This window comes from Furipterus horrens, unplaced genomic scaffold, assembly GCF_987537825.1.
Source record: "Furipterus horrens unplaced genomic scaffold, mFurHor1.1.pri manual_scaffold_2, whole genome shotgun sequence".
Lineage (NCBI taxonomy): Eukaryota > Metazoa > Chordata > Mammalia > Chiroptera > Furipteridae > Furipterus > Furipterus horrens.
This window is the reverse complement of record NW_028327172.1, coordinates 149,253,081-149,325,169: the sequence shown is the minus strand read 5'-3', so window position 1 is coordinate 149,325,169 and position 72,089 is coordinate 149,253,081.

Genomic DNA, 72,089 nt, shown 5'->3' with positions numbered 1-72,089 from the left:
AAGCAAGAAGGTGAAATAAAAGGCATCCAAATTAGAAGATGATATAATATTATATGTAGAAAACCCTAAAGATTCCACATTTTTAAAAAAATTGTTAGAATTTATAAACAAATTAGGCAAAGTAGCAGGAAAAATAAACATACAAAAATCAATTGCATTACTATATACTAACAATAAACACTCCAGAAGGAAAATTAAGAAAACAATTTTCATTTACAATAGCATCAAAAAGCAAAAAAATCTTAGAAATTAACACAGCATGAGAGTTAAAAGACTTGTTTAATGAAAACTACAAAACATGAAACAAATTTAAAAAGACAATATAGTAATATAGTAATCAAAATGGTGTGGTAATGGAATAAAGACATAGAGTAATGGAATAGAATAGAGTTCAGAAATAAACCCTCATGTGTGGTCAAATGATTTTTGACCAGGCTACCAAGGCCATTCCACTGAGAGAGGTCAGTTTTTTTCAACAAATGTTGCTAGGAAAACTGGATATTGCCATGCCAATGAAAGAAATTGAATCTTTATGTAACACTCATATACAAAAATCACTTAAAATGTGCCCATGACCTAAATGTAATACCCAAAACTGTAAAAATAATCTGAGGAGCCCTGGCCAGGTGGCTCTGTTGGTTGGAGTGTTGTCCCTTACAACAAAGGATTGCAGGCTTGCCCCCTGGTCAGGATGCATATGGGAGGTAACCAATCTTTCTTGCTTACATTGCTGTTTCTATCTCTCTCTCTCTCTTACTTTCTGTCTAAAATCTATGAACATATCTTTGGGTAAGGATAAAAAAAATAATTGGAGAAAAAAACATATAACAAAATCGTTGCAACACTGGATTTCTTGGATATGATACCAAAGGCACAGCCACCAAATTGGACTTCATAAAAATTAAAAATTTTTGTGCATTAAAAGACACTACCAACAATGTGACCCCAATAAATTGAATAAAAATGAAAAAAAATTAAAAATCTTTTTAAAAGACGCTATTGAGTAAAAAGACCACTCACAGAATTGGACAAAATATTTGCAAATCATATATCTGATAAAAGATTAATATCTAGAATATATAGACAATTTCCTGAAATACAAGAACAACAACAACAACAAACAACAATTAAAAAATGGCCAAAGATTTTTTTTTTTTTTTATTTTGGTTTTTCAATTACAGTTGTCCCCTTTTCCCCCAATTTCTCTCCCCCACCCAGCCCACCCCCTCTCCCGCAATCATATCCCTCCCCGTTGTCTATGTCCATGAGTCTTTTATACAGGCTCTTTAATTAAACCCTTCCCTTACTTATTCCCCTTCTCTCCCTCTCCCCTCCCCCCTATTGACTGCTATTCTGCTCTTTGTTCTAAAAAATGGCCAAAGATTTTTAAAAATATTTATTTATTATTTTTTTAAAGAGAGAGAGAGGAAGGAAGGGGGGAAGCAACATCAACTTGTTGCTCCACTTATTTATGTATTCATTGATTGATTCTTGCATGTGCCCTGACAAGGTATCAGACCTGCATCCTGGCATATCAGGATGATGTTCTAATCAACTGAGCTACCCAGCCAGTGTCAAATAGCCAAAGAATTTGAATAAACATTTCTCCAAAGAAGATATGCAAGTGGCCAATAAACACATGAAAAGATGCTCAACATCACTAATCATTAGGGAAATGCAAATCAAAACTACAACCACTACAATTTTAATAGTCACACCTATTAGGATGACTAATATTTTTACAAAAACAGAAGACAAGTTTTGACAAAGATGTGGAGAAACTAGAATTCTTGTGTATTGTTAGTGGGTATATAAAATGATAAAGCCATTATGGAAAACAATAAGATGGTTTCCTAAAAAGTAAAAAATAAAATTACCATGTTACCCAGCAATTCTACTTCTGGAAATATACACACACACCAGAATTGAAATCAGGGTCTTGAAGAGATATTTGCACACATATGTTCATAGCTGCATTATTCACAATAGCCAGAATATGGATAAAGCACAAGTGTCCATCAATGGACGGATGAATTAACAAAATGTTTATCCACTAAATGTGGTATATACATACAATGGAATACTATTTGGCCTTAAAAAAGAGGGAAATCCTGCCATAAACTGCAACATGGATGAAGTTTGAAGCCAGTATGTGAAGTAGAATAAACCAGTAAAAACAAACAAACAAACAAATACCGTATGACTGCACTTATAGGAGGCACTTAATGTAGTCAAAATCACAGAGACAGAAAGTAGAATAGTGGTTGCAAGGCAGTAGGGGAGGAGGAAAGAGGCAGTTATTATTTAACAGGTATAGGGTTTCAGTTGTGCAAGATGAGAAGTGTTCTGGAGATGGATGGTGGTGATTGTTGCACAATATAAATGGTACCTAAGTGTTCATATAAAAATGGATAAGATGGTAAATTTCATGTTATGTGTATTTTACCATAATAAAAAAATGGGGTAAAAAGTTAAAAAATTAAACATAAATCATCTGTGATTTGACAGCAGTCTTTTAAAAAACAAGTTCTAGAAGCAATGCATATTTAACCACCGAACTCATCTTTAGCCTTCCCATTATGTTCAAAATATTAAGCCACATCAATTCCTGCTTATTTATCTACAGGCTTCTATCTTGTTAACCTTATACTTTTTTAAAGCAGGCCTCAGAATCACATCATAATCTAAAGTAATGTAAATATGTGAGTAATTAGAAAGTAGAAGGAAATATCAGTGCAATATTCTACTGGTTCATAGTTGTGAATGACAGGAGGCACAGATGGTGATGTGAGGCAAACTGGAATCTTTCTTGTAACCTTTACCTCATAATCAGCCCATTAAGCTCTCTGTGATATACAGCAGTGCCAGTCTTCTGGTTTCGACTATTGACTTCTCTATTTTTTCCTGTTGGTATTACAATCCCATGATAACCTATTAAATCTTCTCCTTCTAGGCTTATTATTTCCTGTTTCTCCTCTCTTTTTATTCCTTATTTGTTTTTGCTTTGTATTCACATATTTATAAGTATTTCCCTCTTCACTGGTGGCCACTGGGGAGAATAGATAATCTACAGTCATCTCCACATTGCTCGTTCTGTGTGTTCTTACCAATAGGATCATGGACAGGTTGAATTTTAGCACGATTAGGGTTTTTTAAGATCACTGAAGCTGACACGAGATTAAGAGACTTAGTCAAGATTATATGGTCAGGTGGTGACTGACTAGGGATTGGACCCATTGTTTTAATTCCCTGGATCATGGCAAAAGATCTGTGGTTAGTAACTGCCATATATATGTTTTTCTCTATCTATGAATTTGGGTTCCTAAGGATTTCAATTTGTCTTAAGAAGCTCCAAGAATCTAAACTATCTTTTCTCCCAAACGTTTTTGTCCCTAAACCTCAGGAAAGAATCTGGACCACAGCCAGTGGCAGCTGGGCCTAGAAAATTCTACATGGGGGTGGGGCAGCTGCAGATCATGAGCATCACTTCTGACGGATACACAGTCTGTGATTTGCCTGCATATTTGTATAATGAAGATAAAATTTAGTTTGTGTTTAATTATTGTTTTGATAATTTGGTAGTTTTAAATAATTTGCCAATGGTATTTTAAAATTTCTTTTCCTTTGATTTTATTTTTTCTCTTAATAAAGCAATAAATACCACTGTTTGAGGCTCACAAATGGAAAAAAATAGCAAAACCCGTTTAAAAAATACTGTAAAAATGGTACAATGGACCTAACATCTTCTTTCCTCAGAGGATGCCTAAAGATTAAAGAAGCATGTGGAAGGAACAAAAAAGAGTATTTAGAAGTTAACAAGTTGAATGTCAGAATTCAAGGGCTCAGAAGAGAAGCTGAAGGGCAGAATCAGAAGGAAAGAGGCATTTTATCCTTAAGAGATAGGGACAGGGGTAGAAAGAGAAGTGGGAGATGATACAAAGACAGCGGCCTTGATAGCTGCCACTCCTGGACCTCTGTTTTGCCCTGTTAAAGGCTGTCAGCATCAGAATACCCATCAAATTCATCAAAGATCCTAACAAGAGAGGAGGAAGAGTCTTTCTGTTAGACTATATGGAAAAATGCTTAGGAGGCTCCTGGACAGAATTAGTGAAACTATGAGTTCAAGGCAAGCTTTGGTCTAAAGAGACTCCAGGTCACACAGCGCGAGAAAAGCCACTGTGAGCAATCATCATGTTTCCTTTTAGAAATTCTTCTCTTCTTAAAGTTCTCCTGGGCAACTTCTCTTCTTTTTTTCTCTCTCTTTTTGACATGATTGCCTCCAGTACACACAGACTTTGCCTACCCTGTGTTATTCATTCATTTTTTAAAATTTTATGTTATTTTTTAATTGAATTTATTGAGGTGACGTTGGTTAGCAAAACCATATAGGTTTTCAGGTGTACAATGCAGTAAAACCTCATCTGCACATTTCATTATGTGTCCATTGCCTCAAGCAAATTCTCTTTCATCCCCGTTGTGTCCCCCTTTGCCCACTTCCACCTACCCGCGGCCCCCCCGCCCCCCCCCCCCGCCTTTGGCTGTCTGGAATAAGTCCAGCCATTGTTAATATAATGAGAATGATTTGCATGACATCGATGTAACCTGGCAGCAAAGGAGAGTGGACTAGAATGCGCATGTGTGAACAATGATGACTTCACTGCACTAGTAAGTGGATGCAGTAGATGCCATTGAGTGAACATGTGTACTGTGTGGCCATTACATTCAAAATGACTGCGCAAGTAGAACAATTAATCTGCATCAAATTTTGCATTAAGCTTGAATATTCCTACAAGTAAGCCATTTAGATGATTCTGAAAGCTTTTGGGACAATGCAATGAGTGCAGCACAAATAAAGGTGTGGCACAAATGCTTCAAAGATGGTTAAGTATCGGTTGGAAGTGATCCATGTTCTGGAAGACCTGCAACAGAAGAACACCTGAGAATGTTGAACATATCTGGGCTCCAATCAACAAAGACAGGTGGCTGACAATGTGAGAACTAGAAGCTAAATCTGGGGATTCTAAAAACTACTGTGTCTGAGATTTTGACACAGGAACTTGGTATAAAACATGTCATGGCGAAATTTGTTCTGTAGCTTCTGCTACAAGAGCAGGGAGAATATTGTGTTGCAGTTGTTAATGATGCTGGGAGAACTGTGTGAGGGCCCAATGTGCCTGAGGCATCATTGTCCTATGTACAATTTTTCTTGTCTCTTGTATCTTCTTCAATAAATGTCTATATTTTTCATTGTATATGGCTGGATACTTTATGGACAGACTATATATAAAGTTTTTAATCTATAAAATATATTTTACATTTTATATATGTATATATGAGTCATATGTGGATTTTTTTGCTTAATCCCTTTCCCTTCTTTCATCCAGGCCCCCAACTTCTCTTTCCTCTGACAGCTGTCAACCTGTTCCATGTATCCATGCCTGTTTCTATTTTATTCATCAGTTTATTTTGTTCATTAGAGTCCACATATGAGTGAGATCATATAGTATTTGTTTTTTTCTGACTGGCTTGTTTCCCTTAACATAAGGATCTCTTGGTCCACCCATATTGTTCCAAAAGGCAATATTTCCTTGTTTCTGTTTGTTTTTTATAGCCAAGTAGTATTCCATTGTGTAAATGTACCACTCCTTTGCTTTTTCAGTCATTCATCTACTGATGGGTACTTGGGCTGTTTCCAGACCTTGGCTATTGTAAATAAAGTTGCAATGCACATAGGGGTGCATATATTCTTTCGAATTAGTATTATGGGTTTCTTAGACTTCTAGAGGTGGGTCACTGGGTCAAAAGGCAGATCCATTTTTAATTTTTTGAAGAAACTCCATACTCTTTTCCATAGTGGCTACAGCAGTCTGCATTCCCACCAACAGTATAAAAGAGTTCCTCTTTCTCCAAATCTTCTCCAGCACTTGTTTGTTGATTTATTGATGGTAGCCATTCTGACAGGTGTGAGGTGATATCTCATTGTGGTTTTAGTTTGCATTTCTCTGATGATTAGTGACATGGAGCATCTTTTCATATGCCTATTGGCCATCTATTTGTCCTCTTTGGAGAGTGTCTATTCAGGTCCTTTGCTTATTTTTTAATTGGATTCTTTGTCTTTTGGGAGTTGAGTTGTACAAGTTCTTTATATATTTTGGAAATTAACCCCTTATTAGATTTATCATTCACAAATATTTTCTCCCATACAGTGGGTTCCATTTCATTTTGTTGATGGTTTCTTTTGCTATGCAAAAGCTTTTCAGTTTGATGCAGTCCCATTTGTTTATTTTTTTCCATTCTTTCCCTTGCCTGAGGAGATATATTGGCAAAAATATTGCTATGAGACATGTCTGAGATTTTACTGTCTATGTTTTTCTTCTAGAATTTTTATGGTACTTTTTGACAAACATTGAGTGTCACCTATGTGCCAGGCACTATGCTATAGTCTGAAGATTCCTTTTTCTTTTAAATTTTTTTTATTTTTAAAATATTTTTTCCAATTGACTTTTTAAAATTTTATTGATGTTCAGTTACAGTTGTCCCAATTTTCCTCCCATTGCTCTCCCTGTCTTACCCACCCCTCTTCTCCTACAGTTAATCCCCACCCTGTTGTCCATGTCCATGGGTCCTTTATACTTGTTCTTGGACTAAACCCTTCCCCTTCTTTCCCTCATTTTCCCTTTCCTTCTGGAAGCTGTCCATTTGTTCCTTATTTCCATGTCTCTGGTTCTGTTTTGCTCCAGACCAATGTAGCCTGAGGATTCCGAGTTGAAGGATCCATCCAACCCTCCCTAGATACTGACAGCTCAGTAAGAATGCTAGTCATTAAACAGTGTACAGGGGACATCGAGGAGGGGATAACTCTGATGGGAAGAGAAAAAAGGGAATGGTGAGCAAATAGGTGAGAATTTATGGAGGAGGGTACTTTTTATCTGGGTCTTGCAGGTAATTGGAGATTGGTCAGGAAGACAAGGAGAAGTTAGAGTAATTGATCTGCAAAGGCAGAGTTGAAAATGAGATGCAAAAAATTTAAGACCTAGGATATCCTTTATGTTCCAAAAAGTAGATGTTTTAAAACTCATTAGACAGGTTGGTACATCAAAAGCTCTTAATTATTTTTCATTGGTTGACTGTTGAGATTAGTTTGAAGTTTAGACATATGGTGTTTTCAATCATTAAAAAAGATTAATTTGCTTATTATAAAATAGACGCTCATTCTGTTCTCCAGCATTCTTCTAGAAACTGAAAGTCTAGATAACTTTGCTTCAATCAGTGAGATGCCTGTTCTCATATGTTTTGAGAGTATTTTATAGAATTCAGTCAACCCAGCCATGTGCAGGCTACAAAGCTCCAAATCCAATCCCCAGCTTGCATCCTAAATTTTCTATAACTATTATTGTTACTTCAACCAAGAAATAGGTGGATGGCTATTTGGCTTTTGACTATATTCACAAGCAAAATGCACAGAAAAAGCAAGCATAACAGATAAAGGAGTTTACAGTCCAGAGCTCTCAAATTATTTCTATTAACAATTATGAGTTTAGTGGTCATGCTTCTTGGGGTATAAATGGCCTCCTAACCCTTGTACTGAGGATGTTATATTTTCTTTCTATAAGGCTTCTAAATGAGGTTATAGCCAATGCTCGATTATAACCAGTGTCACTGGTGTTAGCTAGTTTTTTCTCTGTTATTGTTGACATATGTTTCATTGGCATCACTGTTTATCAAATATGGAATCTTTTTCAACTGTACATAAAGTACTTTCTACATGAAGATTGGAGCTCCCATAAAAAATAAGCAGCTTTAAACTGGAGAATTGATGTATAGAGTATCAATCTCTAATCTCAAAGGTCTACAATCCCAAATCCACCAACTGTTATTTATGTGAATTTGGGTTTTAGGTACTCAACCTACTTATGCCTCAGCTTCCTTATATGTAAACTGGAGATGATAATACTTTGTAGGACTCTTGTACAGTTTAACATGGTAACATATGTAACACATCACTTAGCACAAAGATAATCCATAGAAGGCACTCAATAATAAATGCCTGTTTATTTTATTGGCTCATAATAGAATTTTTCTAAATCCAACAATCTGAAGACATGGATTAAAATCTAATGCTAGGATTTAATTTTTTTTTTAAAATCTCTCCTTCACGCTTTCATTAATTAATAGCAAATACATCTTGAGATACAAGAGAAGAAAAATCATTTAAAAATATAAAATACCTAAGGAAAATAGAGACAGTGTGTTATTGAACAAATAGTGAAAAATTATATCTATAATATTCATCTTAATTGTGACTTAATGAAAATGAAAGTGAGTGTTATACATAGTTATTTTAATTGAAGCCAAACAAGGTGGCTAAAAATAGTCAAATTTTTAGAAATAATTCTTCAGCATTCAATTAACATTTCAATCAAAGTGCCATTTTTTCCCCCATGTAACTCAAAGCAATAAAATCAACCTACCTTTGGAGCAAACAAATATTTTGTTCTATGACTTCCATTCTCCATAAAGGCTTGCTTAAAGCCACAACTAATGAGTAAATAAAAATGTGTCTTAGGACCCAAAAGAAAAGAGACAGTTAATAGTATTTCAATTCATTAAATCGCTCCTGACAGATAACACTTCCAACTGCTAATTAATGTCATTCTTAGATTCCAGGAATTGATAAAAATGTTCACAGTGAAGTTCAATCTGTTTCTTTATGAAAGCTATTTTGGGCTTAACAAGCAACACAGGATAATTGAACAGCGATAGAAATTGGCATCCAGCTGGCTCTACCAAAAGCTCACAAACACCCACAAACTATCTAGGTCTGCCCTCGAACCTGATGGTGACTTTCGAGGGATATGAAATATGGAGTCTGACATCAAAAACAAAACAAATAATAATACACTTGACCCACTTTTTGCCTAAAACCAATATCCCAGAGATTTTAGTTAAAAAGTAGACATAATAAAAGATGTCTGCTAATGTACCCTCATCTCAACATTTTTCAAAACCTGAACCTAAAAGGTCTCTCTTCCAGTTTCCATTGCCCATAATTAGTTACAAATATTTTCAGGACAAATAATCTGACAAGAAGTCCCTGGATACACCTCAGAATACAGTAAAGGAGGCCAGCAGGCTAATGCTTTTTTTTCACATATTTTTTCAAGCAGATTTGCTAAGCCAGGAAAATGATTTTGATTTGCAAAACCATTAGCCAAACAAATTAATTTCATCAATCACAGTAAAATTGGATGACATGGAATTCTTCTCATACTGAAAGTAAGTCTGAGGACACTAGGAAAGAGTAGAGAAATGGAATCCTATTATCCAAAAGATGTTTTAGCTCCTGTAAAAACCTCATGACTCATAATGTGGCTAAGTGAGAACTAGAAGACACATTTACAGCACAATTTCAAAATGCTTCAGCACATATAACTTTCATCAGTTTGAAATATTAAAATCTGTGAGTGAGTAAACCTCCCAAAGAGCACATCATTCCCTGTACACAGGATGCCTCCTTCACACAGTATTGACGAAAACACTCTAATAGTCAGTCAGACTGTGATGAGTAAGAAAGACAAGGTGCACGCTTGCTGATGGACTACTAAACTTCAGACGTTCCAAGCTAACAAACTATTGGAATGTATTAATGACAATATAAAACAGAACCAACAACTTCATGAAGCCAAGATGCTGCCACTGGAACTCTCCTACATTTATGCCACATGAGTCAGTCACAGCCCCTCAGTCAATCTCTTAAATTAGTCAATCATTAACTCAACAAGTATGCTGTTAGCTGGACACTGTCCTGGACAGTGGGGAGTGAAAAGTGAACACAATTAGAGTGCCTGCAGTCTGGGGCATGCTGTCCAGATATAAAGACAAAAAAAGTAAACAGGCAAATATGACATGCAGTGACAATGCATGGAATTGTGAGTGTGAGTGCACACAGGATATGCACCAAGCCCACTGTGGAGGAGGTCATGTAGGCCAAACCATAAACTGGTGGTTGGAAGAGAGGTAAGAAAAAAGCTGCTTTTAAGCAACTGAAGCAGACATGACAGAAAGAATGGCCTGCTCTCACCCTGACTGGTGTGGTTCAGTTGGTTGGAGCATCGTCCCATAAGCCAAAATGTGGCAGGTTTGATTCCCGCAAAGCACATACATACATACAGTGTGGGTTCGATCCCTGGTTGGGGCACATATGGGAGCAAACAGATTGATGTTTCTCTCTCACACTGATGTTTCTATCCCCCAATCCTCACCTGAGGACGCGCTTCTTTAAAATCTTTGACGGGTTGCTTATACCATGCCAAAAGTTTAAACTTTTATAAGGACAATGCAGAGAAATTCATGGGTTTTAAGCAAGAGAATGACATGATCAGATTTTCATTTTAGAAAGATGACAGTTGGGATCTTGAGTTGGATGGAGACAATACTTGGAAAGCAGTTTAAGAAAGATTGCAATAACCCAGGCAATAAATGATGATGGCCAGAAAAAGGCTGAGGCAGTAGAGTTGGAGAGAATGAAACAGAATCAAAATATATAAAGGTAATCACACACACACAAACACACACACACACACACACACACACACACACACACACGGAGAACAAAGCACATTTGGAGAGATGGTTGGAAAATGATATATTCAATTTGCAACAGGTGGAATTTTAGGTCAATATTAGCCCCTTATATACAAATAAACAGTGTATAGCAGTGACTTCTCCATCTGAACCTCTCATGCTGGTCTGAGGTGAATCTACATTTGGAAGACATCTCTACTGAAATGATTATTCAAGGGGTGGCAGAGATAACACAGGTGGAAAGTATAGAGTTAAAAGAAAAGAAAGAGAAAATAAAACACTAAAAAACACCAACATTTTATAAATGGGCATAGATGGCTGAACATAAAAAGAGTTGAAGAGATAGAAAGAAACTTAGAAAGTGAGTACAGAGAAAGCCAAGGATGAACATTTCAAGACAGTTGTGGTCCAAATATGCAAATGCTGCCAAGTCATCAATTGAGATAAAGACAGAAAAGTGCAGTGGATTTAATAAAAAGGAGATGGATGATAGATGAATTGGAGATGTTGGTTGTACAAAGGCTGAACTGGACTGAATTAGGATGCACTTATGAGGGGAGGCATTGAAGGTAAGGCTGTAAAGAACATTTTCATGCACTCTGAAATTCTACTTCTGGGAATTTATACCAGTGTAAACAAAAATGTCAGATGTGGTATAATTCCATGTGGTGATGAGCTCTAGAATGAAGCCAGGAGAAAGGTGAGGTTCACTGCTATTGATGGGGTCAAGGAACCAAAAAGCTAGCATGCTGAGTGGATCATTTTTGTAGACACTGACATTACTCCAGACTTGGAGTAGCAAAGAGGCAGGAGCCCAAGAGCAAAGCCTTTATGACATGGAGGACAGAAGTAAGGATATTTTCTGACCAAGATGAGGTAGTGGGTTTTATAACCAGGCAGCATGAACCTCAAAGGGGAGGCATTGATAAGCAGAAGAAGAATCATTATCTCTAAAACACACAGGGGGATGGGCAGGAACAATGGGGGGATTGCCTGAGGGAGTGGGGGTGCTGGGTGAAGGGGGAACAAAGGGGGGAAAATAAGGACAACTGTAATAGCATAATCAGTAAAATATAATTTAAAAAATAAAATAAAATGCACAGGGGAAACTAAGGGGTCTCAACTCTGGCTCCGGACTCTGAGAACATAGGCTGTAGCAAATGAGCAAATTTTTCATTCATTCATTGATTTCTTCAAGACATATTTATTGAGTACCTGCTAGCGCTAGGGCTGTGCTTGACCTTAGAAAGATTCTTAGTGAACAAATCACATCTGGTTTCTGGTTTCACAGAACATATAGTCAGGAGTCTGTGGACAAGTGAAAGTCTTGAGTTGGAGGAAGGTGCCAGTCAAGACCTAGAGGCAAAGAGAGCTTCCACTGAAAGTAAAGGCCTTTTGTTTCCCACAGAAACAGTTCTCTGTAAGGCACAGTGCACAGATTTTAGAGGAAGGACATGGCAGAGGCTGGGTCAAGAGGAGAAAGCACAGAGCAGTCTGGGCTACACAGAAAAAGTAACTTACCTTGGAGAAATTTCATTTCCAGAAGCAAATAAGAATGTCTGGGTGTACAGCCTGCAGGAACTGGTTAAGTTACCTTGGGGTTTCCAGCGGAATTAGTCCCAGATGAGGAGGTCCTGATTATTTGGGCTTTTCGGGGGATCCAAGTGTTGGGCACAGCAATAGCTTCTGGGATCTGGTGCTATTTCACAAACCAGTCTAGGCTTGGTTAGACAGTGGGCCCAGAGAATCTGAGTGCAGTACCATGAGAGGCATGAAGTATTCCCCATTGTCAGCTACAGAAACAGCCCCCGGAGCTCAGAAGGAAGCTGGACCTTTTGCAAAGGGTCCAGTCAATCCTAGATCCTGCTTCTGAAGGAATCCACTGGGCTTGGTCCTCTGTATCTTTCTAATCTTTGTAGCTCCTTTGAATGCTCATCTTCATTATTTCCCATAACCAAATGTGACTCTTCCTCTGGGATCTAGTCTTGATTTCTCTCTAATAAGGAATATGCTCCCTTAGTTATCTCAGCTACCATGGTCTTGATAGCCACCCCATTCTGATATGTTCTGGTCCAACTCAAGATGCTCATTTGCAATAGTTGACAATATATTTTACTGAACTTTAAATAAAGATAATTACTAAAGGAAATAGCCTTTATCTTTCTCCTTAATCTCATCACTCTGGTCCTCTTCCTAAAGCCTCTGAAAGCTATCCCAGTTCCCCCAGGGTCAGAAGACCAGGATATAAAAAGATGCATCACCATCTTTACCCAAACTCTAGAAATAAAATGCTGATACTTGCTTCAACATCTTCTTTCATCTTTTACTCTTCAAGACAAACCTTTGTCTACTGTATCTCCTCAACTGCTTTCTTCTTTCTAGCTAGTTTCTTCTCCAGAGACCCAAAAAAGTCTTTTCTTGCCCAATATTTTGATCATATCATGTTCCTATGAACTGAGTGCTCTGCATACTATAAAGTGCTTTTCAAATTAGGCATCTTTACGAGTCAAGAAGGTCTTTTGGTCCCTGTACTCCTAGCCTCCTTCTTGGTGGTTCCAAGGCCATCTGCCAGCTTTCTTGATTCTTTCTTCACCTCCTATAGTCTTTCATTTTCCCTCACTCCAAGCAAACAAATCTCTCGGCACTTTGTTTAATCCTCCATTTTCCATCTCTTTATCTCCTTCCCTACTGCAGCTGGCCAAAAACGATTCCCATCACCCGTCACCATGACCTCCATTTTCTTATATTTTTTCTCAAATTCCAGCTCATACAAGTAATTTTGCCACACCAGGAAGAAAAGATGAACACCAGCCTCTGCCTCAAACAAACACTTATCTAGAATATAGGTTAACAAAGCACAAGGGAACATGGTGAATTAATGAATGTTCAGTTGCAGCCTGAAGAATAATGACAGCATTTACAAAAGGTGAAAAATAGGAAAATCTGATCCATGAGAAAAATATAAGCATGGATTAGTTTCCTCTTCCTTTGCTTGCAGACCAGATCAGAAGTAGATGTTTTTATTCTTTGCCCTTTGCATCTACACCCATTGCTTGATAAACTTCCTTTTGCCAGTGCTGTTTCCCCATGGGTAACAGTCCATTTACTGGGCTGTTCCACCAGGGGCTCTGTGAAAGAGCTTCCACACCTGTTGGTCTTGTTTTCCAATGCTACAAATTATCTGTGGGCCAAAGTACAGTTACAAATGGCCTCCACAGCTTTGCTGCTAAAGAAAATAGATCATCTCTCCTTCTGTTTCAAAGTGCTGAAATATATATATAGCTAAAGCAGCTAACATTCCTCAAACCCCTCATCAGGGTTTCTCACTAGGGTGAGAGTTGATCAATAGGACAAGTTGAAATGTGATGCATTGAAGTCTGTTTCCAATGGCTCCATGGTAATCAGCAATATGAAAAGTTACAATACAAAGATGCTTAATTAATGTCTGAGAAGGTGCAGAGGCTTGAACCAGACATCCTAGAGCAGCACAATGCAATCATATTAGGTTAGCACGAACATTCCACCAGGATGGAAATAACTAGAGTGTCGGATAATGTGTTTCCAAATAAATGAACTGAAATGTTTATTCTATTATTCATTCATTTATATAACACTACTTGAGCACCTACCATGTGCTAGGTAAGAGTATTATTATTACTAGGGATACAGCAACATGAAAAATAATTTAAAATCTCTGATGCTTTATTGGTAAAAGAAAACAAACCACAGATTGCATTCTAATAGAGAATTCTTTTTCTCTATTCATTTCTTCATTTGGAGGTTATGATGGTTAATTCTTTTTAATTTTATTTTTCAATTACAGTTTATATTCAGTATTATTTTGTATTATTTCCAGGTGTATAGCACAGTGGTTGCACAATCATATACTTTACAAAGTGCTCCCCTTGGTATTTCCAGCACCCATCTGGCACTGTACGTAGTTATTACAATATTATTGACTATATTCTTTATGCTGTAATTCACATCCCCATGACTGTTCTGTGACTATCAACCTGTACTTCTTAATTCCTTCACCTTTTTCATCTGGTCTCTCAACCCCTCTCCCATCTGGCAACCATCAGTCTGTTCCCTGTGTCTATGAATCTGTTTCTGTTTTGTTTATTTGTTAATTTTGTTCTTTAGACTTCACATTTAAGTGAAATCACATGGTATTTGTCTTTCTCTGACTAACTTATTTCACTTAGCATAATACCCTCTAGGTCCAACTATACTATCACAAATGGTAAGATTTAATTCTTTTTATGGCTGAGTAACATTCCACTGTTTATATGTACCAAGGCTTTTTTATCCACTCCTCTGTTGATGGCATTTGAGTTGCTTCCAGAGTTTGGCCATTTTAAATAACACTGCAATGAACATAAGGGTACATATGTTCTTTTAAATTAGCATTTCGGGTTTCTTCAGATATATACCCATAAATGAGATCACTTGATCAGAGATAGTTCCATTTTTAGTTTTTTGAGGAAATCCCATACTGCTTTCTACAGTGGTTGCACCAGTCTGCATTCCCTACAACAGTGCACTAGGGTTCCCTTTACTCCATATCCTTGCCAACACTTGTTTGTTGATTTATTGATGATAGCCATTCTGACAAGTGTGAGGTCCGATTTCACTGTGACTTTAATTTACATTTCTCTGGTGATTAGTGTGAGGTGGTTAATTTTAGATGCCAACTTGGCTAGGCCATGGTGCCCAGATATTTAGTCAAACATTACTTCAGATGTTTCTGTAAGGGTGATTTCTGGATGATATTAACATTTAAATTGGTAGATTTTGAGTAAAGCAGGTTACTCTTTCTAATGTGAGTGGCCTTATCCAATCAGTTGAAGGTCTTAATAGAAAAAAAACTGATTTCCCCCCAAACAAGAAGGAATTCTGCCAGCAGATGATGGCCTTGGGACTTGAACTGCAATTTAGGCTCTTCCTGGGTTTCCACCCTGAGAGCCCATCTGTAGATTTGGACTTGTCAGCCTCCATAATCACATCAGCTAATTCCTTATACATATACATGCACACACACACAAATTCTATTGATCCTGTGTTTCTGGAGAACCCTGATTAATTGATAAATACAGGGGTATTTTAATTTTGATGGAAAAGTATCCAGTCCTAGCATACCCATACTCATCCTCATTTGTATATTGGCATCAATTACATACTTCCCAGGGCTGATGGTGGAGAGATTAGTTATTCCTATATCTCCCCTAATAACCTTCATGATACACTTTTGGCATTATCCTTACCTAGGTTAACAGTCATCATGGTAAGGCTGACCTTGGATGTCCCACCTTTTGTACCTACTGTTGGCATTTCTTCAACTTTGCTCATTCTAGTGTGTTCTCTGACAAATCACCCAGCCAGCTGGCTCTAGGTCACCAAGGATCAAAATCAATCTTTAGATCTGAGCAACACCAATCTGGATACAGTACTGGAGTCACGTAAATGTCAAAAGCAGCAGGGAACTGCCATAGTAGGAAAGAGCAGTCAATCCTGCCCCAGGGACAGCGGGCCACCCAGCAACCCATGCATTTGTTAACTGGAAACCTTGGACACCACAAAGTCCTGCTCCTGTCTTTAAAGTCCTAATTCTAAGTCAGTCATCATTGGCCTTCAAGTGGATCCAGGCACATCAGGCACTAGCACATGATCTTGGCCTTGCTCATGCTCTCCCTCTGCATGGAATGCTAGCTTCCATTCTTCTACCAGAAAACTGTCTATCCTCCCAGCCTTGCCTCAAATTTTACATTTGTCTTAAGTCTTTCCTGACCCCCTGTTGGGGAAAGTTAATTACTCCTTTAACTATTACCAGAGACATTTATATTTCTTCTGAAGATTAAAAAGAACACTTAAAAACATGGTCATATTAACCAACTATTCAAACATCAGCCCACTGAGAGCTGTTCTAGAAAACTAGTCTAAATATGAGAAGGTGAAAAATTTACTGGTTATATTCTTTTCTGCTTTTAGTAATAGTCTTTATTTGTGCAATTTGTAAACAGAGATTCAAACCACTTGATAGCTCAGAGGGATAGCTGCTTTTCAGAGATTAATTAACTCATAAATTGGTCATAACCCACAAATATAAGAACTCAAAAATATAAAAACTTATAGTACAGTGTTCATGAAGTGAGTGCTGGTCATTTCTCTCAACATAAAAGGGTATGAGCTCCATAATTATAATTGTTTGTATTAACTAATCCTTATTACCCCTATATTTTAGATCCTTCATCCCTAAGAGCAAATGAGATTGTGCTGTCTTGAAAAGAGTTTAAGCAACTATCAATTTATTCCAGTGGAATGTCTTAATAAAATGTCCCCTCTTGCTGAGAATTTTCAAAACTAACACATGTCAAATCCATTTAAATGCCAGAGCAGTTTTTCCCCTCAGGCTGATTTTAGCACATATCATGTGCTCAAGTTAGAGCCGATTTGCTAAAGAAATAATAAAAGTGAGCTAATCATGGAAATAGATGTTGGGTGGAATTACCAACAGACTGTGGTAAGAACCTTCATAAACACTTACTGATTTTTGCAAAGTTCATCTGTTGCCTGGAGCCCCCAGAGGCAGATTCAGTTTTGTACTTAGCTTAGCTTTCAGGTTTCATGTGCAGGTAACATTCAAACATACCATAAAGGTGATAAAGTAATCTTAATCTTTCTGAAACTTCTGGAAATGTGTTTTTCTCCACCACAGTTTTAGGATTTTTTTCCAGAAAACCTACTCATACTTTAAATACTTCTGCAGAGGCAAGACTGCGTTTGGACAGATTTGCACATTCTGCTCCCCTTTAGTGCTTGGCATAGCAAAGAAACTGCCCCTTCCATGCTTTGTCAAAAGTGGGTCCCTGCCTGGAGCCTTGGAAGACAGAATCTCTCCCAAACACTGGCCTTGATGTGATATGATGACAATGGCAAATCCAGTGGTCATTTCTCACTCCCCATTGTACCCAGCTTCTCAGCAATGTTTTATATAGTCAATCCTCCTCCTGAAAGCACTCATGCACATGGTCCCAGGATGCCACACTCTCCTAATGTTCCACTTTGCGGCATCCCCTCTCCAGTACAGCCCTTCTAGAAGCCCCTTCTATACCTTTCCAGAGCTCAGCCCTCCATCTCCACACTCACACCCTAGGGCCTCACATCCCATCTGATGGCCTTCAATCCATCCACTGTCATTGGCTTTCTCATATATATCACCATCCCTGGTCTCTTCCTTAAGTTTCTGACAAATGCACACAACAGGCATCTCCTCCTGGATGTTTTGTGGTATCTAAACACAACAGCTCTCACAGAGAACTCCCTTAGGCCCTCTTCCAACATCTACCCCTCACACATCCTTACATCAGTAAGTGACATAATGACTTATTTACTCAGCAAAAGCCTTACGTGCAATACCTGACTTTTGTCATGTACTCAAACCTCATAGTTACTCCACCAGTAAATCCCATCAGCTTTATCTCTCACTTTCTGATTACTCTGTGTGACCACCATTCTGGTCCAAGGAACTACTGCCTCTTACCTGGACCATGGCATCAGGTCCTAACTGTCCTGCCTGCCTCACAGTCAGTTTTTCACAGAATATCAGTAATTGTTTAAAGCCACCCAAAAACTCCTCATTACACTCAGAAGTATTTTTTGAGGGTAGGGTTGGGGGTACATATTAGAGGGAATTTTGTTTTTATTGTCCCCCATAGATTATGACCTCCATAATGTAGGGATTTCTTTTTGCCTGTTTTGTTCACTTCTATATACCCAGTGCCTAGAACTGTGTCTATCACATACTAGGTGGTACATAGTATGTATTTAATTAATCAATCAATGACCTATCCATTAACTTCTGCTGTTCAAGAAAAGAAAGACGAAGTACAATGGCTTTAAAGAAAACCCTCTATTGCCTCCTGACCATGCTCATTCTCACACAAACTTCAAGAAGCAGGAAAATATTTTTTAACATTTGGATATCTACTTTTTGAGCCCAATATGACAAAAGAATGTATTAAACAAGAACTGGTTGAACCAAGATATATATATGAGCATAGTAAAATTAAATATGTAGTGATTTAAGTAAAGTCAGTGGGCATACAGAAAATCAGTTCATAATTGTAGAGAATAAACTTGAGAAGCACTCTCAGAATAAAGGCCAAATGAATAAAGTTGTTAAAAATATGCACAAAGGGAATGACGTATTTGTAGGACAAATCTTGGACAAGTAAAAGAACAACTGTATAGATGAGAAGCAATAATAGAAAGTATGAGAGGATAAAACATTCCAGACCTGAAAAGGCAAAGTTGAGATTAGAAATTTATAGTTTAACGTATTCCAGAGGAACTTAATAAGTAGAAATAAGTATTATGCCTAAGCCTCATAAAAATTTTAAACCTAAAGAATTTTTTAAATGAGTTCTAAAACCAACCAAACTGGGGAAAAATCAACTACAGTTTCTTTTCCAGTATCCTCTACAGTAATAAATGCCAGGCAACAAGATAGTTTATAGCCCACAGAGGAAGAAAGTTTATGATTTAAGAATTTTATAAATATCCATGTGCTATTCATATGTTAGAACATATGTTAAATAACTACACCTGTAAATGAAGAATGTTATTTAAAAAATCAGCTAGAACATGAAAAAGTTTTATAAATTTACCACCCAATAAGTTTTCTACAAAGATTGACTGAACAAAATATTCCAGATCACCAAGAGGTGAATAAAACTTTGAGCTATAAAATAGAGATATTTTATAGAAAATAACTGCCAGTAGGCATTGAAACTGATTAACTGCTTGGAGATCATTAAATAAGTACATTAATTGCTGTGAGAAAAATAATATATTCTAAAAAATATAATGTTAATTATTACAACTACAGTAACTAAAACAATCAAAATATAGATTTATTGAAAAAGGACATTTGTTTCAAAATATTCGTGTTAAATTCCAAATTAAATTGATGAAAGAATAATAAATCTTTGCAGGCAGTGAGAGGAAGAGTAATGGAAGGGAAACTGGAGAAGAAAAAGATGAAATTCCTTTTAAATTTTTAATGTAAATACTACTTGAATTTAAAAGAGACTATCTCTCTTCAATATATAAAACCAGAGTATATATCTAACAAATGGTGTGCAAGACATGCATGGAAAATTTATAAAACTCTTCTGAAAGACAGTAAAGACTCAAATAAAAGGGAAGAAATACCATATCAATTCTTCTCAAATTGATCTTTGAATTAAATGCAATTCAACCGAAATCCCAAGAATGTTTTTTTATGGAACTGGACAATTTGATTCTAAAATGTATATGGAAGAGCAAAGAGCAAGAATAACCAAAAAATCTGTGCAGGGGAAAAAAAAAAAAGGTAGAGGGATTTGTACTACCAGACCTCAACACTTATTGCAGTGATTGATTACCATAGTGTGGCATTGACTTAGGGAGAGAGAAATAAAACAAAATAGAGATGACGTCCTGAGCATCTCATATAGGAAACTGTGATGTATGACAGAGGTGGCACTGGAGATCACAAGAGAAAGAGTAGATGTCTGATTGGTGGTCTAAGACAATTGGTTGCCCATATGGGAAAAAAATTAAATTACATGTCACACGACACTCACCATACTACACACCTCCCACTCACACCACACATGCACACCCCACTCATCACACTAACCACACTACACACCTCACACTCACCACACCACACCATGCACATTATACCTACCACACTCACCACACTTCACACCTCACACTCACAAATTACCATACTACACACTCACCACACTCACCACACATTTACCACACTCACCACACCACACACCTCACACACACCACACTACCCATACCTCAGCAAAGAATTAAAGACTTGAACGTAAAAGTTAAAACCTAAACAACTTAAACATAGATGATAATGTCATTATAGTCTCAGGTAGGAAACTTCTCAAATAATATGCAAAAAGAGGTAATGAAAAATGATTAATACATTTAGCTACCTTACAATTAAGAACTTCTGATCACAAAAACATGCATGGAAACACTCCTGCATGCTGCTTGCTGGAGTGCAAAGTGTTAGGACCACTTTACAAAATAGTTTAGTACTTTCTTAAAATTTAAATGTACACCTGCCATACACCCAGCCATTCCACTTCCAGGTATTAACCCAAGAGAGAATGGAAAACATATTCACACAAAGGCTTGTATGAACACTTTTCTTAAATAACCTAAAACTGGAAACAACGTAACTGTCTGCCAGTATGTGTATGGAAAAACAAATGATCATATATCCATATAATTGAATATTACTCAGCAATAAAAATAAATTAACTATTGATATATGCAACAAGTATGAATCTCAAAATAATTATGCTGAGTCAACAAAACAAGAGTGAGACTTCCAGCCAAGATGGAGGCCTAGACAGACACGCTGTGTCTCCCTCCACAACTAAGAAGGAATACAAGTACCTCAAAACTAAAGACAACCAGAAGTTTCAGAAAACTGAGTTGTAAGGAAGTCCAACAAACAAAGATATAAAGAAGAAATACTCATCCAGACAGGTAGGAGGGGCGGAGCCAGGGAGGTGAGGACGTGGTGTGGTGGCACAGGAGTGGCGGCAGTGGCAGGCTGGTGGAAAGTACAGTCACATGTTTTAAAAAGTAGGGAGGGACAGCTGGGGAGCACCCCCAGCACCAGCACCAGCACCAGAGCAGACCGCACAGCTCATGGTCCCAGCGACAGGGAAAATAAAGCCTCATTCCTTTTGACTGTGCAAGCCAGTGGGAGTTGGGATGGAGGAAGAAACTGCTGGTCTCTCAGCAGAGTCTGCTTGTTTAAAGGGTCCCCATGGTCATAGAATGTCCACAGACCCACCCACTCTGGGAATGATGGCCACAGCAACAGCTAGAGAGGCGCCAGTCCCATTCAAAGTGGGAGAAGTGCCTGCAACAGGGGTGAGTGCTGAGCAAGTGGCATTGTTCCCTCTTATACCCCTCTCCCCCACACAGCCCACAATGTGGTGAAATGGGTCACCCTGTACTGATGAATACCAAAGGCTCTGCCCCTTACAATGTAACAGAAGTGACAGCTCCGACTAAGACACAGAAAAAAACAAACATGGAAGCCTGTCAAGATGAGGAGACAGAGAAGTATGGCCCAAAAGAGGGAACGGATCAAGGTTCCAGTGGGAGGACTAAGCGATGAGGAGATAGCCAACTTAACAAATGAGGAGATAACCAACCTAACAGATGCAGAGTTCAAAACACTGGTGATAAAGATGCTCACGGGCTTGACAGATATGCTTGAGTATGGAAAATGCATAAGGGAAGAAGTGAAGGCTATGCTAAATGAAACAAAGGAAAATCCACACAAAACTAATGGTGAAGGGAAGAAAACCCGGGTTCAAGTCAATGATTTGAAACATAGGGCAGAAAAAAAACAGTCAACCAGTACAGAATGAGGAAATAGAAATTGAAAAAAATGAGGAGAGGCTTAGGAACCTCTGGGAAAACTTTAAACATGCCAACATCCAAACCATAGGGGTGCCAGAAGGAGAAGAGGAAGAGCAAGAAATTGAAAACTTATTTGAATAAATAATGAAGAAAAACTACCCAAATTTGGCAAAGGAAATAGACATACAAGTCCAGGAAGCACAGAGAGTCCCAAACAAGCTACACCCAAAGAGGACCACACCAAGACACATCATAATTAAAATGCCAAAGGTGAAAGATAAAGAGAGCATCTTAAAAGCAGCAAGAGAAAAGCAGAGAGTTACATACAAAGGAGTACCTATAAGACTATCAGCTGATTTTTCAAGAGAAACTTTGCAGGCAAGAAGGGACTGGTAAGAAGTACTCAAGGTGATGAAAAGCAAGGACTTACAACCACAATTACTCTATCCAGCAGTTCTCATTTAGAATAGAAGGGCAGACAAAGTGTTTCCCAGACAAGGTAAAGGTAAAGGAGCTCATCATCACCAAGCTATTATTATATGAAATGTCAAAGGGACTTACTTAAGAAAAAGAAGGTCAAAATGGTGAATATTAAAATGACGACAAAGTCGCAACTATCAACAACTGAATCTAAAAAACAAAAACAAAATCCAACCAAGCAAATCAGAATAGGAACAGAGTCATAGGTATGGGGATCATTTGGAGAGTTATCAGCTGGGAGGGGGAAGGGGGAGAAATGGGGAAATGGCGCAGGAATTAAGAAGCATAATTGGTCGGTACAAAATAGACAGGAGGAAGCTAAGAATAATATAGAAAAGGGTGAAGCCAAAGAACTTATATGCACAACCCATGGACATGAACTAAGGGGGGGTGGGACTGCTGGCGGGAAGTGGGATACTGGGCAGAGGGGAACAAAGGGGAAAAAATGGGACTACTGTAACAACATAATCAATAAAATATATATTTTTAAAAAGACAAAGTGTATGCCTACTCTACGATTCCATTTATACAAAACTCTAAAAAACGTAAACCAATCAACAGTGACAGAAAGCAGATCAATGGGTGCTTAGAAATGGGGAGTGTGGAGGACAAACAAGAGACATTAGAGAAGGTGCAAAAAACTTTCTAGGGTTGTTGAATCAATTCGCTACCATGATTGTGGCTTCATATGTGTACAGATGTCAGATTTTATTTAATTGTGCATTTAAATATCTGTGGTTTATTATGTCAGTTATAACTCAATAAAGCTATGTTTTCAAAAAAGACACATAAACTAAAAATACAAATCAAAACCTAGAAGAAGATATCTTCATCACATACAACCATCAAGGAAATTGTGTTGAGAATATATTTTTAGAAAACACACCACCTTAAAGCCAATGAGAACAAAGTAATCCAACAGAAAAATGGGCAAAAGACACAACAAGCATTTCAGAGAAGAGGGACCATAAATGGCAAATAAACATATAAGAAGATACTCAGTTTCATTTGTAATCAGGATAATGTAATTTTAATGATATATATTTTACTTCCACAGATTTATAAATATTAAGAAGTCTAGCGATACCAACTGTAGGCAAGGACACAGACCCATAGAGACATATCACGGGAGACAATTTGCCACTTCAAAAAACAAGGAGGCCTTATACTTTAAAACTGAATCTCTTCATACCCTGTAACCCAGTAATTCTGTTATCAGGAACACACTTTAGAGAGATTCTTGAATGTGTACATAACTAGACACCAAAAGCCACACTTATAGAAGTAATATTTATAATAGTAACAAGCTGGGAAAGCTCAAACACTCATCAACAAGAAATGAATGAATAAATTGTTATATATTTATAGAAATTTATCAAGAAAATATAGATGACTTATATCTAGGTGCAACAAAATAGCTGATTTATATAAATACCATATTGCAGGAGAAGTAGCAGTTGCTTAGACTACATAGAGTAAGGCACAATTTTTTAAAATTAAAATAAAAACAAAAGCAAACAAAATTTTGCTTAGGAATACCAATGCATATGATAGAACTTTAAAAACAATTTCAAAGAGAATGATAAATCTCAAAGTAAGCCTGGTGCTTAGCGATGAAGAAAGGGCCAGGAAGAGCATGCAAGTGAAGGGACTCATGGGTCAAGTTTCCACTAAGTTGAGTGCTGATATTCTCGATAAGTTGGGGTCCAGTTAAGCTGCACGATTCCAGTTAAGGGGTATTACAATAATACAGATTTATTTTTCTAACTTATGTGCCTGCTTCAATATTTTGTATGTATCAAATGTTACATGAAAGAAAATTTTTCTACTTCTTAGCATGATAAGGAGCAGTCAGTAATATATAAATATATAAAAACAATCTTAGAAATATAGTAAATTTACAAATAAAGGAAAATTTACAAAATACAAACTCCAACTAGAAAATAAACATGGAAAAAGTACAGATCTTAACTAACAATAAAAAAATTGCCATTTGAAGCCAGGAATTACTACCAATTAAATTAACATTTTTAAGAATTCAGTATCAGTTATTGTTCCAGGTGGCCACTTGAAATTTTTAAGTATCATATACAATGATACTATTGAAAAATTGTCAAAACCTTTTAATAGTCTAAAATATTATTACATACTAATATTGATATCGTACTTTTAATAATTCTTATTTTTGTAATTTATACACAATAGTGGAAAGTAAAGTAAATGTTCAACAATATAAAAAATGTTAGAGACTTCTGGTCAAGATAGTGACATAGGCAGACATGGTTTGCCCCTTTGCACAACCACATCAAAATTACAACTAAAATATAGAACAACCATCACTTATAATAATCAGAAATCGAGTTGAATAGAAGTCTGACAACTATGGAATTAAAGAAACCACATCCATCCAGACTGGTAGGAGTGGTGAAGACACGTAATGTCCCAGCCCCATATGAGCCCCCTCCACCCCCACCCCCACCCCCACCCCCAGAGTTCCAGTGCCAGGAACATAAGCTCCCACCACTTCTGGTTGCAAAAGTCAGTGAGTATTGAGTCAGTGGGAAAAACTGTTGAAGCCCCAAGCAGTTCCTCTTAAAGAACCCCCACACAAACTCACCTACTCAGATTCACTCCCTTTGAGGTCCAGCACTGAGATAGCAGCTTGAAAGGCACCAGTGGTATACAGTGAGACTCAGAAGTGTCTGGCATCAAGGCACGCAGAAGCCATTGTCCTTTTCCTATTCCTACCTCCACAGAGTCAGCAAGCTGGTGCCATATCAGAGACTTCATCAACCTGGCTCATACTGTTTGACCCACCTTGGAGATACCCAGACACTCCATCTCACCCAACTTATGAGCCCACCCAAGCTACTTTTTCATATGAATGGTTGGTCTTGGTTCGTGTTTTACAGCTTCCTAAATCCTATCAAACAAGCAACAGCTGGCCTCAGTGAGCCCCAGGCCCAGCACTAGCAGGAGCCAACCTAGTTTCAAAGCTGGGCTTCACCTGGGGATCTCTAAGCCCAGCATAAGTAGCAGCCATCTCAGATTGCTTTATAGCTCAGGAAGGGGAGCCAGGGCAAAACACAGATAGGGGCTGAGCTTGATCTGCACCACTGAGAAATCCCAGGGTGAGTGCATGCTGTGGACACTACAGAGCATGTCAGAGCACCACCACCCTGCTCCTGCACAGACAATTCACCACAGAGCATGGAGGTTGGTGGTCAGTGGTCACAGCCAATCCTTGCAGCTGACTGGCTTGGGTAAATCCCTCCCATTGATATGTAAGTAGCAATGGAGGCTCAACTGTAAGAGGAGGGTGTACTCAGCCCACAAAAGTGGTACACCTCAAATAGCCAGCATGAGTGATAAGAGAGACTGTGCCACTGGACCCTACAGGACACTTACTACTTTAGACCGTTCTACTAAGACATAGAGTCAAAGCAGCTCTACCTAATACATAGAAGCAAACACAGGGAGGATGCCAAAATGAAGACACAAAGAAACATGGCCCAAATGAAATAATAGATCAAAATGCCAGAAAAAGAGCTAAATGAAATGGAGATAAGCAATCTATCAGTTATGGAGTTCAAATCACTGGTTAAAAGGAACTTAGTGAAGACCTCAACAGCATAAAAAAGATCCAGTCAAAAATGAAGGATACACTAATTGAAATAAAGAACAATTTACAGGGAAACAACACTAGAGTGGATGAAGCTGAGAATCAAATCAATGATTTGGAATATAAGAAAGCAAAAAACAGCCCTGGCTGCTGTGGCTCAGTGGATTGAGCATCAGCCTGCGAGCCAAGTGTCGCTGGTTCGATTCCCAGTCAGGGCACATGACTAGGTTGCATGTCAGGTCCCCAGTTGGGGGCACAAGTGAGAGGCAACCACACAGTGATGTTTCTCTCCCTCTCTTTCTTCTTTCCCCTCTCTCTAAAAATAAATAAATAAACAAACAAATAAATAAATAATTTTTAAAGTAAAAAAAAAGAAAAAAGAAAGCAAAAAATAACCAACCAGAACAAGAAGAAGAAAAAAGAATTCATAAAAATGAAGATAGTGGACTTCCGGCCAAGATGGAGGCTTAGACGGACACGCTAGGTCTCCCTCTACAACTAGAGAGGAATACAACTACTTCAAAACAAAGGATAACTAGAAATTCCAGAAAATAAAACTACACGGAAGTCCAACATATGAAGTTATAAACCAGCGGTGCCACTTGGGCAGGTAAGAGTTAAAGAGGGCAGTGCTGTTTGCGGTCGCACCCGGAGTGGCGGGCGGCGAGGAATCCCGGCTGCGCAAGCCCCTGGCGGTGCGCTACCCCGGCGAGGAGTCCCGGCTGCACAAGCCCCTGGTGGTGCGCGACTCGGCGAGGAGTCCCGGCTGCGCAAGCCCCTGGCGGTGCACGACTCCGGCGCTGGGGAGAGCGGCCGCCGCATCGCCTTGAACAGTGAGGCCCAGGGGGACGGGAGGACGGATCCCGGTCTCCTAGCTGAATAACTGTGTGAATCCATCTTGGACCCCCGCCCCCAAAGAAAGCACCACAGGGCTGCGAAATAGGTCGTGGACAGGCAGGCGCCGGTCGCTGATTTGTGACGCCAAACGGCGCCCGCCGGTCGCTGGGTCATTACGAGTACACAGGCACTGCCCCCGACAGCCGGCCCAAGAAAACAAAACGCATCTGTCAAAATGAGGCAGACAACTATAGAAATACCGGTGACACAACTCACCAGACAGCAGATAGAGAACCTGACAGATGAACAGATAAGAAACCTGTCAGAGGCTCAGTTCTGGGCCATTGTTAACAGATGGCTTACAGAATTCACAAAAGAGCAGGAAAAAGATATGAAAGAAGCGAAAAACTTTCATAACGAAAGGAACAAAACCGCATACGAGACAGAAGGAAAGGAAATAAAATCCAGAGTCCATTTCAACAAACTGGAATATGGAGAAGGAACAAGCAGTCAACCAATGCAGCGAGAGGAAATGGGAAGCAACAATGAGAGGATCAGAAACCTCTGGGACAGCTATAAAAGGCCCAACATAAGAATCATTGGTTTGCCAGAGAATGAGGAAGATGAACTAGAACTTGAAAAATTGAGTGAAAATATAATAAAGGAGAACTTCCCAGACTTGGGGAAGGGAATAGACTTGCAGGTCCAGGAAGCAAGGAGAGTTCCCAAGAGACTGGACCCAGGGAGAACCACTCCAAGACACATTATAATCAAAATGTCAAAAATTAAAGATAAAGAGAGAATCTTAAAAGCAGCAAGAGAGAAGAAAAGAATTATGTACAAAGGGGTCCCAATTAGACTATCAGCTGACTTCTCAAGGGAGACCCTACAAGCAAGAAGGGACTGGCAAGAAATATTCAAAGTAATGAAAATCCAAAACCTACAACCACGAATACTCTATCCAGCGAAATTGTCATTCAGAATAGAAGGATAGAGAAAGTGTTTCCAGGACAAAATAAAACTGAAAGAGTTCATTAGATCCAAACCACTGTTATATGAGATGTTAAAGGGACTGGTTTAAAAAACAGAAGCTAGGGAGATGAAACAAAGGCAAACTAAACAGGCAACAAGAGTGGAAAAGGAACTGTGGGTACGGGAAGCATATTGGGGGGAGGTCAACAGGGAGGGGGAGTGGGGAGAGGGAGGGAGATGATATAGGAATTGGGGATCATGGTAGGAGGGAATGGAATAGACGGAGAGAGGTTGGGAGGAACTGTATGCACAACTAATGGACATAATCTAAAAGGGGGGGACAACTGGAGGGAGGGGGGCCACCGGGTGGAGGGGAGCAGAGGGAAGGGAAATTGGCACAAATGTAATATTTTAATCAATAAAACACATTAAATCTGAAAAAAAAAATGAAGATAGTACAAGCAGCCTCTTTAGACAACTTCAAGAGGTCCAACATTCACATCATAATGGTCCCAGAAGGAGAAAAGACAGAGAAGAAATTGGAAATCTATTAGAAAGAATAATAAAAGAAAAATTTCCTAATTTGGCGAAGGAAATAGGCATGCAAGTCCAGGGAGTACAGAAAGTCCCAAACAAGATGGATCCAAATAGGCCCACTCCAAGACACACCATAATTAAAATGCCAAAGGTTAAAGACAAAGAGAGAATCTTAAAAGCAGCAAAAGAAAAGCAGTTACCTACAGGGGAGTTCCCATAAGACTGTCAGCTGATTTCTCAATAGAAACTTTGCAGGCTAAAGGGACTGGAAAGAAATATTCAAAGTCATAAAGAGCAGGGACCTACAGCCAAGATTGCTCTACCCAGCAAAGCTATCATTTAGAGTTGAAGGGCAGATAAAGGGCTTCCCAGACAAGAAAAAACTAAAGGAGTTCATCATCACCAAACCATTATTATATTAAATGTTAAAGGCACTTATTTAAGAAAAAGAAGATCTAAACTATGAACAATAAAATAGCAATAAATATAAATCTATCAACAACTGAGTCTAAAAATCAAACTAAGCAAATAATGACAGAGACAGAATCATGGATTCAGAGAGGGTTTTGATGGTTGCCAGATGGGAGGGGGTGTGGGAGAAGAGGTGAGGGGATTAATAAGTGCAAATAGGTAGTTACAGAATAGCCATGGGTATGTAAAGTACAGTATAGGAAATGGAGTAGCCAAAGAACTTATATGCATGACTCGTGGACAAGAATAATGCATGAGGGAGTAGGGGGTGCTAGGTGGAGGGGGGGGCAAGGGGGAAAATCTAGGACAAATGTAATAGTATAATCAATAAAATATAATATTAAAAATAATATAAAATATTAAAAAATCATCATATATCTCCTCACATGAATGGTTTACAGGCATTAAAGCTATGGTTTTGGAGATTGCTTAAAAAACAAAAAGCAATGTTAATATACACTGGATGAAAAAACACAAAGATACATATATGTCAAATTGACAACTACATTTAAAAAAAGAAATACTCTATAAAAATAAATGAAGTTGTGTAAATGTACCACAGCTTTTTGATCCACTCATCCACCGATGGGCACGTAGGCTGTTTCCAGCATTTGGCTATTGTGAATAGTAAGGCTATGAAAAGGGAGAAAAAAATAAGTGAAATTAAATACTCCAAAATCACAATAGTGGTTTTGTTGGGTGAATAAGGCTAAAAGTAATTCTTTACTTTTCTCTATAGTCCAAGATTTTCATATATGAATTATATTTCTTTTATATTTAAGAAAGTTAACAAAAACATAAAAACTTATGCTCAAATATTAGGCTTACTTTTTCACAAACATTTTAGTTTTTCCCTCCCTAAAGTCCTAGGAACATTTTCCAGGTTAGTACAAAAAATAGGAGGGGGTAAAAAGCAAGCATCAAGAAAAAAAAGTTGAATTTAAAACCCCATAAGAAGTTTAAAAGAGAAAGCTAAATTCAGTTGGAACAGTGGACAAAATTAATAGAGATATATTCCTTGAATTCATATAAAAGGACAACATGAGGGAAAAGGCTGCAAACAACCATTCTCCCCCCTCACACACAATGGTTCATTTTATGAGTTAGCAAAGAAAAGACAATAAAAGTCTAAAGCACAATTTTCAAATGAGAAATTACATCAATTTGAACTTGACTTCTGAGAGAGAGACAACATTTTTAAACAACAGGACACAAAGGTGGGGAACTGGCGTGCACATCTATCAGCAGACAGCTGCTTATAATTTTGGTTTAGAGTTGAAACACTGTTCTTGGAAAAACCAAGTGTGTTCAATTTGTAACAGATGTAACCAAGTGTTTATTACAGTAAAATGCTAGTTTTTGTAAGTCAAAAGTTCAATGAATAAACAAGCTCTCTATATAAGCAGAATGACATTTATTGTTCCAAACCAAAGAATTCACTCTAATCAGCAGTGAACATTAATTATTCCATTAGCTACAGTGTTTCTAATTTTACTCTACTTGGAAATAACAGGGCCACTTGCTTATTTTTTGTGTTATTTTTTGTTATTTGCTGAATTATGTTATTCTCATAGATTCCATACATGATTGCAATCATAAAGTTAAACTTAGGAAAATACCTAAACATCATATGATTCAACATTTCTCCCATGTAACAGTCTTTAATCTAAAAGAAAAAATACATATAATTCAAGCCCTAATTCATAGTCTATCTGTAGTCCTTACCTAATAACATCAAGCCATGCCAGCCTTTTAACGGGTGTCCCTAACCCCATAGTTCCCATTTAAACCCTTCTAACAGACCAAGTTTCCAGAAAGACTGAATCAGCCACACTATTTTATGAAGATTTCAATTGTTTGTCCTGCTCCCTAGTCCAAATTTGGTTTAGTAGGGAAGTAAAACACCAGGAAACAAAGAAGCAGTATAGGTGAAGACTAAGAGGGAGGGAGACCAGGAGCTCAGCAGGCAAGAGGGCAAGCCCTGTGGGAGCAAGACTGGTGTCAAGGGCAGAAAGCCTCTGTGTAGAAGGGCTCCACTGTAGAGAACTGAGGCTGATCCGATGGCGACAGCTTCATGCAGCTGGCAGAATGAACTTGGATGCCTTCATATTCACCAAGAACCAAAGTCATGGTCAGATATGCAAATTCTGCATGTGGAACAGTTTGAAGGCGGAGTCATCAGATAAACACGGCATGTCTTTCTGGTGCATCAATTAACTCAGTGACAAATAATCAAAGCATAATTCATGTTGAAATAATTACACACATATTATGGAGGAAAATACAAAATTTACATGAAATTTTTTTTTTCTTTGAACCATTTAGGGCTAACTACCCAAATTATGGCATTATGTCTTCATTCTTTTCTACCTGTAGGGATACTTAGAGATAAAATTTGAGAGAATCTGCTAAGTCATCCAGCCTAACAATCAAAATCTTCCATAATCAGCTTCCTGTGCATCTTTCAACCTTACCTTCCACTACTGATAAATCTAATATCACTATGAAAAATAGCTTGGACAACTCCTAAGAATGCTAAAAGTTCTAATTCTACTGTGTTCATAAAAGCTTTGGGAAATGTGGAGTATTATATACTCTATTGTGAAACTTCAAGTAGTCATACTTAGAAGTTACTCAGGAGCCAGTCTCGACTATTGCAAAACTTGAGAAGGAAGCAATAAATGCGCAGAAATGAATCTGAACAGCAAAAAGTAATGATATAAGTTCCGTGCATTAAAGCTCATGCATTTATTCCTTAGGAGAGACCAAATGTCATTAATATTAGTCTGTTTTTTAATTTTTATATAAGACCATAAGGTTGTTTGGTTTTTTTTTTTTCATTTTCCCAGGCATAGCAGCTAAGAAGCAGAAAATTAAATAATCAGAGGAAGCACGGGAATACTTCTGAGGATGAGCACACTAAACTGGAAGCAGCATTTCACAGTGACAACAAGATTAGAAACTGTGATAAGCCAGATACAATCAGGCGAATGGCACAGAAGTGTGGGACCATTCAGTGCATAAACAGATCAAAAACATAAATAGCCCTAAGAAACTGGTATGATGCAGGAGAATTAGACAGGCTAAAATGGTCATTATGGTAGACTCCTCACTATACATCTGAGCCCAAATTACAATAAAAATTCACCACTCTGCTAGCCAGTGACTGGTCTAAGAAGGGGTGTGTGAACCAATCCTGACCAATGAGATGGGTGATGGAGCCTACAGAAAGGCTGTCTGATGATATTCAAGGATTCCTTTAACCACTTTGCCACCACTCAGAGAATGAGGCCAACACACCTAGGCAGGACAGAATTAAGGGAGGAACAGAGGAACAGCTACATCCAAGATTCAAGTCCCAAAACATGCTCATCAAAAACTAATACATATAAATCTATGAATTAATATTACCTCCTTGTTGAAGCCAATTTCGCTTGGAATTTCTATTAAGATTCAGTCCAAAGTTTCTTATTATGCCAATTAAGCCCTAGTTTCAGACTCGGTGATATGAAGTACGGTACTGAATTTCTTTTCTCCTCAGTTTCTTCATTGGTAAACGTTTCCTCATTGGCAATTGTGAGCATTTAATAAGAAAAGGGAGCGAAAACATATTGCATCATATGTGGTCTGTTATTCCAACGAATAGGACACCTTAAAAACCAGGACTATGTATAGGCTGTATTAAGAAGCTAGGTACATTTGGAAAAGATTTTTATCAAGGATTACTTGAAATACAAAATAACTAATAAAAATAATAGCAAGATTGTCTTCTCCTTTCATATGATGAGTATTTATCCTAATCCAAGAACTAATGATAAACTTAAAGGAAAAATGCTAAAGCCATTCCTTTTGTAAGGAATTAATTGTGGTAAAATATATATAACAAAATTTACCATCTTAACCATTTTTAAAGGTATAGTTCACTGGCATTAATTACATTCACATTGTTGTGCTACCATCACCACCATCCACCCACAGAACTCTTTTCATCTTGAAAACCTAAAAATCTATACTTATTAAACACTAATTCCCCATTCTTCCCTCCCTTAGCCCCTAGGAACCACCATTCTATTTCTGAATCTATAAATTTTACTTCAGGTACTTCATAGAAGTGGAATCATACAGTATTTGTCTTTTTGTAACTGGCATCTTTCACTTATCATGATGTCCTCAAGGTTCATGCATGTTGTAGCATGTATCAGGATTCTTTTCTTTTAAATGTTGAATAATATTACACTGTGTACAGAGAGAGATAAACATTTACATTGTCTCTATATACATATAGACCCCATGTTTTGTTCATCCATCAGTGGACACAAGTAGCAATAGCAAAATATTTTAAAAGCAAAAATGATAGAAAATCTGGATATAAATAAGAATAATAAAAGAAGATAAAATACAGGAAACCTGTGCACTTGGTTTACTGTAAAAGCGAAAATTCAAAATGTTTTTAAAAGCACCCACTGTATGTGTGTTAGGCATTAGGTTTGATTTCTTTTACAACCTAAACAGGTGGATTTGTGCTAATTTTCCAATGTCTCAGAAGGAAAACAATCTGGTTCCTAAATGAGAAAAATTTTTCTGGAAAATTTTAACAACGTATTTATACTGAATGTAAACATATTCAGAAAACATTATTAATCACTTTTGTTAGTGTGAATTGGTTTAGGTACTAAAGAACATGGATTACAAGGGAAACAATTTTTAACAGAATTCCTGTTGAGTTTGATTTTTCAGCTGTTTTAGACTTAAATAGGCATGCTGATTTCAAATCTGCAGTTAGTTTTCTTCTATCATGTTTTTCTCTACAACTTACCTTAATGCAACCACTCTAGGCTGGATCAAGCCTAGATCAAGGGAAGCACTAGTGCTCTCCTGTTGGACGAGAACAAAATCTCCCTCAAATGGGAAGGGGCGGAGGATGACCTTGGAGACCAGAGACAGGTTCATACTTGTCTAGGCTATTCAGTTACACATCAGACAGTGTGGTGAGAGGTTGTGTGCCGCTCTATATAGTGAATCGTATTCCGAAGTGTAGTTTGAGTTCTTGTCTGTATACAAGGAGTTGGCAGAATTTATTTTTTAATATACATACGTACTTATTTCTTTTCCTCTGATCATGTCTGCCACTGCTATTTCTTGTCGTAAGTGCCTAAACAACCCTGATTTGTTTTGTTCTCTTTGTGGCAGTTTCACCATTCCCAAAGGACAAACATCAGCGCATTTGTCAGGCAAGCTTATTTTGCATATTTTAAAGTAAAATTTGGTGATCAAGATAAGACTTGGGCCGCTCACAAGGTGTGCAAGCAGTATGTTGAGAGTTTATGAATGTGGATGAAGAGAACACATGATAAATTGCCATTTGGTATACCTATGGTTTGGCGAGAGCCCAGAGATCACTCAAGTGACTGTTACTTTTGTATAGTGAAAACATCAGTATATAACAAGAAAAATAAATGTAAACTAGAGCATCCTAGTCTACCATCAGCTATACACCCAGTGCCTCATTCTGCTGAAATCCCAGTGCCAGTTTTCATTGAACTACCCTCTTTCGAAAAAGAGGAGTATGGTGAAGAACTAAGTGACAGCAATGATGAAGATTTTGAAATTGAAGATGAGTCAGTTCGTAAGGGATTTGATCAGCATGAGTTGAATGATTTGGCATGAGATTTGGGATTATCCAAAAAGGCTTCAGGACTCCTAGCATGAAGACTGCATGAGAAAAACTTGCTTGAAAAAGGAGCAAGGGCATCCTACTTTTGATCAAGAGAAAGTGCATCTCTGCAGTACTTTTGAAGTGATGGTGGCTTTGTGTATTGCCATAACATCCATGGTTTAATGGAGGAATTGGGAATTACAACCTATAATGCAACTGAATGGCAACTGTTCATCAATAGCTCAAAGCAGAGCTTGAAGTGTGTCCTCCTCCACAATGGCAATTTATTTGGTGCAGTCCCAATTGGCCATTTAGTTTGTTTTTGTGAAGAATATGAATACATAAAGAGAGTCATTGATCTGTTGCAATATCACAAGCACAATTGGATCGTCTGTGTTGACCTTAAAATGGTCTGCTTCCTTCTTGGTCAGCAACATGGACACACCAAGAATCCCTGTTTTCTGTGTGTGTGGGACAGCAGAGCTCATGAGAAGCACTGGGTGGAGTCGAATTGGCCTCCAAGATCTGACCTTAAACCTGGTCATCCAGATATTCTACATGAGCCACTTGTTGACAGAAAGAACACTATATTCCCATCTCTGCACATAAAACTGGATCTCATGAAGCAATTTGTTAAAGCTTTGTCAACTGAAGGAGACTGTTTCAAGTATCTCACTTTGGCATTCCCTAGCCTGTCATTTGAAAATATAAAATACCTTAATATGTATGTTTGGTAGCAGAACTTTACTACTTGTACACAATTTGACTTCCAGTAACAATATGTAGCCTTTATATGAATAAAATGACTCTAAATAAACAGTATATTCAGGTAATTTTTCTTTATTTTCTTTATTTTGTATGATTTTGTGGACAAAGGGAGGGTATTCTGTACCTTAAAAAAATTGACATTATAGAGAAAAACCGGGGTCAGTTTTGGATTTAGATGTCAAAAGTTAGTCAAAAACAAATGTCAGATCTAACTTACCAAAAATTGTGTCCCCCAGTGTTATTTATTTACTTATACTTCTCTAAGCATTGAAAAGAAATATCACACCCCAACAGTAAATGCAGTAGTAGAAGTTCATCATTTGTTTTTTAAACAAAGAATACAAGATATTATTTATAATAGTAACCCTGAGTTCATCAAATGAGAATGCTTTACCTATTATTTTACCCACATGCTGTGCAAGGCATGGGGTCTGCCAGAGCCAGTCAGGTGAAAGGTGACAGTTCTGATATTAAATTAAAATAACAGTACCAACAGGAAGCCCTAACCCACTTTCCAGTTTGCCCAGTGCTAGCACCTTAGGGACAGAAGTGGTCAGCATGAGATGAAAGAATGGGTTCTGGTGGCAGTTTGGAATCCCAGAGGCAGTTTGGAAGCCCCATCTGACTTTTCAAGGGCACAAATTTCCCAGATGTTTGATGAAGTGCTCACATATTTCATTCTAAAAATTATTTTAATGGGTCTAAGAAATGGGACTTAAGGACAAAAGCCTATACACAATTAGATGGGTAGAAGTTATTATTAATGCCCTGAATCCAAAAAATATTCCTAGGGTCTTCAAAAAGTTAAAAAGGTGTCAATAGAATTCAAACCTTTTCATTTTAATTGTCTAAGCAGAACCTAGACACACAGATTTTTCATCCCTGAGAGAACATAAGCCATTTTCATTATGGTGACCTATGAATGTTCATGGAATAACTTTAGACTTAAAGTAGTTAATATACTTGCATTGAATTTTTATCTGTGAAATTTAGGAAGGGTTTTCCTATCCCATAAGGGAGTATTCTCGCAGTAGCTCCAAGATGTAGCTGTAGATGCCAATATCCCTTTTTGTTTACCTAAATAGAAAACTGAAAGCAAAGAGAAGTATTTAGAGCAGGTAAAAAAACAAAAAGGAGAGGAGGTAACCAATTTTGGGGTCCCTGTTACTTCTGCTTTCATCTTCGAGGAAGTCCTTTCTGTGATGCCACGGAACTTCAGCCCCATCCCTCTGCCTGTGTCACCTCGTTCTGTTGCCCACTTCCCTTCATTCTTGCCATGAATCTATTTAGCTCAGCCTTGAAATCCAGCTCAATGTTCATTGCCACAAAGAGATTTTTAAAATTACCTTCAAAATCCTAATCATTTTTTTACTCAACATTTTTCCAGGATTTAAATATTTCATTGTTAATTACTGTATAGTATTATAAAATCTTGGTGAGTGAACGCTTTTGAAAAATTTTAAATTCATTTTATGAAGTGACACACATAGTTTAACAGGCTAACTGCTATTATAAAGTTTAAAACAAAACTACTATGACACTTTCTTCTCATTTACATATCTCCATACTTGCACATAAGATGAATATATGGTTATTGCTTATATAATGTGAGGTAAACTTCACACAACATAAAATTAACCATTTTAAAGTGAACAATTCAGTAGTAATTGGTACATTCATAATGTTGTGCAACCACTACCACCTCTATCAAGTTGCAAATAACTTCAGTCGTTCCCAAGGAAAACCTTCTTACCCATTAAGCCGTTTTCCTCTACTACCCCTTTCCCCTATATCCTAGCAACCACCAGTCTGCATGTGGTCTCTATGGCTCTAGTCTGAATATTTCAGGTAAATGAAATAACACAATATGTAACCTTTTGTGTCTGGCTTCTTTCATTTAGAATAATGTTTTGGAGGTTCATCCATGTCGTAGCATGAATTACTTCTCACTCATTATGGTTAAATAATATTCCATTCTTTGCATATACCACAATTTGTTTCTCCATTCATCCACTGATAGACAGTTGAACTGTTTCCACCTTTTGGCTACTGTAAATAATGGTGATACATACATGAGTATATATGTACTATTTTGATACCTGTTTTTAATTCATTGGGGTATATAACTAGGAGTGGAACTGCGGGGTCATATGGTAATTCTAAGTTTACCTTTTTGAGTTAACGTCAAACACAAATACTTTGTATGCACATTTTATCAAACTAAATATGTGTATTGAAGGAAGATCCTTGTATTTAATTAAGCTTACATTTCTCTCTCCCTCGCTTCCTCCCTCTCTCCCTCTCTCCCTCCCTCTCTCTCTCCCTTCTCTCTCTCTCTGTCTCCCCCTTTCTCTGACTCTTCAAGTTACATGTTTCCTAATATGCCTCTCTAGATGCTCCAAAACTATTTATTAAATAGTTAATTCATCTGCATAAACCTTGAGATTGCTAGAAGAACATATTGTAAAAAGATTGTCCTTTTTAACAAAGAGAAATCCTATCATTTATCTTCTTTCACTAAACGGATCTGTTTAAAAAAAGAAAAGATTTTCTTTGTTTTTCATTTCCATAAATTTATTCCACATTAGGCCAATCTTAATGTTTCTCCACCCACATACTCTTCTCCCCAGATAAAGAATTTATCAGTAACTAAAAAATAATACAATTTTAAAACTGTTTTAAGCTTGTGATAAATAACAAAGCAAGCAAAAAGAATTATTTAAACATGGAAAAAAACAAACTTGGAACAAATCCTGAATCATAAAATATTTCCCTATGACATAAATTTGCTTATAAACAAATGGCTCTTCAGTATAGAACAGTATTTCAACTATTTTATAAACCACATTTGAATATTTCCAAAAATGAGAAATAAAAATGTTCTTGTAAGTATAAAGATATTTTTAATAGATGAAAGGCCATTTCAGAGGCTGTCACTTATTTTAACTACTGGCATCATACTTTTTATTAAGGATATGGGTGAGGTGGAGCGAAAATTCACAATTATTGCACACCTACTAAATGATACACTAAGCAGGTAAAAATGAAAACAAAGAGGATTAGGCTTTTTCTCAACAGGAGAGCCTGATCATAATGGCTTGGAAACAAAAACACAGCTCAAGGAAGTTAGGAAATGCATCTGAAGAAATTTTTTAAAGACATATATTTTGAGGGGATTATATGTAAACCTCTTATATGTAACCATTGATAGGAGGGTCTGGATCTCATTATCAGGATTAGCTGCACTATTCCTGAAGGACTGGTTTGTTTTCAGATTGTGGACCATGACTCACATCACTGATGATGTGCTTATCTTTGCACTGGCTGCTAGTGAGCCCAGAGCCCAAATTTCTGATCTGCAACTCCAAGGGTAGAGGATTTCACAGCATACATTTTATATATAATCTCAAATCTCATTGTACTTCTTTTTTTTTTTTCCCCTGTTTCTACTCTCATTGTATATATCTCTATTGCTCTGACTTAAAATCTATTAGGAACAATGTAAGAACATAAAGAAATCAATCCCTCTAACAATCCTACTCTCAGCTTTTGAATTTAGGACTCTCATCCTTACTGATATATTTCCAGCAATCTATAATTATTCAAGATGGGTTGACCTCAGAGTAACCTTTAAAATTGTGCTTGAGAACATGGCACAACTTACTGTCCCTCATTTTCCTGTTATCAGTGGGCAAAGTTCTACCTCATTGTGTGATGTGATACACAGTAAAGAGTTTAGCACACTACCTGGACCATAGTAAGTGCTCAATCAAAATCAGCTCTTTTTTGCTATTGTATGTTAACAAGTCCTTCTGTGAGCTTACTTTAAAGCAAAAAAAAAAAAAAATCTAAAAGCAGAATTCATGCTACTGCACTTAAAAATGCACTAGCACATGTGTAAAGTATTTCTTAATACCAAGAAGCATTTTAAGTTCACAGAAAACTAAAGGTGAAGAAAACAAATGCTGGCAATCATTTCAAAAAGACACACTCTGGCCCTGACCAGTATGGCTCAATTAGTTGGGCGCCATCCCACAAAGCCAAAGATTACAGGTTTGATTCCTGGCCAGGGCACATGCCTGGGTTGAGGGTTCAGTCCCCGGTAGTGGCAAGTATGAGAGGCAACTGATCATGTTTCTTCCCCTCTTTTCCTTCTTCCCTTCCCTCTCTCTAAAAATAAATAAAATCTTTTTTAGATAGGCTGTATAGAGAAGGGGTGAACTAGGCAGGGGGGTAGTACTGAAGGAGAACTTACTTTTTGTATGTGGTTTTTGTTTATTTGTTGAATGTTTGTGTGTGTGTGTGTGTGTGTGTGTTTAAGATGGATGAAACAGGAATACCCACTATGACAGATACAGAGATGATGACAAATAAGTATAAACTATATATATATAGAAAACATCAGAAAAATGAAAAAAATGAGGACCTAAAAAAGTATGATGTCAAAAATAAAATGTTATGTAGTAAATTGGACTCTACTTTATAAAGCAATTACTCACAATCTACTTGTCTTTAAAGCCTTTAAGCCCTTACTGGTGTGGCTCAGTGGATTGGGTGTTGTCTGTAAACCAAAAGGTCTCTGGTTCCATTCCAGTAAGAGCACATGCCTGGGTTGCAGGCCAGGTCCCCATTTGAGGGCGGACAAGAGACAACCGATCAATGTTTCTCTCCCTCTCTTTCTCTCACCCTTCCCCTTGCTCTAAAAGTAAATAAATACAATCTTTAAAAAAAAAAACAAGCCTTTAATAAATATAACCACATAAATTTTTCTTTGTTGTTATGTGCATACAAATATCTTTTAATTTACACAACACATACAGACTTTAAAAGCTGCTCCTAGTAAACTGGCTCCCCATGATTTACACCCTTAGATCAGACAAGTGTTGGGCCAGAGGGGAGTGTCTCCAAGGGGAGAAACTGGTTGCAAACATCATACTTGTGAAGGCCCAACAAATTTTATTTTATTCAATGAAAGACAAAGGAAGTTCACCCTATAAGTACAGGAAGACCTAATTATTTATATTAAATTTTAATTTTAATTTGTAATCTGTAATACAAATTTTTTTATATATCACCTTTCTTGAACACAGGGGATTCCTGGCACAAAAACTTGATGAGGTTACATATTTAGAATTACTATGAAATGTATGCATAAGAATCCAATGAAGGGAATTTGATTACCCAAAACTAAGCCCTATATTGTAAATCAGAGTTTTGCTTTAGATAGATTTAAAGAAAGTTACTATTTATTCATTTCATAAGGAAAAACTTTCTAAATGCCCTGAGCATAGTTTTGCTTCATTGTGTGTGCACAGAGTCTCTTACGTTCACATATTTAAATGACATATCCCCATCTCATGGAAGCATTAGCATAAATTTCTTATACAGATCAGTCCAGAAAAACTACAGCCATTGTTAATATAACGAGAATGGTTTGGTTGACATCGATGTAACCTGACAGCCAAGGCGAGTGGACTGGAATGCACATGCATGAACAATGATGACTTCACTGTACTAGTCAGTGGGGACAGTAGATGCTGTTAAATGAGCGTGTGTACTGTGTGGCTATGGCATTCAAAATGACTGAGCGCATAGAACAACAAATCTGCATCAAATTTTATGTTAAGTTTGAACATTCCTCAGTGGAAACTATTTGGATCATGCAATGAGTGCAGCACAAATAAAAGTGTGGCACTAATGCTTCAAAAATGGTCAAGAATCTGTTGAAAGTGATTCATGTTCTGGAAATCCTGCAACAAGCAGAACACCTGAGAATTTGAACGTGTATGGGCTGCAGGCAACAAAGATCACTGACAGTGCTGATCTGGGAATTCCCAAAACTACTGTGTTTGAAATTTTGATGCAGGATCTTGGCATGAAATGTGTTGTGGCAAAATTTGTTCCACAATCCAGGAAAATATGATGGGGCAGCAGATGTCAGTTCCAACAAAGGATTTTGCAGAGTGTTTTGAACAGTGGAAAAGGTGCTGGGAGAACTGTGTGAGGTCCCAAGGTGCCTACTTTGAAGGTGTCATTGTCCTAGGTACAATGTTTCTTGTATCTTGTATCTTCTCCAATAAATGTCTCTATTTTTCATAGTACATGGCTGGATACTCTGAAGAGAATGCTTCCATAAATGTTTATCTAAGAAATAAAAAGAACAATAATGCCTTTCAAAATTGAAATACATCATTTGTATTTCTTAACACTGTTAGGCAAAAATGCAACCGTTCACTTGCAAATCAGAGCAAAGTGTTTCCCTTTAAAACAAAATCATTTCTGTTTTAAAGACCATGGCTTTCAAAGGTCATTTTGGTGAACTAAGTAATGATATTTATTCATTATATAAAATGTTGTAAAGTGTCATGTAAGCTTTGTTTTTCTTTCATGGGCCAGTTTAATAGTTAAAATTTGGGTAATGTGATTACTTCCTTCAGAACCAGTTCTACCTTATTTTTAAGAAGATATGTGTAGATGAGACAAAATTTTACATATGTTTTGACACTGAAATTCCCAAAGCTATGTGTTAGTCATCTGCTTCGTGTTCATTTTAAATCTCTCTGGTATATTTTTGTAACTTCACATTGTGAATCATAAAATAAATGTTAAAATCCTATAGCTACATGAGAAAGACTAAAATTGATACAACTTTTATCATTGGGTCACATATCATACTACTCAATGGTAAAGAATAAGTAAGTAAAATAAGGAATCACAGACTCATCATAAATAAATTATTTAGAACATAATATGTACAAATTCTGGTCATAGTACCTTTATTAAATTCATTTGCTCCTTCACTCATTTCATTGACTCTACAAATATTGGGCTAACCACCAAAGGGATAAAAATGAAAAGACCTTGTCTCTCTCCTCTGCCATCAAAAGGGAGAGACAGACATTCAAATAACAGCTGCAATACAATAAAGTAATCAGTATAATAGAAGTGGGTAGATAGTGTGTGGGAGCACAGAGGAAGAAGCTACTCTGGAGACAGAAGAACCACCCCAAGCCTTAACGGACAGGTCTCAGCAACTGTAGATATGGAGGTAAAGTCAAAGAGGAAATCTCAGATAAGTTCAGATATCTGACTGGGACATCTAGCTGGTGTTGATTTCTGAGTGAGGAAATAGAGAAAAGGGAACAGATTTGGAGTTGTGGATGAAGGGGTGATGATTTCAGATTTGTACCTGTTAAGTGTGAGATACCTACCCATTAAAAAACTAGGTGGAGTACCTAATAATCGGGGTACATGCAGGTCTGAATTCAGAAGACAGTTCTGAACTAAATAGACTTGAGAGTAAGTTTGAAGCCAAGGAGATAAATGAAATTGCCCACAGGTATCAGAAACAAAGGATCATGAAGCATTAATTTTGCTTGGCAATAAACTGACTTTTAAAAAAATACGTTCAACTCCAGAATCACATCGCATATTCTAATGGGAATTGAAGCCACACTGTATTAGAGACACAGAGCATTTTAATGGGTGAGAGCTGCAATGCAGTGAAGCTCTAGCATTTTGCTCTCTGCATTCCTAGCTTCTGCTATACCTCAAGGGTTCCATGACACATCCCTTCCTTGGTCTTCTGCAAACCCTTAGTTCATAATTGGAAACCTTGGCTTGACTTGCCTCCCCTCCCCACTCAATTTATAGATTTCTACTGACCTGATGTTAACTTTGGCTGCTCCCCACCTCCATCCTCTGAGATTACAAACAGAACGAAATGCCTGTGTGCAGCACTCCACCCTGACTGCCCCACTCCCTTTGCAGCTTTGGACATCCATCCACCAGAAGAAATTTTATGCTCTCATGAGTCAATTAAAGATTGAACTGGAGGTACTATGCAAACTTCTTAAAATACTTGATTGTGAGTAATAAGAAACAAGGCATGCTGAGTTTATTCTTGCATTGTGTAATTAAATGGTATTTATAACTATTAATAATTAGATAACAATTGTATATGTAACTTATTAAATTTTACAAAGTAGAAGTAAAGCCACAATAAAATTTGATCTTTCACAGTAAACACAGAAGTTCATAGTCCCTGTGAAACTAAAATTTAACTGCTTCTGACATGGGCAATGAACATTAATTGGGCTTAAATTATTTGTTAAAAGCTTCCAAGAAAAGTGCCCTTGAAATAATGTAGGTTCAAAATAAATCTCTGATAAGCTGTAGCTAAGTTACAAAATTATTGCTTTAAATTTACTTACTAATATTCAATTTCACCCATCCCTTCTCTCTTCAGTACTGAGTTTAACAGACAGTCCTGCATAAGGTAGAGTTTGCCAGTACATTCACTGACTGGGTCCGTGGTGGTGGCCACCGCCCCAAAAGGTCAAGAGATCAGAGGGACTGGGGGCTGTAGGGAGGGATGGTTATGCTCCTCTTCCCATTGGCTCTCCCATTTTCCAATGGTTGTGTCAGTCTCTAATTCTAGAAGTTAAATTCCTCCCCACTGAGACACCTTAATGAACTTCTGCCTTCTCTCACTCTTTCCCAGAACAGGAGCATAGTTGGTTTGCTTCACTGAAGCTTACCAGTAACTGGACAGTGTTTTACCAGTGAATAGGGTTACCTTATGTTTCACTTTCTGGGATCAAACCAGAGGGTTTTCCTTTGTTTCTTTTTCCCTGTGGTAAACCTGTCTGGGCAGGTCCCCAAACCTTCTGTCTTAGTTTTCTGTTGCTGCTATAACAGATTACCACAAATTGAGTGGCTTAAAACAACACAATTTTATTACCTTTGAGTTCTGGAGATCCAAAGACTAATTTAGCAAAAATTAAGGTGTCAGGAGGGCTGTGTTCCTTCTGGAGGCCCTAGGTGAGAATTTTTTTCCTTGCCTTTTCCATCTTCTGTAGACTGTCCACATTCCTTGGCTTGTGGCCCTCCATCACTTTGACCTCTGCTTCTGAGCCACATCTCCTTCTGTGACCCTTCTGCCACCTGCTTGTAAAGACCCTTGTAATTATACTGAGTCAACCTGGACCATCCAGGAAAATCTCATCTCAAGATCCTTAACTTAATCACATCCACAAAGCCTCTTTGGCCATGTAAGGTGACATATTCACAGCTTTGAAGAATTGGGATGTGAACCTCATTGGGGGTGGCCATTATTCTGCCTGCCATGCACACTTCCCTCTGGAAGAAGCCTACCAGCCTCATCCATACTCACACAAGTGGCAGTGGAGTCTGTTGGGAGATCTGGTCCCTGTCTCCCTCTGCACACACACTTGAGCTTGAGGGGCCCAATTTTTGATAAAGAGAGTAAAAAATCCCATTTTGGATGAAGCCAAAAGCATATATCCTAATGTAAATTTCACAGAACTCTACATTGAGGGTTATATACTCGAGCAAAACTACTATTTATATTTTCCATCTGGCTAGCAATCTTGCTTGGTTGGTTTGCTTTACTGAACAGGAGTATGGTTGGACAGATGGGAAGGGTAAATGGTGACCCAGTTCCTAGATTTATTATACTCACTCTATAGATATTTAATGAACTTTCTGAAGATTCTTCGGTATTGGACTTCATTTCCACATTCTGCAATTCAAGGCATGACTGCATAAAGCTATATTTGATTAAAAGTTCAACACAACTTGAATTGTCTGCAAAATGTAATGAATTTTCCAAAGTTACTTCTACAACTTGACACTAAAATACAGTGAAATCATAGTACTCAATATTTTTCAACTTTATATCAGCACAGAATGGAAAGCCTTGTGAATGCTGATCAATGAAGCTACGTTATTCATTCACATTGGATTAACAAGCATGCACTATAGTCTTCACATTGCCAGATTCTTCAGCCAATACAATCCTCATTAGCTATAAATAAAGTTGTCTTCGTGACATTCATAACTGAATATTTAAGTCAATATCAGATGCAGAAATACCCTTGATGACAACAGAGCAACTGTGTTTAAAGAGTATAATTCCTGCCAGTGCAGGTGCTTCATCATCTGTTTCATTGAGAATAGCATTATTAGATTAGAACACATCAAAGGATTAATAGAAAGTCTTAAAGAACATGATGGCAAAGGCAGAAATTACACTGGCCTGAATTGTTATGCAGCTCAGGGAGTCTTTGGCCTAGAAAAAGTACAGGCTGCATGCAGTTACAGGAGTCCCACCCACTCCTGCCACTTTACTTTCAATTTGTTCATTCATTCATTCATTCATTCATTCACTCATTCTGAGGGATATGACAATAAACATGCTGTTTCTGCCTTCAACTTGTTCAATCTCTACCAAAGAAGAGAAACAGTCAAACAATTAACTCTTCACATACTATAACAAGTGCTAAAACAGAGGTCACTGGAATCAATAGGAGTTGGTAATTCTGACCAGAGAGCTCCCAGGCAGAGGCAACCCAGCATAATGAGGCTATGCATGGGACCGTGAAGCCTTTTGTAACTTAATATCTCTATGCTTCATATTGTTGTGTGTTAAACAAAGATAATCATAGCATGTTAGGCAGAATAATGGCTATATGGACATAGTAATAAGGGCTAGATAGGTATAATAACTGTTACATACGTGTTTGTTAAATAACTAACTTGAAAGTTTTATGGAAATGGTAATATTTGAGACAAGCTTTGAAGAATTAGGCAAACATTTATAAATAAGAAAAGAAGAAAGGACATTCTGGGTGGAAGGAAGTTTCTTCTTCTCTGAGGATATTCCCCTGCTACTGGTGGGGCAACATCTGGTCAAAACATCTGGCGAGTAAGTCATGGATACATTAACCCCAAACTTTGCACTTCTCAGGAGCTTCAGAAAAAGCCAATGCATCTGTTTCCAAAATAACTTAACTACCTGGGGGTAGTCATGGGGGATCCACACTGCCTTTCTCTAGTCTAAGCAAATCCAACTTCCTCTTGGAAGTCCCACCAATGCCTTAAATTGCAAGTCCTGTCAATTCTAACTGCAACCAAATCTCTAGTCTATCCACTTTCCCTCCCCTATCTCACCTTCTACAGAATCACACCTGGACTCTCCATCTCTGCTCTGGCCTCACTTAATCTGTTCTCCACAAAGTAGCAGCAAGTCATCTTCCAAACATAAATCTTTTTGCATTACTCCCCCCTTAAAACTGTTTGCCCTGCACTTAGAATAAATCCACACTCCCTACCAACCTACAAAACTCTTTGTGCTGAAGCCCTTACCTAGCACTTCCATGTCATTTCTCACTGGCTTCTCATCACTCACTGTGCTCCATACAAGCTCTGCTCTCTCCTGCTTCAAAGCCTTTGTATATCAGACCCCCTCTACCTAAAACCTCCTTCTCCTCATTCTTTAACTGACAAACAGCTTCTTACCCTTTAGAGATCATCTTGAGGAATGGTGCCAGCCAGTGGAAAGGACACTCATAAGGAAGTGGGCAGATGGTAATGTATTCCGGCTCTGCCACCTCAGACTGTGTGAGCAGAAGTCACCCATTATTTCTGGGCCTGTGTGTCACCTGGAAAATTGGTGGAATCGACCAGACACATGCTCATTCCGCTCCAATCTCCTTGTCTTCTTTTTCTACTGTTAAATAAACTTAACCTCATTACTCTCTTTCTCTCTTCCTTCTGTCTATCACCAGCCTGAAAACCATTTTTTATCCCTCACTTTATTTCATTTCCATTAAAAAACAAAACAAAAAAAACTAAAATGGAAAGAGCAGAAATAATGAGTGTTATTTCCTTCTTTAAGGAAAACTTAAACAAAAATATGACTGATGAATCCAGAGAAGCACATTTTAGAAGTGAAAATACACTGCTGTAAGAATAATGACACAGGTTATTAGCCTGGACTTCCATGCCACAAGTTCCTGCCTGTCTCTTTCCCATTATTCTCCTTCCTTTTGTTCTGTGCACCCCACCCACACTGGCCTTCAATCACGTCCTCTCAAAGTGAAGCCTTTGTGCATGTTCTTCCCACCACAACATTAGACCAAATCCCCTGATTCCATATGCTCATAGCACAAATAACATCCCCTTTATTATCCTACTTACAACTTAACTTTATATTTAATTTGTGATTATTTCATTGGAGTTGCCTACCCATTTAACCTGTAAGTTATAATAGCACAGAAATCACATCTATTTAAACTTATAAGTAATTATCACGCAGTAGATGATCAATTAATGTTCCGAATGAATATATGTATAAAAGGAACAGAATCAAAGGCATCATATATATAAGATAACCCTAATAAGACATCCCCAACCTGGTGTCCATGTGGCAACGAAGAAACCTGTGTCCTCTGTATAATCTATTTGGGGTATCCCTCCCCTCTTCCATGCTGCTGCCTGGAATCCACTGGCAACACTTAACTGTCTCATCTTTTTCTAATCTTACACTTGCGGTAGTCTCTAAAGTGGTTAGAAAAACAGTGTTAAGAATGAACAGTAGAGCCCTGGCTGCTGTAGCTCAGTGGATTGAATGTTGGCCTGCGAGCCAAGTGTCGCTGGTTCGATTCCCAGTCAGGGCACATGACTAGGTTGCATGTCAGGTCCCCAGATGGGAGTGTGAGTGAGAGGCAACCACACAGTGATGTTTCTCTCCCTCTCTTTCTCCTTTCCCCTCTCTCTAAAAATAAACAAACAAATAAATAAGTTTTTTTTTTTAAAGAATGAACAGTAGAAAAGAAGGGACCACAATTACCTTGATACCCAAACAAGATAGCAATATTATAGACCAGTATCCCTTATGAATATAGACATAAAAATCCTCAGAAAAATCAGCAAACTATATCCAGCAAAGTATAATAAGGATTATACAACATAACCAAGTGGAATTTATCCCAGGAATTCAAGGTGGATTTAACATCTGAAAATAAATTATTATAATACACCACTGTAATAGAATAGGGAACAGAAGCCATATGATCATCTCAATTGACACAGAACAAAAAAACATTTCACAAAATCCAATATCATATCATGATAAGAACACTCAACAATCTAGGAAGAGAAGGTTGACGCCTTCAACCTGATAAAAGGCTATGAAAAACCCACAGCTAACATTATATTTAATGGTAAAGAACCCCTAAAATCACTTCTATTTAATATTGTACTAACCAGGGCAATTGAGGTAGTGGGGGCGCGGGAATGGAGTGAGGAAAAAAAAAGGAAGGGAAGAAGGACATCCAGATTGGAAAGGAAGAAATACTTAAGAATAATTTTAACAAATAAGGGCAATACTTAAAATTAGAAAACATTGTTGAAAAAATTTAAAAGATCTAAATAAATTAAAAGCCATCCTATGTCCCCATATCAGAGGAAGTAATATTGTTAAGATGGCATTACTACCCAAATTGATCTACAAGTCCTGCCAAAATCCCAGCTGGCTTTCATAGCAGAACTTGACAAACAGATCTTAGAAATAATATGGAAATTTAAGGGGCCCAGATAGTCAAAAATTTTTTTGAAAAATAATAACGAAGCTGGAAGACCCAGGTTTTTCAATTTAAAAACTTACTACAAAGCCACAGTATTCAAGACAATGTGGTACGAGCGTAAGACTAGACATACAGATAGATCAATGGAATAAAACTGAGGGTCCAGAAATAAACCCTCAGTTATGTTCAACTGATTTCAGCAATGGTGAAAGGCAATTCAGTTCTTTCAATAAGTGATGCTGGGACAACTGAACATCTACATACAACAGAATAAAGTTGGACACTTTCCTTGTACCATACACAAACATTAACTCAAAATGGTTTGGACCTAAATTAAGCAGGAGCTAAAATTACAAAACACTTAGAAGAAAACATAAGAAAAAATCTTAATAAATTTGGGTTTGTTGCACAAGTGAACAAAAATAAACAAACAATCAAACAGATAAATTGTACTTCATCAAAATAACACATTTTATTTTTATCAAAATATCAAAACTTTTGTGCTGCAAGTGAAACCATCAGAAAAGTGAAATGATAGCCCACATAAAGGGAGAAATATTTGCAAATCATGTATTTGACAAGTGACTTGTATCTAGATAACTTACAAACCAATAATAAAAAGACAAATAACTAAATTTAAAAATGGGCAATATATTTGAATAGACATTTCTTCAAAGAATGTACATAAATGTCCGATAAGCATAAAAAATATGTTCAACATCATTAGTCATTAAGGAAATATAAATCAAAACCACAATGAGATACCATGTCACACCCATTGGAATGGCTATAATCAAAAAAAGAGACTAGTATTGCTGAGGGTGTAGAGAAAACAGAATCTTCACAGACTGCTGGTATAAATGTAAAAATGATGCAACCCATCTAGAAACCAGTTTGGCATCTCTTCATACTGCTAAACACGAGAGTTACTATCGCCCAACAATTCTACTCCTAGGTATCTACACAAGATAAATGAAAACATATATCCATACAAAGACTTGTATGTGAATCTTCAGAGCATCATTATTCATAATAGCCAGAAAATGGAAACAACCCAGATGCCCACCAATGGAAGAATGGATAAATAAATGTGGTATATCCATACAATGGGCTATTGTTTGGCAATAACAAGAAATAAAGTACTGATACATGCTACAAGGTGGATGAACCTTGAAAGAGGTCAGTCACAAAAGGCCACATATTGTATGATTCTATTTATATGACATGTCCAGAATAGGCAAATTCACAGAGACAAAAAGCAGGCTAGTGGTTTCCAGGGGATGGCAGGGCAGGCAGGGAGGCAAAGAGGGAATGGAAATTGACTGCTAATGGTGTCAGTTTGTTTTAGGGGAGATGAAAATATTCTAAAATTAGATTGTGGTGATCATTGCCCCATCCTATGAATACACTGAAAAATGAACTGTGTACTTTAAAGAGGTGAACTTAATATTTCAATTATATCTCAGTATTTTTTAAAAGGAAAGAATAGAAAGATGTCCTGAGGCTATGCTTTTCCTAATTCATCACTGAGATCAACACCCTCAGCATCCTCACCTCTTCCTACCCCACCTCCCAAAGCCTCATTCCTCCCACAGAGATCCAAGCCTGGGCTCTCCAATGAAATGTTCAGGATGACCTCATTCAGTTTGGATGTTTTCTATGAAATAAGCATAACATATATATTATATGTTATTTTACAGTAATATAGAAGATTATATACAAAATTGTAAATTATAAACTTCAAATTTTTGATATTTAAACTTCTAAAGACCTCTCCTGATCATCTAATCCAAAACCAAATGTGGACTGCAAAATCTAAAATATTTATTTACTATCTGGACCTTTATAGCACAGGTTTGCTGACATACATGCATTTATACATTTATGATGTTATATGTTTTACTTTTTTTCTGTGAATCACTGAGTGGAAAAAGGCAAAGGAGGGTGGATAGGAGAAGGAAAAAAAGAGGAAAACTTATATCCTTTTATATAATTGTTCACAATAAAAACAGTAGACTATGGGAGCCAGCTTGTCCAGATTCATGAGAGCCAACTGATAAATTTTCAAGAGCTTCATGAGCCAGTTGATGTCATGCTGAAATTTGCTACAGTAGAAATATTTACAACACAGAAGTCAGCAAACTCTACAAATCTGGGCTTTTTCTTTGTCCAGAGAGCCAGCACACGTCTAAATGAAAACCTTCTGAAGGCCTTCTCACTTCTTTACTTTTCAGAAATCAGAGGGTAGGGAGAAACTTTGGGCCTTCTTTTGGGTCCACAGAAAACATGTGCATGGGACACCATGTTACAAAGCTAGAAATAGAGTGGGAAGTACACAGGGCAGTGTTTGAGACCGTCCAAAGAAAAGAAACCTCAGAATCTCACAGTGGCTGTCTCTGATCTTCCCTCCTCCTGTCCCTACTCTGCTGAGACACCTATTTATACATGAGTGACCCAATCTCCACTTCCAGGTCTCCACACACTGCTATGAGGGAAAGGGCCCGGCCCACTGCCAGGACTGTGTGTAGCAGTTGAAAACAGGCTCCTGGCATTAACGAAGGCAATGGATCACTAAGAGGTAGATCTTAAATGTTCTCACCACAAAAGCAATGGTAATTATGTGATGTGATGAAGGTATTAACTAATGCTATGGTGGTAATCATTTGCAAGTATAGCACGTCAACATCTTAAAGTTACGTGAAGTTATACGTCAATTATATCTTATAAAGCAAGGAGGTGGGGAGGCAATGGAGGGGAAGATTTTCTAATTATCAGTAGAGGAAGGTCAGGTCACACTTTGTATAAAGGCATTTGGGGGATCAGAATGATGGGGTTAAACCAGAGAATAAGGCCAAATGGAAAGAGAAAAAATAAAGACTGCAGGACGGAGAGAAGAAGGACAAAATGGAGAAGAAAGGATAATTGTTCTATGTCTTCTACAAAGGGGTCCTAGATATCAGTGTCCAATCTTAGGAATCTGGTGAGCAAAGGACACAGATGAGACTGAGAAAACTCACATCAGAACTCTGCATATTTCCAGCAAGGTAAGCTTCCTTAGAGTGTGCAAAATGGGGTCACAGCAGAGGCCTCAAGGTGGGGGACTAGGAAGGCATCTCATTCCCTCCAAAATTATGAGTGACACTAATGGGTATATCAACAATGAATGAGAATTCTCATGCACAAGTCTTCCTTCTCAACAATGTCTACATACTTAATTGTTGGTTATGCATTTTATTTATTAATTTAAAATTTTTTTATAAACTTGTTATTAAAAATTGGTAAATAAATGTGATCCAATATTTTTATTTAGAAGAATTATATACAGCATATATTAATATATCCTCTCACATATAATATATATTATAATTCTCCTATTTTGTTGAATAAACCAATAAAGAGTAAGGAGCCAAGGGAGAGATTACTTACACAAGTGTCAACCTAGATCTTCATGGTGTAATATAATAGAAATTAGGATTTTATTAATCAGAAATTAATACTCATTTTCTCATGTAAAAAAGGAAACTGTAGTACCATTTTTTTAACACTCAGAAATGATTAAATAGGCTTTTCCTAAGGCAGCCTGGAACCTAAATTCCACTTTGTTTCTATAGAAAAAAAGTTTCAAACAATCTACTTATTAAAAAAAAAATGCTCAGAACAAAATGTATATGTAATATAGGCAAAAAAAAAAAAAAAAAAAAAAAAAAGGATGTGTATGCCCGTCGTTGGGAAAGCTGAAAGTCACCCCTTCTTTCTTTTCATTGTTAGGATAGTTTGGGTCTTTAACCTGGAATCCATACCATCTCCCCCACCCCCACAACACATTGTGGCTGTGTGTCTTACAGTTATAACAAAAAAGATTTCTCACAGTTATACATCAAGGCTGTTGGTCCCAGTTTTGCTGCTGTAGTAACATTTCCTGCCTCCAGAAAAGATAAAGTACAGTATTCCCTCACTTATCACGAGTATTATGTTCTAGACACACACCCCCCCCCACACACACACACACCCTGGCACAACAGGTGAAAATCCGTGAAGTAGAAACCTTACATTTATTTTAGTATTTATATATATTTTAAGGCTTTATAAACCCTTCCCACACACTTATAAACCATTCCCAGTTCCTTATTAACCTTTCCCACTGCCTTATTAACCTTTTCCACACTTTTATAAACACTACTTATGTTCTTAAACATATTCTACACTCTTAAACCTACATAACTTTAACAACATACGTATACAGTATGGCAAAATCCCGTGATATAGTGAAAAATCTGCGATAAATAATTAAATATAATGTTTTTTTAAATCCCACGGTACAGTGAGGCCACGATAAGTAAATCGCAATATAGAGAGGGACTACAGTAATGCAAAGTGGACAAGGTCTCAGAGATGCTAAGAACAGAACTAGTAACCTGCAAGTACTAAATCTAAGCCCCTCTTTCTACTTTTACAGCAAAAAAAAAAAAAAAAAAAAAAAAGACAACATAACAGTTTTCTCTGTTAAGGCAAAACCATTGTGAATATTCATGACTGAAATGTTCTAAGCTAGTAGGAATTACAAGCTATGGTAATTTCATAGAAATGTAATAGTGTAGCCAACTTTAACACATAGGCACAATATCCTGGCAGAACCATTAAAAAAATCTTATCAGCTCAGCCAATAGTGTATTTAAGCCCAGTTTCACGGGGTCATTTTAATAATTATTTTTTCACTGATTGTCTCATTGGTTAGTTGATATGGCCTCAAAATTCCTAAGCTAAAATTTGAAGGCAACCAATGAGGATAGTCAAAATAAGCAAGAAGCAAACACAACAAGAGAAAAACAGTAAAATGCCAAGCTGGGTGGTCAACTAGCTGACCTAGAAAGTCTTTCTCAGTTCCCTCCCATGTTCTTGTTCTTAGTCCTGACTTGACTGGATGGCTCCATAAAACCAATGTTCCATAGACAGCTCTGTTTCCCAGTTTGGCCCTGATCTCCACTTTTGGTCCCTGGAATACCACTCTTCCAGCCTCCCACTGCCATATAAGAAATACACTGTGCTCCCTTAGAGGAAGAAGACTCCACCCTGTCTGAGGAGGATATGCATGGGTAGCATCATAGAACATGATCCTCTCACCCTGAGGTGGAACTTATAGCAGCAACCTTCTGGAAGCCCCATGTTAGAAGATATTCCATGGAAAAAATTAGGCCATATCTTAGAGAAATAACTGCATTTTATTTCCTAATTATTTCTAGCAGCAGATGTAAACAACTGTTGGAATTCCTTCAAGGTCATTTCCAAAATAAGAGCTAAGAATCTTGGAAGAATTCTGTCTCTGATCATAATCCTATTCAAGGAAGGGATGAAAATTTTTAAAAAGGCCAGGAGACAAGAGATGACACCATAATAATAATGTCTTATATTAATTAGGCATGTAGAGAAACATAAAACATGCATGAGTAGTATATGTGGTGTTTATAGTCACCAGGGCTAAAAGAAAATTGAGCAGAAAGTGGCCAAACAGTTAGAGAGGTATAATCTTAAATGGGGTAGCCAAGAGAGGCCTCACTGAAAAGGGAAATTTAAGCAAAGATTTGAAGGGAATGAAGAAGTGACTCAAGCAAGTGCCTGGGGAAGAGCATTCCAGACAAAGGGTAGACCAAGTTCAGTGTGGCTTAGGGGACAGCATAGGTGGTGTGTTGTAGGAACAGGAAGAATATCAGTGTAGCAGAAGCACAGTGATTGGGGAGGTGGGGGAAATAGGAGAAGTCAGAAGAGTTAGAAGGAGCTGGATAGTGTAGAGTCTTATGAATATAATTAAGTTAATTATTAGGACTTTTTCTCTGAGAGAGATGAGAAGATGTAAGATGGAATGTAAGAGCAAAATGGGAAGGTGTAAATGTCAGCAAGGGAGTAGTTTGACCTGACTTACATGTCAGCATTGCTCTGTCTGTGTTTTGAACCTAGACTTTGTGGTGGGGCAAGGATGGAAGCATAGGGAGAAGTTAGGAGACCATTGCAATAATACAGGTGAGAAATGGTGGAGGCTTGATCTAGGCTGGTAGCAAGGGAGGTGGTGAGAATTAGTCATATTTTGAATGTATCCTGAAGGCACAGCTGGAGGATTTTTGAATGCATTAAATGCTGGCTGTTAGAGAAAGAAGAGTCAAGGATGGCTCCAAGGGTTTGGGCCCATGCAACCAGGAAAATAGAGCTGCCACTTACTGACAGAAGGAACAAATGAGAAAAGTAGGTTTGGAGAAGGGCCATATCAGGGTTTCATCCATCCAGAATGTTGGCAAAGAGAACAGTATTTTAGTTTAAAAATTTTAGAAGGATATGGTTCTCATATTAAGATCTCCAATTCTACCTTAGTGATGCCTCCTTCACTCAATTATGAGTATACTCAATCACTCATCCATTCAATCATTCCTTTATTCAACAAATGTTTATCAAGTGTACACTCTGTGTCAAACAATGTTCTAGGTCTTGGGACAGGCAGCGAGGAAGAGATACTTGATTCTTTTCCTTATAAAACTTAACGTCTAGAGGGGAAACAATAGACAAATAATTATGTAAACACATCTATACCTATATATAGGTAATAATCTATAAACAAAGACAAACAAAACTTTACCATTAAATAAACAAAGGTGTTGGAGGACTTAAGTAACTTGCTTATAATTGCAAAGCTGGGGAAAACAGGGTTGGAACATAAACACAGGTTGTCTCCCTCCAGAACCCTCATCTTATGTTAATGAAGTGATGGAATAAATGCCAGCCAGCATCATTCAGTGATAGAGACAAAACACAGCAGAAAAAGAGAACCAGAACTCAGTTCATGAAATGCTGCATGAGATATTGTCGCAGAACGTTTCTGGGCTGGTGTTGCCTCATCTATAAGATGATGTATGTAGACAGGCCAAATAATCTCTAAAACCCCTTCTGATTCTGGAACTATGATTCTATGGTGCACATTGGTATCCAAATGTAGGAAAGAAGATGTGGGGGCCACTGGATTCAAACTTCACTTAATTCACAGTGCTGCCCAGGCCCAGAACTTTGGTGCCCTATTCTATGAAACACCTGAAAGGCAGCAGGAACAGTGAGAGTAGGGGCTTACAGGTAGGACCCCTCTCCGAAATGGGCCCAAGCAAGGAGAGGGGTGAGCTCCAGAGAATGAGAGAAAAGAGGAAATCCAAGGGTAGCAGATCCCTTAAATTGCTGCTCTATTTAGGTGCCCTGAGGGCATGATTTCCTGTCAAGCCTAGAATGGACAATATATTCAAATCTTTCATGCATTTGAATGTAATCCTGGGAAATTTAGATCCTTCATCTTTCCCTGAAAAAAAAACGAGGCCAGATAATTTCTAGGCTTGGTAATCTATGACCCCACCCTTCTATAACCTCAACATTTCTGTACCCTAACTATATATCCAAAATAAAGTTCTGCCCTCTGGAATGTATCCTTGTCAAATCTGCAAGATACATCCAAATAGCCATTTGTCTAATAGTGCAATTCTGGTAATAATCCAAATCAGTTATCCATGCAGAAAAAAGCATTTCAGTGTTTGGTTAAAGAATCCCAACATTTAGCTACCTTTTTATGTATTTATTTACTTATAAAATATGATTTTTCACTGCCACACATTGTCCACAAGTACAATACTCTTCCTAGAACTCTGATAATGTCCCAAAACACCTGCAAAATGCCTAAAATGAGAAATACAGGTTTTAGTCTATTTGTTAATTACAAATTGCTTGTCAGTGTTGGTATATTATATTAATGACATTGACTGCAGAATTGACCTATTCTGATTTTAAATGTCTAATTTAATCATTTACATCAAATAATCTCATTTTGCAAGTATAGAAAATGAGATTGATAAAAATTTTAGCCTGGCTCCAAATCACATAGCACTGCGAAGATTCCAAAAACTAAATTAAGGATTACTGCCCATAAATATTGACTCAGATCACTGAATTATTATTAACATTGATAAAAACTGATTTTAAAAATAAGTAGTTTTGTTGTACATGTTAAGAAAAATATATGAAGCCTTAGTTTTCTGGTAAAAGTAATAAAATTTAATTAAGGGGGAAAAAACTTTTATCACTCACCTTGAAATTTACCATCTTCTACCTGAGTGCAAAGGTAACTTGGGTTCAATTAATTAAACCTAGGACAGTCTTGCATATGTATTTAATCTTCTTTGGTAAAATCTATGTGTAAATAGTTTAATAAATTTGAAGTTAAATATGGTTAAAGTACAGGAGTAAAATGTGTACATTAAGTAGAAAAATGTTATGAACTGTTTGAAAAAATATCTTGGTAATTCTAAAGCATTTTTTTCACCAACTTGTTCCACTGTCCTAGAAACATCTAATCACCATATTATCGGCATATCCACATGAGCATGACATTATGGCTTCCATATGGTAAATTAACAGAGACCTTACTCTAAATAAGTTATCATTTAAATATCCACAGAGATTCATGTATTCCATAGAGAACTAAGTTCAGTGCTACTAATTTCCACTGCATAAAAATGGAAAACAACTTATTTGTTAAAGAATATATTTTCAAATGTTTATGAACCCTACCTTCTTTTCTCTCTTGCCCCTTCCAGCTCCCTTTATTTCCTCCCCTTCCAACTCATTCTCTTTCCTTTTTACATGTTCCCCTAATATAGCATGATACCCTTCTTTAAGACATTTTTCACTATGAACAATTCACCCATTCATCTAACAGACCTTATTGATGACCTACTATGTGCCTGGTCATCACATAGATGAATGACAGTGTCCCTGCCTTCAGGGAGGAGGAAATTTAGCAGATGTTAGGCACCACAGTTAATGAGTTGCGAGTGTCATTGTGATAAAAAACAAGCAAACAAGCAAACAAAAATGGGTAGTCCCTGCTGTTTCCTGTAGGACATGTATTTTTCCCATCTTCTTTCCAGACCACTTCTCTTATACACTGTAAACTCCCTGACCATACATCATCGTTTCTTTTGCCCCAGTATCTATGCCAAGCACATATTGGCCCTCAAAAAGTGTTCTGCATAAAGAAATGAACAAACCTGGGGAAATGAAATTGGTTAATCAATATACATCATGAATGGCTTTTAAAAAATCCAAGAGATTTCATTAACTCTCTCCCTCTCCCCGTAAACTGTACCTTTGGTACCAGAAGCCAAGAGGTATTTCAGTTACCTAGGTTTCCTAGACATAGAAGGTGCTACTCTGAAAGAAGCCATCGTTGCCTTCCTGAATATTTAATACAAATTCCCCCCAAACTTTCCCTAGGTGAGATGAAGGAGGGCGGGCTGACTCGCTCGGCCCAAGCCTGTCCTCTGTGGGGCTCTGCTCCTAGATAGAGCACAGCGTCAATGAACTTTTTCCCCCATTAGAAGTTTGGTCAGTTAAAAAAACACAACCTCTTCAGGAGTCTGGTTAAAGAAGAGGGAGTAAGGAGGAGCTAGACGTGACCCGAGAACGAGTGAGTAGAATGTCCATGGTCTCCTGAGCAAATAAGGTCTCGCTTGGCCCTCGCGGCCTCGGGAAGCAGCCCGAAGACTCCGGGGACCCACAGCGGCTCGGGGAGGCAGCGGACTGGGAGAGCAGCTGGGAGGCCCTCCGCTGCCCGTCAGCCTGCTCCAGGAGTGCTATCACCTGAGAGGAGCCGCCCAATTACAGGGAAGAGCCACTGAGGCTCCAAAGGCGCTCAACAGCAACTATAGCTACCTGAAGCGTCACACCGGCCTCTTCCCTGGACCGCTGTCTCCCGCACCAAGGCCGGAGGAGGGTCTCTGAGGACCCTAACCTCCTGCTCTGAATCCCTGCATCAGGACAACCCGGCGTCCCCACCCTAGCGTCGCTCACTCCAGCGGGCTTCTCTCTCCTCCTGTCCCCAGTCTTCCTGCATCCGGAAACACGTCGCCCTCGGCGCAGCCCCAAGTGGAAAGCCACGCGATAGTCACCAGCGTCCTGCCTCTCATAAGCCCCTGGCTCGCCACTCTGAGGGTGAGGATGGGGTAGGGGGCAAGGTTTCCAGAATAGGTGTGACTACTTTCACCTTCACTTTCCCCAAATCCTTCCCTATCTGAGATCCTCAGTGTCGCGCCCCTTAACACACTTGGTGCTCTTCTCCTTTTGTACCCCCTCACCCCACCAAGATCCCGCTCTGCCTTTGCCCTCCCGGCCCTTGCCCCTCTCATAAAGCTCATTTTCTCTCCTTAGTGAGGCTTCCTCCTTAAGTCTGCCCTCGGTAGCCTTGGAGAAGCAGGGGAGGACAGGTGCCTAAACCGACGCAAACTTCTGCTGCACTTACTTCAGGCTGAGCCTGCCGCCCCCTCGCCTCTCCTTGCTCTCCCACAGGCAGCTGCTCCGCTGAGACCTGGAACCACCAAGCTCGCATTCCTCACACCAGCTTAGCTGCTAAATGCGCAAAACCGGGGGTTTCTGCCGGGGAGTGCGCCCAGGGCCAGAGCCTCAGGGCCGAGGTCCTGCCGCCCCGGAAGGCTGCGAGCCGAGCAGTAGCAGTCTCCAGCAGCCGGAGATGCTGCAAACGGCGCTGTGCACCCAGCTCCTCCGCCGGGTCGTTTCTGTCCGAGTTGCAGTTTCAGCGCATGCCAGGACTGCAGCACCCTCTGTCCTACTCCGGCAACGACTTTCAATTCACCTGGAGGCTTGCGATGCTTCCCCGCGGGCAGGCAGCGTGACAGCGGGTGCAGAGGGGAGGAGCGCAGGAGCGCGACTGCCCCAGTGCGCCTCCAACATCCTAGGCTAGTAGCGCGCAGCCCTCTCTGGCGGCTCTCCTCCGGACTGCAGTCCTGACGTCACTCACCCCCCACCCGGTGGAGGAGCGGTGCGGAGGGTGGGGTGCAGGGAGCGAGGACTCCGGAGTGTAAACGGGAGTGTGAGCGTGTGCGCGCTCATGCCTCGAAAGGCTGGGGACCAGTCGGAACCGCAGCTGGATTCTTCGAGGAGCCAGAAATTAAGCTCCCTGCAAACAGGCTCTCAGGGGCTTTCAGGAACAGCCGGGGGCGCTCGCTTCCAGGTTGGGATGGGGATACTAGGACGCAGACTTTCGTTGTGACCAAAGGAAATGGGTTTAACGCGATCCGGGTGGTGGGAGAGCGGGCGTTGCGCACTCCTTCCCCAAAGTTGGAGGATGCATTCGATGCCTTCAATCTCTACGCTAGAGATTTAGGAGGAAGAGAGGAGTAGACCCTTGGGGGAGGGGGGGCGGGGGGGTTGTTTTTCACTCTCCTGTAGGGTGAAGGGATGGTGATGGGGAGCAGCTCTCAGGGTCCTTGGCTCTCACTCCCGCCGCAAGGTCTTGGGAGGGAGCCCGCTTTGGTGCACCAAAGGTGCCCGTCGCCTACTCTGAGAAGACATCAGCCCTCTGCCACTGCGTTCAGAGAAGTTGCTGCAAGGGGATCAAAGGGCCTGTGCCTGCCCCTCCCAATTCCCCGAGGCGTCAACCTGGGGGAGTTTCCGCCAGAAGCTGGGCGCATCCACCCGGAACCAGATGCGCGATACCATGCCCAAGGATTCTGGGTCTGAGGCCTCTGAAGTTAACACTCTCAACAGAGTTCCTTGAGAGCACCCTGGTGAGGATACAGTTTGAGTCTTTGCCAGCCTCGAGGACTTTACTCTCAAAAACGACTTAAGTAGCCACCCAACTTTCCTCGTTCTCTCAAGTCCTAGAGGCCAAAAATAGAAGAACCTTTCGGCAGAGGCAACAAATAAAGGGTGTTTAAGAGGTTCTAGGAAGGCTAAAGGCTGTTCCTGGTGCAGCAAGCTTTTGTCATCTTTGGGGCTGGGTGGGCGGCTTCGTGAGACTGCGGTGCTCGGCACCGGAGGCTGCACCCAGCTAGGAGCCTCTCGCCGCCTCTGGGCAGTAGCAAAATGTGCAACTCTCTGCTGCTTGGGCTGCATCCGCTGGCAGCAGTGAGGTGTCAGGCGCTCAATGCAGTCAGTGACTGCCAGAAAAGCCAGCAATTCTGCCCGGGTGGAGTGGTAGTGGTTTTTAACTGCAAAGCGTCTTTTTTTCCTGAGTCAGAACACTTTGATCTCCGAGATGCCTCATATTCTTTAAAATAGGGTAACTGATGGGAAACAGGAAGTAAACTGAATGGGAGGGAGAAAAAGATACCCGGCCCACAAACACTTTTAAACTTGAACTTCTAAAAGTTACTAAAAAGTAGGATTAAGCCGTGGTTGAAGCAACTGAAAGTTGAATTGCAATCTTGAATCTCAAACGGAAATTTAACAAAATAGAAGCAAAGTTGGTATCTGGGTTTCCTGCCTTAGGTTTAATAATCTTAGCAATTAACCATATTTGAAAATTAGAATTCTAGCTAATTAGGCAATGTCATGTATATCCTTAACTATAGGTTGGATTTAACAAATAGATAGAAAAATTACAATAAATAAAGATGCAGAATGCTCCTAATTAGAACACAGAACAAGGGAATTTCACAGAAGAACATAGGGTATCAAGTATCCAGGTCCTCTTGCAAATGTCCTATTTTTAATACATAAATTTGAAAACTCTGTCATCATCAAGATATTATATAACCAGATCCTAGTTATTATGCATGTTTCAGAGAAAAACAGTTCTTCAGTAGGAATCCTGGAAAGTTTAATTCTGATTAATAGTATAATAATAAGTAAGTCATTGACAAAGGAATGGTTTGAAAATAAGATTGTAAAGTGTACATTTGAACCCTTCAAGTTGGGTCACAATTTTGCTTTCAAATGTTCAAGGTCAAATGCTAGTTAGTGATGTTATATTAGCTGCTATGATAACCTGGCTGGCATAGCCATATAAGTCATGCTCCCTGAATGCTGTCACCCTCTGAGGAGCCACCCAATTACAACAATTAGCCACAGAGGCTCCATGTGGCAGGCCCAAGCACCTTTCTTGATTTCCTTTTGTATTGTGTTCACACCTCCAGGATAACTTTTTTACAATGTAGTGTGATTGGTTGCTTGTATGTCTGTCTCCCTTCTAAATTTGTAATAGGTTTCTGGGACAGGAATTTTGTTTTGTCTAAAATCCAGCACAATGCCTGGTAAGTAAATGGCAGCAACTTAATAACTATATGTTGACTGCGTTAATTGTTTTTTAAAGAGTGTAAAATAACTACATTTAAAAATCTGTTTTAGATGGACTCATATGCCATTGATGTGAAATAATATAATATAATATAATTCTGCATATATCTATTTTATATGAAATGGAAATGAAAGGAGAGGAGAGGAAAAATCAGTTCTCAAACGAGTAATTGTCAGTGGCTGAGTGGGAGTTTAAATTGTCCATAGAAACATCCCTTGCTGCTCTTATGTTCTGAGAATCTTTTCATGTTTGTTAATTGATATTTACATGTCTTAAAAGTTTGGTGTTGGAACTCAGAAGCACTGTCCAAAAGGCATTACAAACTGTTTCCCATTGCTTAGAATGCATTTTATTAATGTTTGGTATATGTATTTCTGATAAGTTAAGAGATTCTGTTAGCTCGATTTGCCCTGGACTTTATCCTAATCAGTGTGAAGACAGCTTACACTGGTCCAGGCACTGCCAATATGAACCTAAAAGCTTCAGGCCAATGCTTGTGTAACTGTGCTCACAAACACAGGACACCCATAGCCAGGCAGTTCAATTATATGGTAAATTCCAGAGACCAGATGGAAAACTAGCTATATACACAGACCAGTCCATAGCTACCATAGAGTCAGAACATCATGTTAACAAAGAAAGAATACCTCAGTTGGGAGTTGGCGAGGGAGGAGGGGATTTGGTGGGGAGGAAGAAAGGGATTGTTTAATATATAAGGTTGGTGCAAAAAAAATGTCCAATTTCGAGGTCTATTTTAAAAATGAAGAAGCATATGATTATGAAAATATTTATTCATTAACATAACCTCCTTTGTTTTCTAGAACCTCATTCCATCTGACAACTAGCTTATAAATGCCAAGCTTATAAAATTCTTTAGATTTTGAAGCAAAATATGAACCCAACTCATTTTCAACCTGTTCTCTTGATATCAACCTACCATCAAAATGGTTCTGTAGTCCCTGAAACAAGTGATAATCAGAAGGAGCAAAATCAGGGGAATATGGAGAATGAAGCAATATTTCCCAACCAAGATCTTGCAAGAAATTTTTGGTGAGTCAAGCTGTGTGAGGATGAGCATTATTGTGATGGAAGATGACACCCTTTCTGTTCACTAAGGAGGGTCACTTTTGGTTCAAAGCTGCTTTCAAATGATGAAGTTGTTCACAGTAAATATTACTGGTAATTGATTGTTGTCTAACAGTTTGTAATGGACAATTCCTTCCAGATCCCACCATACATTCAACATGATCTTCTTTGGATGAAGTCCTCCTCTTGGTTGTTGAACTCTTCTTCCTCCTTGACTGATCCACAATTGGCGGCATTTAATGTTATGGTAAAGGATCCACTTTTCAGTACCTGTAACAAGCGTACCTAAAAATGGTGCCTGAAGGTGTCGCGAAAGCAATGATTCACAACAAGCAACAAGCTGTTGCAGATTCTCTGGAGACAGTTCGCGTGGGACCCATTTTCCAACTACTGAAACCTTTCTGATCCTTTTCAGTTGGCATAGCATGGTTGTATGGGCTACATTAAATTGTTTTGCAAGTTTCCTAGAGGTAATGGTGGGGTTTTCTGTGACAACAGCTTCCAACACTTCAGAATCAAGTTTTTTGAACGACCCTCTTTTGGCTCATTTTTCAAACTGAAATCCCCACTTTGGAAATGGGAAAACCACCTCCTGCAACTTCTTTCAGTCACTGCATCATCCCCATAAGCACTCTGAATAGACTTTGCTGCTGTACTTGCATTAGCACCTTTATGAAACTCATAGAGCAAAACATTTCTAATGTGGTCTTTAGATGGGACGAACATGGGTGCAAATATTGCAGATGATGATGAATAATACTTTGATAATCTGAAAAAATAAGCTATAAATTAGTCACTGTGACATCAAAAAATTATAAGGAGAGGCACAAATTTAATAAATGCTATCTAAAACTTTCTTTTAAAAAAGTCAGACATTATTTTTGCACCAACCTGTACAAACCAGTGGCTTTTCATCATAGCCATTAAAGCATCTAAACCAAACCCTGTAGCAAATACATGTTGGCAGAACTACGGAGACTCATAATTCTGTCTTTCCAGAAGCTATCCCCTGAGCAAAACAAGCACCATCATACTCATTTTCTGCAATGAAAAAAGGGGGAAAAAAGGCAAAAATAAGGATAAAAAGATATTTCACATAGGACTTACCTAAAAATCAGTTAGCATATATATCGTATATATTTTAGTATATATATATATCAATTATGGTCAAAATGATTTGAGTTGTCCAATTATGTAGATACATTTTTAGAGAGACATTTAAAAAGAGCCTAAAATAGCTCATAATAAAGAAAACATCAAAAATTCTAATCACTTCTTTTCAGAACATAGCAAATTTAGTATAAAACATGTAATTTTTTCTGCAACTTCTCTCAAGATTTAGATTTGCTCTTAATATTTTATGCTTCATGATATATTAATAGCTTTGTATTTGAACTGCTTGTGTGGTACACTCTAATTCTGGTAGGATTATCCCCAAAGACAAAACCTAAGTGTCTAATTTCTTCTAAGAAGTTGGAGTCCTAAACTGATAAATTCAAATTTCAAAAATGTCATAACCAAAATAAGTAGTTGGCATAATAAATGTATAGATAGTATTCCAAAAGTACTAGTACAGATTAGCAATAATTTTGTGACAAAAATTGGATTTGGCTGGTGTTATTTTAAAAATATTAAAACATTTTACTTATACATGTGTTCATATGTTATAATTATACTTCACCACAATATTTCAAAGAGGACTTAGACCAGTCTCTGGATCTGCATTTTCATGTGTTACAGAGCACTCATCCTAAATAGACTATAGTGACACCAGGAATATTTTTATCACATTATAAAACCCATCGAGCAATAGTAGAGACAAGTTGTTTTCAATTCCAATTTTGGAGAGGGCATCTTCAAAGGGTAGGTTTTAGGGATTTTTATAAGGGGTGTACTTATAAGTAGATTTGTTTATATGTGAAAACAATGCTGCTACTTACAGTTTTCATTTTTTTCATCACTAGTATCAAGTCAAGGAAAGTCCTAGCCAAGAGAATGGATTTAGAAGGTCAAGTTCCTATCAGACTCAGTTCCTGGCTTCAAAGAGCCTACAACCTGGTACCCTTTTTCTTTTCCTGCTTTCCTTGTGAACTCCCTGTGAATTATGTTTTGAAACCTAGGGTTTTCAGACACCTAAACCTGGACAAGGAGGGTAGGACTAATTTTGTGGGAATCAATAATTTCTTAAAAGTCTTCAGAAAGCATTCTGAAGTGGATTTAGTTACAGTACTTTGATTCTCCCTGGACTGTATGGCACAATTTCAACCTAAGTCTAAAAGAACACTTGTTTTTATCATTCAGCCCATAAGAAACACTTAATTTCTTTAACCCCATTTTCTGCTTGGTCTCCTCCCACTTTTACCCAAAGTAGCTGCTTTTCATTTACATTGTTGAATTCAGACAATCAGAACTTCAGAACCTCTGGGCAGAGTCCTTGTCTGCATATTGTTAATAAGGCATCATGTATACTTACTGTACTCCATAAATAATAACAGTAATCACCCTCTATACAAAATTAGAATGTTAGTATATTCAACCAGTCTAATATTCTGATTTGCTTTAGTGCTTCACAATTATCTCATGAAAGCAATGGTATAATGAGCACTACATTATACGATCTTCCAAAAATGTTATTATATATTCTGGCAGAGGTGCACCTGCAGTTTTCCTCCATTCACCTCTAAGATACAGAAATGGCAGAGTAACACTTAAGTTGTATTCTTGCTGCAAACTATTTGAAGTCATTGTCTTTTCAGCCTTTTCCATTGAAAAAGCCAGTGAGAATTAAATATGGTTAATATCTATGCGTCCTGAAGAAGCAACTTGAATAAGAAGATGGCAATGTATAATTTGCCCCACACAAAGCATGGCATGAGAATTACAGATTGCCACTCACTTATCACTGGAAATGCAGGGTCTAGGGGCATTTATATAAGATTTAAGCATCCGTAACTACCAGTAGCCATAGCTGTAAGCTGGTTGAGCCTTGACTTTGTTGTAAAAACAGCAAACTGCCTCCTACTTTAAAGAACAGGGAAATAACAAGGAAATTGCTAAAAATGCTGTTGATAAATATCTCTCAGTTTCTAATAAACAGCACTGCTTGATCGCTTCCTGCAACAAACTCGCCAGGCTGAGGTAATTAAGTTAGTACTGTTGCTTAAATCATGAAGCAGACAGGTTACATGCCCAAAATACCCATGACATTTGGAAATATATAGTGTTGAAAGAGCACTACTACATAAAATTGAAAACCTCTCACCATTTTACTATCTAAGAATGGGGAGCTCCTGGCCTTTCCTGATTTTTGCCCAGGGGTTTTCTTCTGATGCAGCAATGTTATTTTTATGTGCCAGAATGGAAACCTTGGCCAGAGGCTACTGCTGTCAAAAATTCCAGTGTCTCAGGCTGTATTTTTAGTCATCTGAATTAATTGGATAAAGCACCATCGAGTAAAAATTCCTATGACACTGCTACATAAATATCTAAGGCGTAGTTCCCAAAAAGACCCGCCGGGAGGCCACAAAGCTGACACATGGGCAAAGGCACCAAATCTGCACTTCGGCAATCCTGGCCCTCCACGTTCTCTCCAGCAGAGCAAAACCCATTGATTTTTACAGCACACAGAGCTGACTTTGGAGGATGTTATCATTTGAAACATTATCCAACCCACCAAAATAATCATTAGGTATGTGTCTTCACTTGCAGCCTCTTAAAAAAGCAACAACACACATGGAAAACAAAACAAAACAAACAAACCTGTCTTGACCTAATTCTCAGGTTTGTGTGTACAAGACCACAGCAAATAAAAAACGCAAGCAACGTACCCTTCAGGACATCCCCAGTAAAATGATGAAAGGAGAAATGCACAATGACTGTACTTGTTCTCTAGCAGCTACTTCTAAATTTTAAGCTAGACATCTTCTTAGCTAAAACACCATCAGAGGATGTATACTACTCAGTGTGGGGCAAGGAAAACAATCCATGTCAAAGGAGTAATATTTATGGTGGTGACGCATGGATGGGGTTAAGGGGAGAGAGGACATATTCCAGCTGGAGTTTAAGCTTGCATCCCAGAGGTGTGCTTTCAAGAGGGGTCTCTAAGTCAGGATGCAAGATAAGAAAGAGAAATTAGTTTGGATATTTCAAGAAAGCAGTGATGCAATATCTGAAAATAGGGGCTCACGAAAATTATTGGAAGAGCCACAGGAAAAAGTTCTGGCAGGCATCAGTTGGACTCCAGAAATAACATGCAGAAAAACACAGAACTGCACCTCCTCAGGCCAGCCATGACTGCTGAGGCTGCCACTCTGGAGCTATGAGTTCACAAATACATCCCACTGCTGTGGCTGTTTATGAACATTCAGAAAGCAGCAGACTGCCAATGTAGGAAAATTTCAATTCCTTTGAGCTTCTCTGCCAGCAGAAACAGCCAAAGCTGGGACAAGTGTGGCCCCTGCCTCTCTTCTGCCATCTGAATCTTACATGACTGCACCTGATTAGTGAGCTCTATCTTGATCCCCCAGCTTTTCGTGAAGGAACTGTAGGAAATGAAGTTTTAGCTTTCCAGCCTCTCCAGTGGGATGATTGTTGAGTCAATGAAAAGCACTGAACACCAGTGCCCAAGTAAGAACTTAAACAAAAACACAATTCTCAGCCAGAAGAGGTGTTTAATGAAGCTGAGCTGTAGTGGAGGATGGAATAATTTTGAGAATGTAAATGTGTCTGCCACCCTGATGATCCTCTCACTCCAGTCACCTTGTGTTAGTGTCTATGAGAGAGAATACTAGTAAAAGTGAGTGGGCCACTTCACAGAAAGCTTTTCAAGCCCCTGAGTGAGTCCTGAAGCAGCTCTGCTATGAGCCTCAGTAATAAGGTGTGTACACATCAGGGAGAGAATTTTCCTTCAAAGAAAACATGGAAGACATAAAAAAAGACCTTGAAGACTATCGGTAAGAGACAGCACCAGCAATAGCCCTGGTGGCAGCATGGCAGATTTGCAACAATGGATCAGCTTTGTGGAAGAGCATGAGAGATGGCACCAGTGCCCGCAGCAATAACAGTTAAGAGGACACACCCAGTTTTCAGCCCCAGGACCAGACAGGAACCAGAGAAACAGGAGACCATGTGCTCCCCAAGGTAGCTGAGTGTACCTTTCAAGAACGAACCCTGCAGAGGTTTGGAAATAATTGGTGCACATGGGGGAGGGGGCTGCTAAACAACCAGGTGTGGAGATGACCAGTTAGGACAACAAGCCAAACTGAAAGTAGCAGTCAAACAAGAGGCAAAAAGTGGTGCCAGCTGCCTGATGTTCCATTTTCCCTATGGAATGGCACTGGGCAAGGGTCAGGTGGATCAGCGTAGATTATTGCTGAGCCCTGAGGAACTGGCTCCTGACTGTTTATCCACCCACAGATGAGGGGGCGGGAGAAGAGGAAAGGACTGGGAATGGAAAAGTATTGACTTGGACTTGAGAAAATTGTCTCAGTGAAGGCCACTGTACTTGAGCCTCTGAATGGAGCGACCTGGGCTGGGAATGTAGACACGTGAGTGAACATGGCTGGCCCCAGGGCCCTGCTGTGTAGTGGCTGTGCACCAAGTCTGCTGTGCAGAGGACCCCTCCAACCTCCACCCCATGCTGCCTGACAGGCAAAGTCTTTGTAATTATGGGGTTGAGCCCATATAGGATTTTGACCTGGAGATAGACTCTTGGTGAGGGTGGCATGGGGGGGGGGGTGCAGGGGGTGCTCTTTTATTTATTTATTTATTTATTTTTATTTTCCTAGTTTTTGGTTTTTCAATTACAGTTGTCCCATTTTTCCCCCACTTCTCTCCCCCACCCAGCCCACCCCTTCTCCCACAATCATATCCCTCCCTGTTGTCGGTGTCCATGAGTCATTCATACACATTCTTTGACTAAACCCTTCCCTTACTTATCCCCCTTCTCTCCCTCCCCTCTCCCCCCCTATTGACTGCTATTCTGCTTTTTGTTCTATTTAGTTCTTTTGTTTGTGTTGTTCTTTAGTTTCCTGTATTAGGTGATATCATATGGTATTTTTCTTTCTTTGCCTGGCTTATTTCACTAAGCATAATTCTCTCTAGTTCCATCCATGTTGTTGCAAATGGCAGGAGTTCCTTCTTTCTTTCTGCTAAATAGTATTCCATTGTGTAAATGTACCACAGTTTTTTGATCCACTCATCTACAGATGGGCACTTAGGTTGTTTCTAGCACTTAGCTATTGTAAACAGTGCTGCTATGAACATAGGGGTGCATAAGTTCTTTTGAATTAGGGTTTTAGGATTTTTCAGGTATAATCCTAGCAGTGGAATCGCTGTTTGAAAAGGCAGTTCCATTTTTAGTTTTTTGAGGTAATTCTATATTGTTTTCCATAGTGGCTGCACCAGTCTGCATTCCCACCAACAGTGCAGTACAGTTCCCATTTCTCCACATCCTCTCCAGCACAAGTTGTTTGTTGATTTGTTGATGATAGCCATTCTGACTGGTGTAAATGGTATCTCATTGTGGTTTTTATTTGCATCTCCCTGATGGCTAATGATGTTGAGCATTTTTTCATGTGTCTATGGACCTTCTGTATGTCCTCTTTGGAGAAGTGTTTGTTCAGGTCCTTTGCCCATTTTTTAATTGGGTTGTTTGTTTTCTTGATGTTGAGTCATATAAGCTCTTTATATATTTTGGAAATCAGTCCCCTGTCTGTGATGTCATTGGCAAATATGTTTTCCCATATGGTTGGTTTCCTTTTCATCTTGCTGATGTTTTCTTTTGCTGAGCAGAAACTCTTTAGTTTGATGTAATCCCATTTGTTTATTTTTTCCTTTATTTCTCTTGCCTTAGGAGATGTATCCATGAAGATATTGTTACGTGAGATATCTGAAATTTACCTGCCTATGTTTTCCTCTAGGACTTTTATGGTGTCATGGCTTACATTTAAGTCTTTGATCCATCTTGAGTTTATTCTCGTGTGTGGTGTAAGTTGGTGGTCTAGTTTTCATTTTTTTGCAAGTCCCTCTCCAGTTCTCCCAGCACCATTTGTTAAAGAGGCTCTTCTCACTCCATTTGATGTTCCTTCCTCCTTTACCAAATATTAGTTGACCATAGAGACCTGGGTTTATTTCTGGACTCTCTATTCTGTTCCACTGATCTGTATGTCTGTTCTCATGCCAGTACCAGATTGTTTTGATCACAGTGGCTTTGTAGTATTGTTTGATATCTGGTGTTGTGATTCCTCCTGCTGTGTTCTTGTCTCAAGATTGCTTTTGCTATTCGGGGTCTTTTTTGGTTCCATATAAATTTTTGGAGTATTTGTTCTAGGTCTGTGAAATATGTCATTGGTATTTTTTAATAGGGATTGCATTGAATCTGTAAATTGCTTTGGGTAGTATGGCCATTTTGATGATGTTGATTCTTCCCATCCAAGAACATGGTATTTGCTTCCATTTATTTGTATCTTCCTTAATTTCTTTCTTCAATGTTACGTAATTTTCAGAGTACAGGTCTTTAATCTCTTTGGTTAAGTTTAGTCCTAGGTATTTTATTTTTCTTGTTGCTATAGTAAATGGTATTTTCTTTTTGTCTCTGTCTCTGATATTTTATTGTTGGTGTACAGAAATGCCTTAGATTTCTGTATGTTTATTTTGTACTCTGGTATTTTGCCAAGTTCACTTATGATATCGAGTAGTCTTTTAGTGGAGTGAATAGGTTTTCTAGGTATACTATCATGTCATCTGCATATAATGATAGTTTTACTTCATCTTTCCCAATTTGGATGCCTTTTATTTCTTTTTCTTGTCTAATTGCTGTGGCTAGGACTTCCAACACTATGTAGAATAGCAGTGGAGAGAGTGGATAGCCTTGTCTAGTTCCTGATTTCAGGGGGAATGCTTTTAGTTTTTGTCCATTGAGTATGATGTTGGCTTCAGGCTTCTCATATATAGCCTTAATTATGTTAAGGTATGCTCCCTCTATTCCCATTTTGCTGAGTGTTTTCATCATAAATGGGTGTTATACTTTATCAACTGCTTTTTCAGCATCTATTGATATGATCTTGTGATTTTTGTCTTTCATTTTGTTTAGGTGATATATTATATTTATTGATTTGCAAATATTAAACCATCCTTGCATTCCTGGGATGAATTCCACTTGATCGTGGTGTATGATCTTTTTGATGTATTGCTGGATCCTGTTTGCCAGTATTTTATTGAGGATTTTATCATCTTTGTTCATCAGTGATATTGGCCTGTAGTTTTCTTTCATTGTTGTGTCTTGACCTGGTTTTGGAATTAGGGTAATACTGGCTTCATAGAAAGAGTTTTGGATTTTTCCCTTTTCTTGGATTTTTTGGAATAGTTTGAGAAGGGTAGGAGTTAGTTCTTCCCTAAGTGTTTTGTAAAATTCGCCTGTGAAGCCATCCGGTCCAGGGCTTTTGTGTGCAGGGAGATTTTTGATTACTGTTTCAATTTCCTTCTATGCTATTGGTCTGTTGAGACTTTCTGCTTCTTGATTCAGTTTTAGAAGGTTATATGTTACTAGAAATTTGTCCATTTCCTCTAGGTTGTCAAATTTCTTGCCATACAGTTGTTTGTAGTAATTTCTTACTATTGTTTGTATTTCTGTGGTATCAGTCATGATTTCTCCTCTTTCATTTCTGATTTTGTTTATTTGGGTCTTCTCTCTTTTTTTCTTGATTAGTCTGGCTAGAGGCTTGTCAATTTTATTTTTTCAAAGAACCAGCTCCTAGTTTTGTTGATTTTTGGATTGTTTGTTTAGTCTCTATGTCATTTAATTCTGCTCTGATCTTGATGATTTCCTTTCTTCTTTTTTGCCCTAGGCTTTGTTTGTTGTTGTTGTTCTAGTTCTTGTAGCTTTAGGGTTAGATTTTTTATTTGAGATTCTTCTATCCTTTTCAGCTATGCCTGTATTGCTATGAACTTCCCTCTTAGGACTGCTTTTGCTGTGTCCCATAGGTTTTGGGTTGTTGTGTGTTCATTATCATTAGTTTCCAGAAATTTCTTGATTTCTTCTTTGATGTCATTGTTAACCCATTTATTATTTAATAGCCTGTTATTCATTCTCCATGAGTTTGGGTGTCTTTGATTTTT